The sequence below is a fragment of the Cupressus sempervirens genome, chromosome 2 (genome assembly GCF_028749045.1).
Source record: "Cupressus sempervirens isolate cs-2001-9-10 chromosome 2, ASM2874904v1, whole genome shotgun sequence".
Taxonomy (NCBI): Eukaryota; Viridiplantae; Streptophyta; class Pinopsida; order Cupressales; family Cupressaceae; genus Cupressus; species Cupressus sempervirens.
Genome location: NC_143119.1, coordinates 653,755,246 through 653,819,841, shown reverse-complemented (window position 1 = coordinate 653,819,841; position 64,596 = coordinate 653,755,246). Strand labels below are relative to the sequence as shown.

The following is a 64,596-nucleotide window of genomic DNA, read 5'->3' as shown; positions in this document are numbered from 1 at the left end:
TATTCTTCTTTTCTTTAAGTCATTAAAACTCTTGCAAGAACAATAACATTTTTCATCGCCTTCTCTTTGAAAGTTAGACAACAATCTAGCAATTGTCTCGCTATTTTGATGAAATTCCCTTGTAATATCTAACATGATCCTTCTTCATAGGAATAGCTTATTCTTGTACCCTTATTGAGTTGGTTGTACTTAATGTTTATATATGCACATATGGTTTTGAAAGAAAAACATTGTGTAATAAATGTACATATATTTGTAAAAATATTGGTCATATTTTTCTTGATGTTTATATCTGTACATATGGTTTTGAAAGAAAATTTTGGTATAATTTATGTGTATATCTACAAATTATTGGAGATGTTATACTTAATGTTTATATCTTCACCATTATTCATTTTCAAAATCGCACCTTTTCATTTCATCCCAATTCATCACATTTCTCACCTAATTATCGACCCATCTCACCCCTATAAATATGCTCCATTTATATCTCCATCTACCACATCAAGACAACTCCCATTTCATATTGATTACTTATTTGGACTATCTTTCTCCCATTGATAAGTTTTGATAGTGGCAGATAACTAATTCTCTTAGTTGTTGATGAGAACCAATAGACAATATTGTCTAGCATAGGGACATAATGAGAAGATATGGGTGCAATAAAGGAAATAACATAATTTGTGTTTCATTTAGGCCTCTTCATTTTGATTTTGTTCAAGGGAAGCTCATCAATGCTAATAGAAAACAACAATGTATTTTCAAAGAGTTTATAATTATTCAAAAAAATTAATGTTTAACAAGAAAATACACCTGAAGAACTCTTAGCTTTGAAGCAAGAATAGGGTGTTAAAATAGTATAAAAAGTGCTTGACATGAGAGGTTCATGAGTGAGGGTATTGACAAATCTTGAAAATGTGAATACTGAAATGAAAGCTATCAAGGATCAAACACCTATGCCAGAGTTACAATACAATGTTATGTTGATTTTAGATATGGTAGAGGAAGATATTCAGAAGTTTGATAAAAATAAATTAAGGCACAAGATAGAGCTTATGGAAATATACTAGAAGGAGAAGGAGCGACTTTAGAATGAGATGGCATGGCTAAAACAATAGCTAGATAACATAGAGGATATTATGGGAGCACTGGATAGAATCCAAGAAAGTGTTGTGGTAGGTACTATGATGTTGGAATCACTTGCTAGTCTCTTTGAGAATTTACAGTCCAAAATTGGGAGGATTACAAGTTGTGCAAGTTGTCATGTATTGCATCTGCATTTGCTTTGCCATTGCTTATAAGAGTGTTTCAAGGTTGGAAACCACTTCAACATCCTTTTCATGGTATAGAGGTAATGTCATTGTGGTAGAGGCTTCTACAAGGGAATGAACCTCATGATTATGGCATTTACACATAAGAAGAACTTGCTTCTTCAACTCCTTACACTCAACTCTTCACTGAAGTTATTCTTCAAGTAGTGAGATTAGTTGATACAAATTACTAGGAGTGAAGGGACCCTTAACCTATTCTACATTTACTAGAGACATGAAAGAAGTTACTACCAGCTTCAGTGCTTCATAACATTATGGATCATATAGAAATGCTCAAATTAACAACATCAGTAGATACTTGGGATCCTCGTAAGGAGACAATGCCAATACATGCATGGCTACATCCTTGGCTTCCATTGTTGGGCCAACATATGGAGCCTTTATATCCAACCATTCTTTATAAGTTGGGGCACGAAGATCACAAGGGAAGGAGAACAAAATGTAGAGATCACAAGGATATGACAAGAAATGTACTGATCACAAGGGCATGACAACAAAATCTTAGATCCCCATTGATCTCCACCAATGTTTAGAGTTCTCCACCCTTGTTTGGAACTCTCAACTCTCTTTCACACACAACTCTCCACAATTGATCAAAATAAATGGAGAATGATTAATGTCATTTTTTTAATTTTTTTTTTATAATCATGCCAATGTTGCAATTATGACACAAACATTAGTATTGTGACAACATTGGGGACAATTGCAAAAAGAATGAAAATCACCCACAAATTGGACTGTAGTCACAAATTATTCTCGCAATTTGAACCCAAATGTTGTAGTGATGGGAGGAACTATCAAGAAACTATCTCATACCACACTCACATAAGAGAACCTATTCTATCATAAGAGAAGCTTGGTTACAAGCCAAATTACCCTTTAGTTGTGGAGAAATCACAAATAGACTCTCTAATCTAAGATGGCCTAATAGCTCCCTCATTGTGGAAACCGAAGAAAAATGCATATACAACCTCCTTTTTATTTAGATTCTATTATTGACCATCTTACTTTTAAATGGAGTACTGACCTTGACTAACCTAGTTGGGCTAATACACACTCTTTGGCACAGACCTTTTGAACCCAACATCATCTACTTTAATTGGCAAGCCTTGTTGCATAAAATCCCAGTCATCATGCCTAATGATAATCCATTATGGTAATTTAGATTCTATAATTGACCATCTTACTTGTAAATGGAGTACTGACCTTGACTAACCTAGTTGGGCTAATACACACTCTTTGGCACAAACCTTTTGAACCCAAGATCATCTACTTTATTTGGCAAGCCTTGCTGCATAAAATCCCAGTCATCGTGCCTAATGGTAATCCATACACATGTTTTGTCTGTCACCTTCCTGAATCAATCAAACATATCTTTTCTTACTATCCCTTTTCCAAGGGGGTTTGGATGCTTTTTGGCATTAAAATTGGACATCATATCTCCCTAATTCATGTTATTACTAGCTACATACCTCATGTATCCAAAGGTTGTAATACTATCTGGGCTATTTTTTCTTCTTTACTTGTGTGGCAACTGTGGATTCTTAGAAATGAGGATATCTTTAAGAGTTAACATAGAATTTTTACTAGGTCTCTATGGAGACTCATTATTCATCATATATTTTTGTATGTCTTCATTAACTTCAAAATTAGGGAGAAAAATTCAACCAAGTCATTAAGGAATGCACATAAATCCTTAAGAGAGAGGGCATTGCCTTTGACATCCATACTAAATAGAATAGAGATGATGAGTATGACTGTACACTGAAAGATATGTTGAACCAAATTATCAAGAACAAGAGAGTGGGTATAGCACATCACCTTCAAGGGATGGTCTTAGTACATAAAGGGACAAAGAACATACTACCCTTGCAGAACAAGTAACAACCACAAAAACCATGCCATTACAACTAATACCAAGACAGGAAATTAGAGATGAAGGCAATAGGGATCAAAACTATTCCACAGTTGGTGAAATCATTGATAGAATGATTCCTAATAACAAGATGAAAAATATTTTGTTGATTGTTCATCATGCAACAGATATTAGAAATGATAGAACTCCAATCATAATGGTTAGTCCTATCCCTAGGCCTCCAATTATCCCCCGTATTGCCATCCTAAAAAGCCCATTCAATATCATCAGAGAGGGTGGATATTTCTTTAGGTGGACTGAGGGATATAATGCCTGGACTACCAGGATGGTAGAATGATAACCTAATTGCCTGATTCATTTTTGTTATATCTCTTGGTGGTGGCCAAATGTTTAAAATGTTATGATCTCAAGTGGCCCATATCTTTGATACTATTTTCCTAGTCACTCTGAAACTCTACCGTGTGCTTGTTACTCATACATTTTAGTTTGACTTATACTTAATAGAAGAAGAAAAAAAAGAATCAACAACTAACATGTGAATAAACTCAAATCTATAATTAATATGAATAGAACCCTCCTACTATTTTTCAATATCTATAAATCAAATATATATTAATATTTTTGTTATATAAATTTTTAAAATTAAACTATGTTTTATCAAAATTCATATTAAACTATTTTTATCATAATTATTATATTCATGAGGTATACAAAATTATGAAGTACTCAATAATTGTTCATATTCACTTTTGCAAATGTAAACAATAGTGTATTAAAATTAAAATTGAACAAATTTAAATTATGTTCACTTTTTGATATTGTACTAATATTAGCTATTGCCTAATTAGGAATTAATACTTTAGTATACTTATGTTTAAAAAATTTAATAAAGAAAGTGTGGATAGATATTATTATAAGACAATAAAAAAATAAACCAAATCTAATTGCAGCAGCCACCCAGGCAACCAAAAAGCCCAGAAAAGGAATCTTTTGGAAAATATAAAAATGTTTTTGAAAAATGCTTTTAAAATATATTTTAGTAACCCTGCAAGAGACATAAAGAGCCCAGTTAACTGTTACGCCCATTCTCATAATAAAATGTTTTTCACCGCATTTCTCTCTCCATGAGTGAAGTAATGCAAGGAACACATTTTCAAAAGTATTATAATTTACACAACAATTTGCATTATTTAAACTGTGCTTGTCTCCTCAGAGAAACACAATTTGCTCTCTGAATATTTTATTTGAGCACAAGAAAAGAAAAGAGAAAAGAAAGGAGCTCAGTGGCAGCCATGGAAGCCGAGCTGAAGCTTTACAACATCATATTTTCATTCGCACATCCGATGGCTCTGAAAGCCGCCGTCTTGCTGAATATTCCGGCCATTCTTTCTGATTCCGACGAGCCTCTCTCCGTTCCCCAAATAGCCTCCCTCATTTCTTCCTCCACCGAAAAATCTCCCGTTAACTCCAACTACCTCGCCAGAATTCTCAGATTCCTCTCCTCTCATGGAGTCTTTTCCCAAACTCCAATCCTCTCCAAGAGCGGAGAAGATGTGAAAAATGCATACAAATACGGATCGACGGGAATCTCAAAATTATTGGTGGAAGAGAAAGGGGGAAATTACGGAGAATCAAAATTGAAATCTTCTGCGGCGCTTCTGATGATGGAGACGAACCGCGATTTCCTGGAAGCGTGGCATCATTTGTACGACTGCACTGTCCATGGCGGATCTCCGTTCAAGAGGGCTCACGGATCTCATATTTGGGATTTTGCGAATTCAAACCCTAAGTTCAGTGCCATCATCAACGACGCCATGGCCAGCAACTCCCCACTGATAATGAACGCCTTCTTTGCAAATTATGACAGATTTGAGGGCGTCAAATCTCTGGTGGATGTCGGGGGAGGCCTTGGATCGGCGGCTTCCATGATTGTTCACAAATTTCCTCACATTCGTGCCATTAATTTCGATTTGCCGCATGTCATTGCTTCCGCTCCGAAAGACATTCCTGGTATGAAAAATTCAAACTTTTTAAATTTTCAACAATCTACAGACATTTTAGTTTCCATATAAGTGATCAATCATGAAATTGTTGCAGGGGTTGAACATGTTGCTGGTGACATGTTTGAGAGTGTGCCTTCTGCTGATGTGATTCTTCTCAAGGTAAAATAATGTGTGTGAAAAGATTATCTATAGCTAATATAATGAATTTAATTGATTAATTATGGTTTCTTTGGTTTATGGTGAAATGCAGTGGGTTTTACATGATTGGAGTGATGAGGAGTTTGTGAGATTGTTGAAGAATTGTTACCAGGCGATTCCGGAGAAGGGGAAGGTGATAATTGTGGATGTAGTTGTGGAAGAGAATGGATGTTTGGGGTTGGCTTTTGATCTGTTCATGATGGCTCACACTCATGGTGGGAAGGAAAGATCTGAACATGAGTATAAGATTTTATCTCAAGCTGCTGGATTTAAACGTTATAATATTATTAAATTGCCCTTTGTTCAGGCTGTTGTAGAACTCTTTAAGTTCTGACTGACTTGGGAAACTTTCTCAACAAGATGGTATTGTAAAATATTATATATGAATAAAGAATTAGTAAGATGCACAATCTAAATAAGTTTATTGAGAAAGTCAGATTTTATTGATTCTTAAATTTCTTAGTTTAGATTCATAAAAAAGAATCAACATTAAAAACATTTTTAAGTTGAGAGGCTTTTACAGTGTCAACAATTGTCTTCAATTTAAACATTTGTCACTTATGTAAAAAAATGACAGTTGTTTCAACAATTTAAACATTTGTCACTTATGTATAAAATGGATTGTTGTTTCAAAATTTTAAAATGAGTGTAATTTGAGAAATGTTTGTAACGTTTTTGAAAAAAAAATCGATACACTTAGAAATGTTTTATACATTTTATTACAGCATAATAAAATGGAGCACCATAGTTACCAAGCGTTACTCCATTTATTCACCTCTGTCCCCACATATTCAAGAGGAAACTTCTTCACACTCATCATCTCCTGCAACAAATGAAGTGAAAATTAATAACAAGTGCCACGTAGTGGCTTCTATTTGCCGTAGATTATAATAGTTTTAGTTAATTAGAATAATAATTAAAAATATTAAAAATATTAAATATAATTTTATTACTAATTGATTAATATTTGATATATATTTTAGATAAAACTTTAATATAAAAAATGTAAGTTTCACATAAATGCAACGATACTATTATAACTACTTAATTGTATTTTAGTATATCTATATATTAATACATTAATATTATTTTTTACTATAGATAACTAAACATTTATAAAATGAATAGTATTAAGATGTAGAGATTTTGGCCCTAGATAATCATCAAATAATTGTAGTAGATTTTAGTCTAATAACAAAGTATTTTAAGAAAGATATAATTATTTATATTATATTTTTACCTTTTCATTTATTATTATACTCTTTTTGACAAATACTATATTTTAATATATACATTAGTTAATTAATAGACTGACTGGTGATAAAATTAATATTTACAAACCCAAAACTATTTATTTCCATACAATGTTTTTTTAAAGTGAATGAGAAAAAATTTTGAGTAGTGCTTCATGAAAATTACCTCCTATAAGACCCCAAATATAAGAGCCAATGAAGTTCAAGTAAAATATTTTAAGGAAATTTACATGCTAAAAACTCATATATAAACAATCCAAAAAATCAAAATATAAGATTAATTATTTTGATGAAAAATAAGAAATATCATATTTTTTTTTTGTCTTTAATCAATCATTAGTTCTTTGAACCAATAATAAATTAGTAATTATTTGCTTGGGTACATGATTATCTAGTTGTGTATGAATGCAATCCATTAGCTTTATTATAGCTATTTGTATAGAAAATTATGGAGGATTTTTTATGAATGTCCATGATCTAGCCAACCAAACGAGAAAAGTTACATATCCACAAAAAACGGGTTGGGGGATACAAGTTTTTTATTTTCACAATTTTAATGAATGTAATATTTTGATAAATTATAATAATATGAAATTAAATTTTTTGAAATTATATTACTTAACTTTTGTAAAATAAAATAACACGCACACACACACACACACACATTCTTTGAAATTTGAAGAGTGTATTATATTATAATTTTAAAAATATAGCAAAAATCTAACTCTACACTTATAAGGAAACCAACAAACACACAATCCATATATTTTAAAATTGAATCCATTTGAATTTGCAGAGTAAACTAGGACATTTGATTTCATTTTTGGAAAAACAAGTGTTTGACTCTTCTCTTTTGCAAAAGGTAGGGACTCTAGCTCAAACAGAGCTCTTATTAATAGAAGATTTGCAAGAAAACTTTGCTCAGCTTTATACCTTGTGGCATTACTAGACTTCTTCTACAGGTTTTGATTTTTCCATTGCCTTCATTTTTTTAAGCTTCAAACAAATTACAATTTTTTCCCTATCAATAGAATTTTCATTCACTACAAATTTTATATAAGATAGAAAGGAAAGAAGGTCACATATTTTCTACTGCCATCATCAAATTAGAAGGTATGCTTCTTTTAGATAATTTAGATTTGATTTTTGTTTGCATTTAAGGCTTTTGAATATGAAATGGACATGATTATTCCATTCCACTAGTGGACAAAACTAACTCTGCAGTATAGAGTTCATATTCGCATAACATTTGTTAGATGCTAGGTTCGTCATGTACAAATCACAACTATATTCTTAGTGCCTAGCTCAAATCATATTTTTTACTATCTATAAATGTAGTTTTAATTCATAACAGTTACAAATAATTTGAGAAAACAAAGTTGGCCTTCCTCATTTTTTTGTTGATTGGGACATTATCCAAGAAAGGTATAAAAATAATCAAATAAACAACTTATATTTAGTGTTGTTAGATTAACAAATATATTATAACAATACAATTTGTAATAAGAGCTCAAAATGTTTGAAATTTTTTATTGCAATGAATAAAGAGATATATTATTTCTATAGGCTATCTCCATGCTTTGTATAAATATGTCATGTATACGCTTAAAGTGTGTGTCTGAGTCAAAAACTCTTCATCATTCATATCTTCACACACTGTGTCTTCATTTCTATTGTCAACTCTTAATACATTCTGGTTAATAGTATTTTTCTTTTGACTAAGTGTTTGATATTTTCTCAATGTTCTTGCTAGCTGGTTGAAATCTACTAGCAACCATTGAAGTGCTTGTCATGGGAAGCGCCATAGAGAACACTAAAGAGCATCTCCATCAGAAAACTCCAGCAATTTTGTTTGTTGCTTATTTCAAGTTTATAGCTTATTCATAGTTTAATATTTTAAATTTTTAACAAAATACTTTTAAAAAAAGATCAAAGAATTAGTGTATCACTTTCTTTGTTGCTATGTCAAGAGTCATATATTTGGATAGCTAGGAGAATATTTTATTATTTTAAATTGTGTTAAAATAGAATAAGATTTTCTATTAACAAATAAAATAATAAAATAATGAACTATTTTCTATTTTATCTTCGATAAAAATAAATAAATGAAAAATATTTTAAAGATGTTTTACAGCAAAATTTCTCACAGATTTTAGTTACAAAGAATATTAAAACCATATTTGAAAGTTGTGGTAACTGTATTTTTTATCTTATTGTATTTGTTATAGGCAATATACTATTGCAACTAGGTTTGCATATCTAATGATTAATTTTTTCAATTCTAACTAATTAAATGTAATAATTTTTATTTTTATTTTTATGTTTTGATCTTTCTAATGTTTACATGTGAGATTTATAATTTCTTAAATCATTTAAATCATTTTACTCTAACTTGATTGGCTCATACAGTTTTGGTGTTATAGGAGTGGATTACGAGGAAGCATTACCCGATTTTTGAAGATGACTATATATAAAATACGAAGCATATAAAAATATCTCATAATTTTTCAAAATGTATGTTCTATCAATCTCAACAATGATATGTAAGATGATCAAATTATGTTAAGTTTAAATTTTTAAGAAATCAATATTTTCTAATAATTTCTTTTCTTTTCTTTTACCAAAAATATATTTTCTAACTAGATTAGGGCAAAAACATATGGACATAATGACATAAGATAATAAAATTTATAGTGAGTTACAAAATTTAACTAAGAACATTTTTAAAAAAAAAACAATAATCAATAAATCCTAATATTACTAATATGTTGCATTAATTAAATCAAAGTGCTAAGAAAATTTCATAGCATTAACATAAAAATATTAATAAAATAAAGCTAATCAAACTAAAAATTGTAAACTAAATAAATATAAACTTCATGACTATAAAATAATATATAAAACAAACTATAATTATAGAACATGCAATCTCCTCAATTGAATATTATAAACTACATAGGTTGTCCACAACAATGTCTAATATAATTTCTATATTATACAAAACTAACATTTTTAAATACTTGCTCCATGTTAATACTATTGTATCAAGGAGCACTACTCGATATCGATATACTAGCTTAGATATCTTTATATGTCTATCTAAAACACACTGAGAGATTTCAAGCTCGAGGCACCTATCTATTTTCAATAATATTTTTATTGAAATAGGTGCCTCGAGCTTGATATCTCTTGGTGTGTTTCAAATAGATGTATAAAGATATCTAAGCTAGTAGCATTTGCAATGCAACATGTAAAACTAAAATCTATTGAATTATTAATTATAATTATTCTTTTTAAAGCATGATGCTTATCATATCAATTATGTTTTATTGATATTGAAATATAGTATATACAATGCATACAATTAATCTCTTTCTAGAGATTTTAGTCGTTCCTCTTGTGCTTTCCTTTTCACAACTTGCTTCCCTGTCTTCATCTTTTCATAACAATCATAAGAAAATGGTGGTGAAATTTGAAGTCCATCCAAAGACTTAACTCATGATATAGAAAAAAATATTAGTCCTATCCTTTCTCTTGGTCTAATGTCAACTGTTGCCTTAGAAAGTGTTAATCCCTATTATTTATGGATAGTTAATTCCCAAGCCAAATGTAAAGGCAATTGACATGTGTGGCCTCTTTGGATTGGAGAAATGGTAATTAATTTTGGAGCTAAATCTTCAAATGGCATTCCAGAGTAATTTTCAAATTCAACCATAACATATGTTAGTGGATCTGGTGGGGCATTTCTAGGTTTGTATATGATATTTCGAATGTGTCCCAAAGCTCCATTGATAAGTCCTTCTTCAATCCATAAATTAGATGTTAACATGACCCTTCCATCCTTAACAAGTAATAATTCAATATCTAGTTCATCATTTTCACCTCCCCCTAGATTAGTACTTCCTTCATTTCATGCAATGTTGTGGGCAACTGGTTTTTTCACTGAATGCAATTTCTTTCTATTATGGTTATGAACATTATCATTTGTTGAAAATAGATGAATATTATTATCAAATTCCTCCTTAACATTTTGGGGCAATGAAACATCTGTCCTTGTCATTAGTAATTTCCAATCATCTATAGTTGGAGTTGCATCTCATATATTAGTGAGTAATTGGAGAAACCTTTGTTGGTCTTCACTTTCACCTTTTTGTTTGAACACTTTAACCAAAGTAACAATAATCTTGAACTCTTCCCATGATAAATTTGTATGAACATTACTATCATAAGGTGGTTTGTCACTAATAGGAGGTAGTTGTCCCAAATCTCCTCCGAAAATAATCAATCTTCCACCAAAATTCATGTTTGAATTTTTTGGAAAAGCTTGACATAATTTCAAGTCTATATTTTGTAACAAATTTTGACCAATAGAACTCATTTCATCAATTAATATGTACCTAATATGTTGAATTTATTCTTGTAATGTTGTGAGCCTTGTGCCCTATAAGTCAAAAAAATCTGTAAGAGGAATTCTTAGAGTTGAATGAATTGTTGGTGCACCAATGTTAAAAGCTGCAATTCTAGTTGGTGCTAATAATAATAGGGGAGAATATTGTGGTGTTGATGCATCATAAAGAGCTTGACAGATTGCTTGAATTAGGTCTGATTTCCCTCTTTGAGTTGTTCCTTGAATTATCATACATAATGGCATGACATGTTCACCTTGATTATACTATGTCATAATAATATCAAGTTCTTTCTTTTGCTTAGCACCTAAAGTTTCATATGATATACTCATCATCATATCTTTAGGTATAAGTAAATAATTTTGTTTCATAGCATTGATAAAATGTATTGCATTATTTATGTATTCTTCTCATTGATATTTTGAACTTCATAGATTTTGTTTGTTGATATCTCTTCTTCCCAACATATCTATTTCTATTAGATCCATCATTTGTCCATGATGTAGTCTTGATATTATCTCTCACTCATGTTCAATTATATTTTGATTATTTGGTAATTCATTTTCATCTTTAGAATCATCATGAGTTTCAACATTATTTTTAGATTCATTTTCAATAGTCTACCTATCCACATGCCATGGATTATAATTAAGGGACTCCCAATTGGATACAATTGTAGTATCATTTATTCCAATATCTCTTTGTATATTACAAAATGGTTTGTACAATAATAACTTTGACTAACAAAATCCAACCCATTTTTGTGAGTTTTGTGAAGGAATATTTGTAAATCTTGGAAACACTTTCACAATAGCTACCATTGTCCTTCCTTGCCATTTATTATCTCATTTTCTTCTAGAGTTATAAGTCCAAGATCTAGCTGCGTCTATTAGTGTGACACTTTCCATTGCATATGGTCTATCCATATATCCTTAATTGAAATGTTTTAGGTGAGCTTCATCATCATTCTCTTCATTCTTTATCACTGGTTTGAACACCTCTCTTGAAACATTTAATATAACAAATACTCTGCTAGTTTCTACTAATGGAAACTTTAATAACATATGACACATTTCTTGTGCACCAATGTCTCTTTCAATTAGGGTTTCATCTAGTAGTCTCTTATATGCCTTTGATGCTGCCTCATTTGGATTTTCAATATTTGCAAGTCTTACCAACATTTGATGATATGTCTCAAAACTCTTTTTTTCTTTTGCTACATACTTCGCAATATAATTCATTACAACATGTCTTGAGAGAACATGTTGCCAATCTATATTTTCTCTCCATAATTTAAGTATGGTATGATTATGTGTGTTTACTGGATCATCATTTCTTGCTGGTTCATATATTTCATCTCTTGTTGTTGGATTTTCAAATAATCTTTATCCATCCAGATGTAATGGCCATGGTGCACTGTACCTAAAAAATAAAGAAAACTATTAGCTTGTACACTATTTTTTCATTTCTTAGTAAAAAAAACATATGAATCTATATAATTATCTCACCTACAAACCATTTTCCCTCTTTTTTTAATGAAGGCAAGCACCCTCTTTGCATATTGTATGGCATTCAACACAATTGAGCAACTCTTCATAATCACGTTCGAAGTCTACTTGGTTTAGTTGTTGTCTATTTCGAAGACATGGATGTTGTGTAAACTTTTGTAGGACCTATTATTTAAGATATAACATATTTTATTAAGTAAAATTAAAAAATAAGTATAATTTTTGTTGAATAGCTATAGAAGAATTGGTACCATACCTATATGTTTTGTTTATGTGGATCTCCCCTTGGATTCCATGCATATATAACAGAATTAAAATATTTTTGAACTATCTTGATTTCATCATAATTTCTCCAATTAAGGCTGTCTATGTTAGGTGATCCCTCTAACCATATGAATACATGCACATGTGGTGATATCCTATGTTGTTATTCATATCTTGACCAAAAATCTTTTAGTACTTCCTTTTGAAACATTGTATATCTTAGATGCCTATAATATGCAACAATATGTGGCTAGTCAATAATATTTTGTTCTTGTCATTTTTATGCTTCTTATGGATTAGATGATTTTGTTCCAAGCATTAATGCATGTAAGTTGGGCCGATACATATCCGCCGCACTCAAAGTAAAGAAAATTGTTGGTGTTCTAATTTGATGCAAGAGATCACTTAATTCAGCTTGACATTTTGCCCAATAAGACCTTGTACCACTTAGAGTTGTACCAAAATGCATGAAGCGATCCACTAGATGTGAGTGAGGGACATTTTGTATATGCTCTTGTAACTCATTGATTGTGATTGGCATATCTTGCAAGCTCTTTTTGGAAAATACTATAGATGAATTTTGTGCATGATGTCACATGATCATATCCATCATATAATACCTAAATTGTGGGCATCATGCAAAGAGATGATCTGTATATAGAAGTAAATGCTTAACAAATTCATGAAGATAAACTCTTCTCAATCTTGGTTTGATCCAATCACATCGTTCATCCGAAAATAGTGTTGGAAAAGCCATATCAAGTAATCCTTCTATGACATACTCATTCACTAGAGATGTTCCAATTCCTAGCCAATCAATTAGTGATCTAGGACCTACATTTGGGTTATTTATCCATGCATGAATTAGTTCCATTTCTCTTCATGCATTTGGTAGTTTAGAGGCCATGGATGTAGTATGATTAATAATATTTCCTTGATCCATCTCCATTATTGGACCCACTAATACATATTCATTTGCATCCAAATCAAATTCCATATAAACTGAGTTTATCTTATCAAAGATGTTATCATCTAAATTGGATGTAAGCTCACTAAGTGCCTTTTCATCAATTTGAACATCTCTATAGAACTTATCATGATTTATTTTAAATTGAAGTGCTCTGTAAACCGTCTCTATATTGACTGTAAAATTATAACTTGTTCCACATTGATCCTTCTTATGAACAATGATAATAGGTAAATATTTTATGTGACGTGGTAAGATTTTTGATATTTCTCTTATTTCTTGTGGAAAAATTATGCTATGCCCTTTATATTTAAATTGACCTCTAGTTGTGTGTGTAACTTGAAGAATGGGGTTGATACGTGCTATCAACATTTCTTCTATTTATGTTAGATTAGAAAGTTGTAATGGTTGTAGATCGGGATGTATGATGTTTGATGCTGAAAATCAATGTTCATAAATTTCTTCTTGACATCGATGACAAATAGGGCCTTTAGTGACCCGTGCAACGTTAATCGAAAGATAACTTTCTTGACAAATGTAGCACATACCGGGCATAACAAGTTTATCTAGTCCATTTCAAAATATTATTTGTAATTTCCTCAAGTCAATCCCATTATTTTGAATAGTATTGATTGTCCCCCTATCCATTCTTTTTTGTGTTCTTTTCAATTGTCTTTGTCTTCTTATTTGTGATGTGAACTCCTGTTGTAAATTATAATTAGCCAAATCAACATTCATAAGATCCTCTACTCAATCAGTCTATGTTTGTAGAACACAATGTATTGTCATAGAACTCATCCCATCAGAACTGAACCTATCATTTTCATGAGATTGAGCTTGTCCTTGATTTGAGTCACATTTACATAGTTGTATTTGTTGTATTTATCTTTCATTCAACTCGTCTAGGCTCATAGACCTTTTTGTTCATCTTCTCGCTATATTTTTTTTATCTTGAGATGTTTGTATATGATGTGCTCTCAACTTATCTACATGTTGTCTCATTTCTTCTTCAATCTCTTCTAGTGTCATAGTTTCCCTACACTTGATATGTCTTTCTCTATAAAGTTGGTTTTGATGATTCCTTTCTTCTCCTCTTTTTGCATTAGGCATTTGTTCACATCATTGTCTCATATAATTTCATGCATATTCTTTGTGTTGTATTTGTTTCTTATCATTTCTAAGACTTTTAGCTTCCTCTCTTTGAGCATTATTCATTTGTTTACATTGTCGTCTCATATAATTCCGAGCATATTCTCTTTGATACTATCTTCGTTGGTCTTCATTCTTAAAAATTTTTCTTGGATGAGGCATTCTAGAAAATCTAAATGTGATAACATTAAAAGTAATAGGGCTTAAATTAGTAATCTTTCACAAACAAATAAAGCATAAAATATATTGAGCTATATATTATTAAAAATTATGGAAGTAAAGATTAATATATTTCATAAATAAATATAATTTTCTCATATTAAATTATGGACAAAACCTATCTTTGTATTATAATTATAGACAATTGAAATGGAGATTAATATAAATCTTAATCTAAATCTATCATTGTTTGAAAGATATAAATAATTTTAATATACACAAAACCCTAAAATATACTCTAATTTTATTCTAAAATACTAACGTTAACACTAATTCAACTAAAAACTAAAGCCCAACTTAAATAAGCTATAATTATACTTGGGGAACTAAGTTAACCTTTCTCACCCATAATCCTAAACTAATTAAACCCTAACCATTCCTTAAAGAGTACTTAAAACGTACTCTTTAGCCTTTAATTATACACATCTTAGCAAGAGAAACTACTCTATCTTAGCACATTTTAGTTCATCATAGTCTACTCTTAGCTATCCATCAAGGCACCTATGCCATGATAGGAACATCTGAGAAGATTTCTGAAACTACAAAGGTCCAATTGTGATCCCAAAATTTAAAAAAGGCAAAGAGAAAACTTGACTATTGTAGTTATCATTTCTCTACTCATGGATTTGAAGCATATACTTTGTAATAATAATAATGTTTCAATTTTGTAGAGATTGCATGCATTCTCTGGTGCACACAAAAGAAAAGATAGAAGTGGATCTGGGGTTCAATAACTATGGTAGTCACCATTGGCACAATAGTTTCACTCTAGTCGTACCTACCACAAAGTGAAAACAGGGATTATAGATCTCAATGGGCCACCAATACTGACAATCATGGAACTACATTTGATAATTTAGAGATCTGAACCACATTATGCTTCATATTATTTATTTAAAATTGTCCCCAAACTATTTTGTTTTGTTCAACAAAACTTGATGCTAATAGGCAGTTATTAGTGATTCAGTAATCTTTTAGATTTGAGCGGAGAGAGTATATAGAGTTGTATCATTGAGTGCTAAATAAGAATTTCATTAAATAACATTTTTGTTTAATTCTTGACCTATATTAATGATTTAGGTATTTATTAGAGTATTTAATAAAAGATGTATAAAGAGTTGGTATCTCAAAGTTGAGTTGACATTTTGTTGAAAAGTTAAGATTACAAGGTTATATTGTCAATTATGGTGTCAAAAGATTGGGTAGAAATCTAAAATAGATGTATATCAAAGAGAAAAGTAAAATTATTTGGAAAATTGAAAAATAATGTTTAGCAATGACATATAGAAACCTTCTATAAGGAATAAAGTTTTCCAGATTATGAGTCAACATGTCTTGTTTCCACCTACTCAAAGTGGGAAAGGATCCACCCTAGATAAAGAGAGACTAAAAACTACTATACATGACTGAAAAAGTTGAGTGAAGTTTCTTCATTAATCAACCTTCATATTCACAAAAGATAACTTTGGCAAAAGCAACAATGTAAAACCGATCTTGGTGGCATGAAAAATACTACAAATACAAAATTAGCTCTGAAATACAACTAAATGCTACAGTGGAGATACACATGACCATCAAGATTTTGGGTTGTTCCCTTTACAAAGAAATATTTATTCTTCAATGAACTCATGATGAAGCTATGGAATCTAAATGGCCTAAGTGAAATCGATAATTTTTCTTACAATAGTGATGAAGTGAATATAATCACAAGAAGCAACTTTTTGAGCCAAGCCTTTGAGGGAAGAAGAATTCAACTCACAAATTAAAGTAAAATTGAATGAAAGTTGGTAATTGTACAAGATATAGAAGGTATATTTATGTATTAATTTTACTTAGTTAGCTTTCAATTTTTAATATTTAAAATATAACATTAACACAGTCACACCACTTTAGATCCCCCATTATGCCACTGTAGGTTATGCCTCTCAGTACAATAAGAATATGAAATATGAAAGATATGATTAATGAAATAAGAAGATATCCAATGAATAAAAATTAAAATAGCTACACATGAATTTTTAGTAATTTACTTTTTAAAGAAAATATAATATTTAACATTATATTTATATATCAAAAACATTACATTTACATATTAAATTAGAAACTATTTTTTATCATAAATATCTTTCTACTAATCATATATTAATTAAATTATGTTAAATATTATCATGACAAGTAATTAATACGTATTAAATATTTAATCTTTGTCATTATATCTCTATAATCTAGTATAACTTAAGGCAAATACAAGCCACTATTGTTGATATTGTGAAGGCCAACAGTCAAGTCTTCTTTTCCCTCCAATAATCGAGTCTCTTGGTTTCCAAAGACTCTTCATTTGTAATATTATTGGAGCCCTTTTATATGTTGCTCCTGAACAAAATGATTCACCATTCTGTTATCAAAATCCTCACCTCTGAGATGCGTATCACCGGCCGTGGCTTTAACCTCGAATATCCACTCCTCAATTGTCAGGAGTGACACATCGAAGGTCCCTCCGCCGAGATCAAAGATCAAAATATTCTTCTCTCCAACAGAAGAAGCTTTCTTGTCCAGACCATAAGCAATAGCCGTAGCTATTGGCTCATTAATAATTCTCATCACATTCATCCCCGAAATGACACCAGCATCCTTCGTCGCCTGTTGCTGCGAGTCATTAAAGTAGGTCAGAACAGTGATAACAACGTCTTTAACAGTTTGCCCCAAATAAGCCTCGGCAATCTCCTTTATCTTGATGAGCACCATGGAAGAAATCTCTTCTCATGACAAGAATTTGTCTCTCCATCACGATCAAGCTTGTGAAATTTTTTCAAACCAAAGTACAAGGGATCCTCTTACTACAATGGGCTATCAGTCAAAGGACTATAATGCTCATCCACCAATGCAGGGTGGGAAAATAGAACTGCAGGACATCAATCTGGAGGATGAGAGTAATTCGCAGGCTGTGCCAATTGATATCCATGGAAATCCTGTCTATATACAGAGTACTCACAGTAAATGTATGTCACTATATCCATTTGAGCACGGTGGAAACTCAAGCCACAATCTTGGCAATAAACGTGGGCAATTTCAAAGTGTAGGTCCAACTAATCCGTAGCCTACACATAATCTGCAAGGGGCAAATGAAAACCAGGTTCAAACGCACATAACAGAGGTGAATGTACAGGGTGCAAAACTCCATCCGCAATGTGTTAGAGTTGTTTCACAGGGTCTACAAATTGATTTGAAGGACGTTAATGTGCTGGGTAATCATGGTGGGAGCACAAACTAGCATCTTGGTAATATCAGTTTTGAGGCATCCAATACAAATATATCACAGGGAGAAGGCACACTTCATAATAATCTGTTCTCAAGCAGCAGAGAGGGCATTCAACATTTAAACCAGCGAACTAGTGTAACTGGTTCTCCATTTGAATTGGTTCAACTAGAGAACAGAGAACCCCAAATGAGAAGATCCACTAGAGAACGAAGAATGCCGGCTAAATTCTCTGATTATGAATTATTGTACGCTGAAGAAGTAGAGCCTTCAATTCTAGTTTCAAAATTTTCAGAACCATCTACATTCAAAGAAGCTCTCAAAGATGTCAATAGTGATAAATGGAAAATAGCGATGCGTGAAGAAATGGATTCTTTACTCAAGAATCGAACCTGGGATTTGGTATCTCTTCCGCCTAATCGAAGACCACTTAGGAACAAGTGGATATATCGTGTGAAAGATGAAGTGGAAGGCAATAAATGCTTCAAAGCCAGATTGGTGGTAAAGGGATTTGATAAAAAACAAGGGATAGATTTCAATGAAATCTTCTCACCAGTTGTCAAAATGACAACTATCCGAACTGTTCTAGGATTAGCAGCTACATGGGATCTTGAATTAGAACAACTTGATGTGAAAACAGCTTTCCTACATGGTGATGTAGAAGAAGAACTGTACATGGAGCAGCCACAAGGGTTCGTAAAGAAGGGACATGAACACCTTTATTGCAAATTAAATTGGAGCTTGTATGGCCTGAAACAAGCCCCAAGACAGTGGTATGTAAAATTTGATCGCTTCATGGCTGAGCATAATTTCACAAGATGTAAATCAGACCCATGTGTCTACTTCAAGAAACTTCCAAGTGGAGAGTTTGTCATCCTTCTTCTTTATGTCGATGATATGTTAGTAGTTGGCTCAAAACAAAAGAATAGTTAATGATTTGAAACAAAAATTGGCAAGCAAGTTTGCAATGAAAGACTTAGGGGCAGCTAAAAAGATTCTTGGCATGACAATCACAAGGGATAGGAAAAAGAGGGAAATCACTTTGTCTCAAAAAGAATACATTGACAAAGTTGTTGAAAGATTTGGCATGGCTGAATCAAAAATAACTCCTATTCCTCTTGCTGGTCATTTTCGATTAAGTTCTGAATTATGTCCTCAAACACAGGAAGAAAAAGAATTTATGGAGAAAATTCCATACAAATCAGCCATTGGTAGTATTATGTATGCTATGGTTTCTACTCGCCCCGACATTGCTCATGCGGTGGGAGTTGTGAGTAGGTTCATGAGCAATCCTGGCAAAGCTCATTGGGAAGCCGTCAAATGGATACTAAGGTATCTAAAAGGTACTTTAGATTATGTTTTATGTTTTGGTGGAAACAAAGTTCAACTACAAGGTTACACTGATTCTGATCTTGCCGGAGACTTGGACAAACGAAGGTCTACCACTGGTTACACCTTCACATTTGCTGGAGCTGCGATTAGTTGGGCTTCACGGTTGCAACATTGCATTGCTCTTTCTTCAACTGAAGCTGAATACTTAGCTCTTTCCAAAGGTGCAAGGGAAATGATTTGGCTTCAGCAGTTACTTGGTGAATTGAAAGTTCATCAAAATGAAAATAATCTATTTTGTGACAGCCGTAGTGCGATCTTCATGGCACATAATCAGTCATCATAGAGTCGCTCCAAGCATGTTAATGCACATGCTCACTTTGTTTGTCATGCAGTCGAAGAGGGCAAGCTGAATGTTGTCAAGATTGGCACCAAGATAAATTCGGCTGATATATTAACAAAGGTTGTTGTCAAAGAGAAGTTCGAATGTGCTAGAACTTCTCTTGGGCTTGTGAAGAAAAGATAGATCATTCTTTGAGCAGGGTATTGGGTGATCAGTTGCAGCATTGGTTGTCCTTCAGGTGGGAGTTTGTTGATATTGTGAAGGCCAATAGTCAAGTCTTCTTTTCCCTCCAATAATCTAGTCTCTTGGTTTCCAAAGACTCTTCATTTGTAATATTATTGGAGCCCTTTTATATGCTGCTCCTGCTCATTTGTAACTTAACTTTTTCTTATTAATTCAATACTCTGCAGTCTGGATGTAGCCACTATTGTGGTGAACTAGGATAAATCCGGTGTTGTGTATTTCTTCTTATTGCAACATTTTCATTCTCTGTTTAATCCTTTCAATTGGTATCAGAGCCTGGTTTTGGCCTGGTCATGGGTTCAAATCTCCCCGGTGCCTTCCCGACCCACGTAAGCACCTGGTATGCACGTCGAGGGGGAGATTGTTGGGTGATGCGATGTGCTCCCCTGCCTATAGGTGGTTAATTATGTGGTGTTCCATGTTCACTAACAGTCATGGCTTTTGGTGCAACGGCAAATGGGCCCCACAATTGGTATCAGAGCCTGGTTTTGGCCTGGTCATGGGTTCAAATCTCCCCGGTGCCTTCCCGACCCGTGTAAGCACCTGGTATACATGTCGAGGGGGAGATTGTTGGGTGATGCGACGTGCTCCCTTGCCCATAGGTAGTTAATTATGTGGTGTTCCATGTTCACTAATAGTCATGGCTTTTGGTGCAACGATAAATGGCCCTACAATTGGTATCAGAGCCTAGTTTTGGCTTGGTCATGGGTTCAAATCTCTCCGGTGCCTTCCCAACCCGCGTAAGCACTTGGTATGCGTGTCGAGGGGGAGATTGTTAGGTGATGAGATGCACTCCCCTGCCCACAGGTGGTTAATTATGTGGTGTTCCATGTTCATTAATAGTCATGGCTTTTGGTGCAACGACAAATGGGCCCTACAATTGGTATCAGAGCCTAGTTTTGGCCTGCTCATGGGTTCAAATCTCCCCGGTGCCTTCCCGACCCGCATAAGCACCATGGAAGAAATCTCTTCTGCAGTAAACTCTTTCTTCTCGCCTTTAAATGTAACTTCAATCATCGGCTTCTCACCAGGGCCTGTAATGACCTTGAAAGGCCAGAGCTTCATGTCGCTCTGCACCGACGGATCAAAAAATCGTCGTTCGATGAGCCGCTTTGCATTGAAGACAGTATTGGTGGGATTCATGGCAACCTGATTCTTTGCAGCATCACCGATGAGCTGCTCTATATCGGTGAAGGCGACATAGGACGCTCTGTATTCGTTCTCTAGTAGATCTTCTCATTTGGGGTTCTCTGTTCTCTAGTTGAACCAATTCAAATGGAGACCAGTTACAAAGCCAATGTTGAAGGTGATGACTTAGGAAAGTGGATTTGGGAGCTATCAAGTACAGTTTGGCATAGGATTGTGGCTTGAAGAGATTTGGGTTATGATTTGAGGAAGGTTGTGCAAGTACTAGGCATTAGCACAAAGGGTCTGGAAGTGGATTGGTAGGCAAGTGTTGGTGGCCGAGTTGATTTGCAATGTGTGTGGGGACGAGTTGGGTGCAGGGCACACCAAAAGGTTCTTCAGCAGGCAATCAGAGGAGCACAGTAGGAGTCAAGAGGCCGAAGGTTGACCATGTGAAGCTTGGGAAAGCTGGGTGACTTGCGCATCGGAGGGATGGCAACTGTGTCTTTCAGTGGATGTCAAGAATGGAGTCTTGGGCAGTTGAAGGTGGAAGACACGACTGAGTGGAGATGAAGCAGTAGTGCTAAGTTTCAGAGGTGTCATCAGGGATGACCAGCTTAGTGGAGTGAGACATGGAAGTGGTTTCATGCAAGTGGGTCAGTATCAGAGCACAAGGTGTGTAGGTTGGAAAATCAGTGTTGAATTTTTCGGAAAGATGGAGGATTTGAAAATAGAGAAATTTACAGGCAAGAATTACAGCCTGTGGAAAGTGCAGATGCGTTCCTTGCTGGTTAAGCAAGACTTGGCTCTCGCAATCAAAGGAAAGTCTAAGAAACCGTCTACAATAATTGATGAAGATTGGCAAAAGATGGATGACAAGGCGATGGCAACGAACCGCGATTTCCTGGAAGCGTGGCATCATTTGTATGACTGCACTGTCCATGGCGGATCTCCGTTCGAGAGGGCTCACGGATCTCATATTTGGGATTTTGCTAATTCAAACCCTAAGTTCAGTGCCATCATCAACGACGCCATGGCCAGCAACTCCCCACTGATAATGAACGCCTTCTTTGCAAATTATGACAGATTTGAGGGCGTCAAATCCCTGGTGGACGTCGGGGGAGGCGTTGGATCGGCGGCTTCAATGATTGTTCACAAATATCCTCACATTCGTGCCATTAATTTCAATTTGCCGCATGTCATTGCTTCCGCTCCAAAAGACTTTCCTGGTATGAAAAATCCAAACTTTTTAAATTATCAACAATCTACAAAATTTTTACTTTCCAAATAAGTGATCAATCATGAAATTGTTGCAGGGGTTGAACATGTTGCTGGTGACATGTTTGAGAGTGTGCCTTCTGCTGATGTGATTCTTCTCAAGGTAAAATAAAATGTGTCCAAAGATTATGTAGAGCTAATATAATGAATTTAATTGATTGATTATTTTTTCTTTAGTTTATGGTGAAATGCAGTGGGTTTTACATGATTGGAGTGATGAGGAGTTTGTGAGATTGTTGAAGAATTGTTATGAGGCAATTCCGGAGAAGGGGAAGGTGATAATTGTGGACGCAGTTGTGGAAGAGAATGGATGTTTGGGGTTGGCTTTTGATATGTTCATGATGGCTCACACTCATGGTGGAAAGGAAAGATCTGAACATGAGTATAAGATTTTATCTCAAGCTGCTAGTTTTAAACGTTATAATATTATTAAATTTCCCTTTGTTCAGGCTGTTGTAGAACTCTTTAAGTTCTAACTGACTTGAGAAACTTTCTCAACAAGAGAATGGATGATATTGTAAAATATTATATATGAATAAAGAATTAGTAAGATGCACAATCTAAATAAGTTCTTTGAGAAAGTCAGATTTTATTGATTCGTAAATTTCTTAGTCTAGATTCATAAAAGAATTAAATTTTTTTTAAAAATATAATTATATATTAATATTTTATTTTTTATTTATTACAAAAAAAAGTTTCATTCATTCACTTTTATTTATGACCTATTCAACTATCTTAAAAAATTTAAAATTTAAATAAATTATCATCCTTTACTGTAAAATTTCTTCTTATTCTAAATAAATATCGAACTGATTATATTCATTGTTAACAAACATTATACATATATATTTTGTACTACCATTAACCTACTAATTGTATATTTTAATCTTGTTAATTGTATGGTGAAAGCTACTTGATAAATTATAATATTAATGTCAAATTATTCATGTTAGTATTATTTTATTTTAAGTAGATGAGCATTTACCATAGAGTCTAGAACTCTCTTGAAATATCTATATAATGCAAAAAAAATCTGTATTATTTCTTATATTATTGTCACCGTACCTTATTTTACACCTTTCATTAATTAATCTGAAAAAGATATAGATGATAGAGATTTTGTGCAAATTATATGGATAAATGGTCGCAAGATAATCAATTCAAAGAAGAATTTGAAAGTATAAAAATAAAATTATTTTTTATATTATAATAAAAATAAATATAGATATAATATTTATGGAAAAATAGGTCATAAGAGAAATGAATGCTTCAAGAAGAAAAGAAAACATTATAGTTGATTCTAAAATGAATGTTTTTTGAGTATATGAATAAATGTTTCATATTCTTTTGTTAAAAACATGGCATAAAGAAACAATCAACTATTTCTTATTCACATAGCAAAATGAGGTTGCTGAAAAAAGAAAAAAAGAAATAGCTAGGTGTATGCTTCACTCTAGAAATATAGATGCTAAATTTTGGGTTGAAGTAGGGTTGTATATACTTTGAATAGATCACCTATTAAAGAAATTTTGAACATAACACTAGAAGACACATGGAGTGGAGGATAACATTTAGTATTTCATTTTAAATTATTTAGATGTAGTGCATATGTTGACATTCCCAATGAAAGAACCAACACATTAAAAAGATAAAAGTGAGAAGTGCCTAACAACCAATTATAGTGAGGATTCAACAACATATAGGATATACAATTCTAGAATAAATGAAGGTCGTATTAAAATGAATATGTATGATTTGATGAAGATATTGATAATATTCATTTTCTTATAGTGTCTTACTTTCCAATCTTGATTGAACACAATAAGTTTACTTCTACTAATGATCCAAATCAAGGTGTGCAATCTTGTACTAGAGGAGAAGAAACTCAATTGAAAGAATCAAGTAAAAATGATGATGAAAATACACAAAAATGCACAAGCACTTAAGAAATTTATCAAGGAGGTCCTAGAACATGTTTTCTAAATATGGTGTCATGGCTAAAGTTATGTTAATTGGCATTCTTTAATGAAGAATAGAACATAGGAATTAACAACATTTTAAGAATAAAAATGTGGTTGGTTGTAAATGAACATATAGAAAAAAATTCACATCAAATAACATCATTGAAAAATACAAGACAAGATTAATAGCTAAAGTTTTTTCACAAACATTTTCCAATTACTAAAACATGTTTCTCCTCTCCATTAGAGAAGGAATGCAAGAAACACATTTTCAAACTAAATGCTAATAAAGTATTACTAGCACTTAAACCTTTGAAAGGTGCAAGGATTGTGTCAATAGTGTTAATAATATTTTTTGTGTGTAGTGTAACATTCATAAGATAATTTTTTGCTAACCCTAAAAAGTAACAATGTTCATGTTAATCATTCTTCATTAGCTCTTATTATTCCAATCTATTCTCCATGTATAAAATTGAAATTCATCATGAAGTGTGATAATTTGAAAAAAAATAATCTAAAATCTAAACTTTCTATCTTCATTGGTTCTATTTATGTGTGGAGATCTAAGTTACTTTAGATATAGAGTAATATATTGTTTCTTTGAAGGACTATTTTATTGGATAGATCATAAGGAGAAACTTGTAATATATGGAATTAGATCCAACCAAATCCATTTAGAAATCCTAAGACAATATCAACTAAAGTAAATACAAAACTACATTCTTTTAAAAAAAATTATAGAATATGTTTGACATGCCTAGGAAGCAAACATAAACCATTTCCTCTTTTCTAGAATTTCAATTGAAATTTGGGGGATATGTACAAATAAGCTAGTACAAAGAGTACAAAGAAAATAAACTTCAAAACATGCCCTAAGGGCTTACAATAGCATAAATTTGGAGATAATTTCTCCTTTCAGTACCTCCTCTCAAACTCCACTCCGAATTGCCTTTTACAATGCCTGAAATCTCCTTAAATAGACCCCAGAGGGTTAAGGACTAGGAGTACATTCTAGAAAGTGCTAGTAGGCATCCACCGACCAAATAGAAGGTTCCAAAAGTTGCATTAGAAGTCGATGCAAATCTAGAAGAATCCAAAAATGGTAACCAAACTTTTGGGAGGCATAACTTTGGAAGCATAGCTCCGATTGACGAACCGTTTACATTTTCAAAAAGCTCTTGAAGCGCTCTATAGCCCTATGGACAAGCTTTGCTCTTCCCCCATTTTTTGGCCCTTTTCAAGGTCATTTAATGCCCCTAACCTGACTTTGAAGCATTCTAAGGAGGTCTCCAAAACTCGAAAAGCTGTGATAACTTTCGAATCGTGGGGCCTTTTGACCTGATTCTTTTTTTGGAATGCTCTAAATCACAATTACATTCATCTGGCCAATTCACACCTTCTAGGTCACAAAAATGATGGCCAAATTGCATGCTCCTATTTTTTGAGATTTTATAGCTCACTGATAGTGGAACTGTGAGAGTTAGAACCTTTATTTGGTCCAAATGGGTATCCAAAAATGAAAACACATGAAACAAAAACTAAGTGTAAGTACATTTTTTTGGGTGACACAGGATTGCCCTTATACCTCTTGATGCTCCTGCATCGCATACACATGCAAGTATAGGGTAAGTATCCGTAGAAAGTGCATATAAATCATCCATCTAACTATCATCATTAAATAACTACTCAATCACTATATACAAGCATCATCATTGAAGGAATAACCATGAACACATGAAATAACAGAGTATCAAGTAGCTTATCAAATATGTTAACTGAGTATGAAATAACATCTAGCCAAATCAAGTAACCACGTACCACCATCATAAAACATAACCATAAAGACAACCCAAAATAATTTCACAATATAACATGATAAGTAAACTAGGGGTAGGCACTACATTAAATAGTTTATTTTCTAATGTAGTACCTAAGTACCTATTTAAAATATTGCATTCTATAGAAGGAAAACATATAGAAAAAAAGAAAAGCAATAATCATATTTCAAAACTTGAATCTCTTCCATTAACTAACCTCCCTCTACATTTCTTTGTTGCTTCTTAAATAACTAAAAGCTCTCTAAATTTGAAAAAAAGAAGAAGTAAAGATTACCTTTTTTGGTAGATTTTAACAAATCTTTAATTTTTCCATTTTAGGTAACCTTTGAAATTAACTCCTAAAAAGATAAAAATAAAATTAGGCTTTCCTTAAGCTATGAAAACTTGACCTACCAAATAATCTTTGAATATGGAAATGTTCATTCAAAGTTATTAGAAAAAACAAACTCTAAAAAATAGACAAAAATTATGACAACTAAGTTTTTGGGGCCTAAACAAATTTTCTAGGAGCTGAAAAATAAATTCTTCTAGACACAATGGATTTGAGCTAATTGTTGGGCCATCAAACTCCCCCTTTCCAAACCAGTATAAAAATTTGAGAGAAAACCTAGGTCTGAGTCAAAAGTTATGACTCCCAGAAGTTAATACATCAAGATGGTTTATTATCTGATATAAATTTAAAGTTGAAAGCAAAAATTTCTTATATTTTATAATATTTAGCTATTTGAATGGTAAATATGAAAACAAAATAGAAACTTCTTTAAAGTTATATACTTTCTTGATTGGTAAACAACCGAAACTTAGATTAATTATTGTTATTTTTTTAATTATTTATTTATTTATTTTAATGTGTTAAGGGGATTTGAACCCAAGACCTCCCACATGAGAGGCTCACATGTTACCATTGTGTTGTAGGCTATTTCTTAAGTTAGAGTTTTATTTTATTTTATTTTACATTAACATTAAAGAAAATAGAATTTCATGTTTCATTTATATTTTAGTAAATTATTCAAATATTTTAGAAAATTAACTATAATTAGATCATATAAAAAGATATCAAATGATTTAATCCAACAAAAATTTTATAAAGAAAAATCAAGTTTTAAATATATTTAATTATTTGAAAAATTAATTAAATAGAAGAATTAAATTTACTCATATAATATTCGAAAGTATGCATGGATTATTTTAATTCAATTTTGTTATATTTCTATTGGATAGAATCAATTTACTTATAAGAAATTTCTCTAGTATTTTAATATTTATTTCGAAGAAATTTATTAAAAAATAAATTTAGTTTTAGATGTCAATTTGGAAAATAAAAAAGGAATTAATTTAGATATATAGATAAACACCTTTCTAATAAGTTTTCTAAATTCTTTTAGATAATATTTAAGTAAATTTATCTATATTTTCTCAATAAATTTTTTTTTTTTAAAAACTTAATCATTTTTATTGACAAATAGAATGGTGTAATCAGTTTTAGTTGGATCATTATTTATGTTATATATTATGTTGTAAGATATGCAATGGTGAAATCATTTTTTCCTCTAGTAATGTAAGAATAAGAAAACCTAATATAAAGAAGTCAGAATTCATTAACATAGAAATAATAAAATGAAAATAAATCAATTTTATACTAATACCTATTAATTTATTGGTCAAGAGGTTTTCTATAGTGAAATATTCATGAATGTAAAAAAATTATTATTTAAAAAAATAAAATTGTGGTTTGTCTCACTATTTTATGAAGTGATAAGCTGATAGAATAAAATATTAAATTAATGTGCTTTCAACTACAATTAATGTACAACTTGTGACACAAATAAAAACCACCTTATATATCACAAGAGAATAAAACCAATCATCCTATTATTATTATTTTTTTTTAAATTCTAAATTTCCCTTAGGAAAATGTTGTCTATTGCACATAGTATGGGCAGTAATTGAATATGAATTGAATTTAGTTAATATTTTAAAGAATTTCATAAGGGTTTGTGGAGGTACAAATTAGAGTAGGTGGGAGAATCATAATAGAATCAAATTTAATTTAGAAACTTAATTATAAGAATCATAAATTTTGATTTTCATTAAGTTAAATACAATGTATTATTTTTATTTTTTAGTTGATTTTTGAATAACCAAATAAAAACATATTTCAAAAAACCAATAAATCATTCAATTTAGAAAGAAAATTTAAGGAATATTTTATTATAATAAAAAAATTTATTTGAAAATTAGAAAGTATACAAATAAACTAAATAAAAGAAAAAATTATAATAATTTTACAACTTAATTTTTAAGAAAAATACCAAAAGAAAAAAATCCAATGGAAAATAAATTGGATAACAACTCTTTTATATGTTTTGAAAATACATATATACACAATTTTTATTTTTTTCCATTGTTCATTAAAAAAAAAGATATTTTTATCTATAACAATAACCACATTTTTAGTCATCAATAAATATTAAAATATTAAAATATTTAAAGTAGAGTTAAAAAATTCACCTTCATTGTAATCTTTTTTAATGTTTAGTAGTTGATAACCTATGAACTAACACATGCTTTTACTACTATACTATATATATTATAAAATTACTTTTTATGGACCATGTATATCTTAAACTATAAGTCAACCCTAATACTAATATTAACATCATCTAATTAGTATAAAAAAATTAAATTGGGTATCTTGATTATAAATTTTAGATTTGTTGAAATTTGATCTCTTGGCTTATTTTACACAAAATTTTAATTAAAATTTTAGATATGCTAGTGTATGATTATTGGAATCAGCCATCCAAAAGAAATTGAAATTATAATTGACAGTCATGTAAAGAACAAATAAGCACTAAGTAAAGTTTCAAATTATTGTTGTCCCTTAAAACATGTAAAATATAAATTAAAATAACATGTATCCCATAGTGTTCATATTATTGCTGCAATAAACATGTATCCTAGACTGTCCATGCTCTTTCTCTTCATTGAATGGGAACACAAACTCCTCTTGATCATCTTCATCATTTTGTCCTCCTAGAGAATTATCATATGAATCCAAAATCATTGCACTAAACTACAAAGGTTCTTCCTCCAGGAATTGGGGAGGCTGATCTGAAACATCATTGTATACATATCCATTTTCACTTGGACTCATACTTGTAATGCCATTACTCTCATTGTTGATGTTATCATAGGGGACGTAGTTTCCACATTGAATTTGAGAATAATTGTTTTGGACAAAAGCTATCTTGGATGATTGCCTTTATTTCTTGAAGAATTCAACTTTATTCTGATGAGTTCAACCAATAAAAGGGACGTTGTTCTCTTCATGGCCTCACACTCACTAGCCATCTTGTTCTTGGGTTTAGCAGGTGGAGAAGTCTTTTTCTCAAATAATTCAATCTTTTAGGGTTTCATACCCTAAATATGTAATTGTTGGCATTGGAGCAGTAGCTATGTGTTCCAATAAAGGTACTAGATTCAATAGGGGAATTTGATTGGACATAGTAGCCACTCCTACTACAAATAGTGGTATGGTTACTATATTGTTCAAACTGAAGGAAGACACAAAGTTCCCTCCACCATGTGGATCTACCTACTTAATGAATGTAACAACCTCTTTGAAGACATTTTCAAACCAATCAATGTCTCTTGGTAGGAGTCTCCTTAGAAAAATAGAATTTAATGAACCCATTGTTCCCAAATAGATCTGGATGAGCCTTTTGTGGTATATTGTAAGCAAATTCCATTATTTGATACATCCTATAGAAGCGATGATAAAACTATGAAATAGTCTCATGGTGATCCCTCTTAATTGAGATGAACTAATGATGTAGTCCATGATAGTTGGATCAATATAGACCTTGAATTATGCCAAAAAAATTCTCTCAAAAGATTATTGATGATGATGGAAGATTGAAGTACCAATTGACTATTGTTTCCCCCAAAGTGTAAATGAAAAGGTGATAGACCACATCCATATGTTGAATCTAGTTTTCATTACATGTATTTCCTTGTAAATTTTAATATGATCTTCTATTTTTTTTATTCTCCATGGATTAACTATGGGCAAAACTTTTACATATTTTTGGGCATGTTGTGTAACTGACTAGTTATGTTCAAAGGTAGACTTTGGGCATTGAAGAAAGACATGGTGCATAATGATGGGAATGTGTGAGGTAGAATATAGAGTGGATGACGATGATGGAATTTTTAGTGTGAGTGAGTGGAGCCTAGGTATCCCTTTATTACTTTGAGGCTTGAGTCTCAAGAACACTTTCTTCACAAGTGAAAATCTCAATTCTCATTGAAAGGGAGATGACTAGTCAATATCTTTCAGTTTGCACAACTTTGGGGAAGAACACTATGGATCTTAATGCACCTATGATAAAAGAGCATAGGTTATTTATTAATCCAAAAAAAAGTTTTCTTACCTTTAGCATCACATTCAAACTAAGGATTATCAAAATAGGAGGGATAATGGAAAGATATCACCTGATCTAGTGAGTCCCCCACTATAACGGTACACTCACATTGTAATTTCTCCTTCTGGTCATCTTATCGTATGGTACAAAACTCCGTGTACATATGGAAATATTAGAGTTGATGATGTAATATAGCTATCAGAACAAGACCCAAAAGATAGAACATTGTGTTTATAGTCCTTATTGGATAAAAGCATAAACCTATGTCACCCTTTAGTAAAGGAAAAGGCTAAAAAATGTATTACTATTAACATTCAATGACATAAAACTAATATTATTATTTAGAATTTTAAAATGAAGTAAACTAATGAAATGTGTAGAAATGGATGAAGTTTAGGTTTATATTTTTTAACAATTATTTGGAATAAGAATTGATATATTTTCCTAAATTTTAAAGAAATATGTTTAGTTGTTGAAAAACATTGAAAATTAGTGGCTTTGTTCCAACCACAAAACTGTAATGAAATAAACTTATTTTCATATGAACTTAGACAATGTTATAGATAACATATATAGCTAGAAAAAACAAAAAATAAAAATTGACTTTAGAACTATATTTTCTCTTTTATAATGATTGAATTTTCAACTCACCTAAAATTGATACTTTTCATCTCCCACCACATTTTTCAAAACAAATCTAGTTGTACTAGAAGAAAAATTATACATTCTTGAAGAGGACTATCTCCTCTAGAACATCATAAAATTTTTAATTTTTTTATATGATATAATATATTTTTTTTTTCTCAAAATTGACATCTTTTTTAGTGTTAAAATATATGCTTGTTGAATTTTTTAATTAGAATATATTATATCTAATCAAAAAACTATGAACTCTATATGAGAGTATTCTTGACTTTGAGCTCTATAAAATGTTGTTTATATATTACTACAAAAATATCATAAAAAATAGTAAGAGTTATTGAAACATTTATTTTCTAAAATAATTTTATTTCTTTAGTAAATTGATAAAAAAAAGTATAAAGCATGCATTTAATAGACATTTCCAATTGGAAAATTGTGAGACCACATATAACTTAGCTATAATGAATTCATCTAAAAGATATGTTTGAAAAAAATCTACTTTTGGATAGAAATAGTCAAATTCAATCATTATAATAAGTCAACCTAAAAGGTGATGTAGCTTTGTACTTTTACCCTAGTATCACCATCATTAGCCTTAATCCATGAATTTTTACCTTTAGGCTCCTTGGGACTAGAAAACTCAATAATAAGCCTTCTTTTTAGAAACTCAATCATATCTCAAAGAAGTGTGTTCAAAATCATACTTACCTTCCATTGCAACCTCTCAAGCTAACAAAAAATCAAGACAACCTACTTCTGAATGGAACCCAAATGGATGGATTCTACATGACTTGGTTATTGTATGGTGTAGTATATGTGTAGAATATCCGCAAGATGACATTTCCCTAGTCAAAATTGAGACCAAATTAGACACTCTATTGATCTTGTTCGATGACATATCTTGTTTTGAGGGAGGAGCCTCATCATTATGTACCGGGGGATCAATATCATAGTAGGAAGCATTTTTATATTCTTCTTGATGACTTCTTAATTCAAAAAATTTATAAGCCTTCAGATATTCTAAATTTCTATCACGTTTTACAACTTTCATAATTTGTACAACTCCGTGGAGTTTTGGAGTGTCAAAATTTTCTACATCCTCAAATTCCTTGGGAAATTCACACTTATTCCAACATCAAAAATTGAAACAATTTCATTAGTTCCAAAAATTTTAACAACCTGATTTGTCTATGCTGACAGATTAGATACTACATCTTGGAAACTAGCACATTCCAACTCTGAATGAATCCTTCAATGAAGGCGACAATAGTTAGGAAGAAAAAGGATATTTGGATTTGGATCATCTCCAAGATACTTCAAATTTCTTGTTATATTAACCATTAAACCTTTCAGAACCTCATTGTTTACATGTAATTCCTTCTAAACTATCAGAGCAATGTTGGTTGGAACCTCATCATGCATTGAGTGTTATAGACCTGCATGTCTGAAGGAGTAGGATGTAACCATATAGAGGAATCATTATAGCTCCTTCTGTACATTTCAAACATTGTGTGTTTATATTATTGCTGCAATAAACATGTATCGTAGAGTGTCCATGTTCTTTCTCTTCATTGAATGGGAACACAAACTCCTCTTGATCATCTTCATCATTTTGTCCTCCTTTACATTTATCATATGATTCAAACACCATTGCATTAAACTACAAAGGTTGTTCCTCTATGATTTGGGGAGGCTAATCTGAAACATCATTGTACCCAAATCCATTTTCACTTAGACTCATGCCTGTAATACCATTATTCTCATTGTTGATGGTATCATAGGGGCCATAGTTGTTGCTTTGATTTTGAGAATAGTTGTTTTGGACAAAGAGTCATCTTGGATGATTGTTTTTATTTCTTGAAGAATTCAATTTTATCCTAATGATTACATTAGATAAAAGATACATTTTCATCTTCATGGCATCACACTCATTAGCCATATTCTTCTCAATTTTGATAGGTGCAGAAGTATTCTTCTTAAAGAATATGATCTTATAGGGGTTTATAACTTGAATATGTAATTGTTGGCATTGGAGTAGTAGTAACATGTTCTAATAAAGGTACTAGATTCAATAGGGGCATTTGATTGGGTAGAGTAGCTGCTCATAGAAATGGTAGTATGGTTACAACATTATTCAAAGTGAAGGAAGACACAAAGTTCCCTCCACCATGGGGATCTACCTAATCCTTGAATGTAACAACCTCTTTGAAGACCTTTTCAATGCTATCAATGTCTCTAGGTGGGAGCCTTCTTAGAAAAATAGAAGTTGATGAATCCTTTGTTCCTAAAAGGATCTCAATGTTAGCATTTTGTCATATAGTGTAAGGAAATTCCATTATTTGATACATCCTATAGAAGCGATGATTAAATTGTAAAATAGTCTCATGGTGATCCCTCTCAATTGAGATCAATTGATGATATATGATAGCTAGATCAATATAGACCTTGAATTGTGCCCAAAAAAATATCTCAAAAGAGTTACAATCTCTTATTGATACTGATGGCATATTGAAGTACTAATTGAATTTTGTTTCTAGCAAAGTGTAAGCAAAAAGGTGACAGACCATGTCCATATATTGAATCTAGTTCTAATTACATATTTCCTTGAAAATCTTAATATGATCTTCTTTTGTTTGTGATTTTCCATTGATGAACCATGGACAAATCTTTTCCATATTTTTGGGCAAGTCATGTGATGGACTAGATAGGTTGAAAGGTAAATTTTGAGCATTGAAGAAAGACATAGTGCATAATTATGGGAATGTGTGAAGTAGAATTTAGAGTGGATGATGATGATGTAATTTTAAATGTGAGTGGGTGGAGCTTAGGTATCCCTTTATTATTTTGAGGCTTGCAAAAATGATTGAGTCCCAATAGTCAGTGCTTGTTGAAAAGGAAATGGTTGGTCAAGATCTTTTAGTTTGCACACCTCTAGGGAAGAAAACTATGGATCTTAGCATGTCTATGCAAAAAGAGAACATTCTAAAAAGTGCACATTGCTTAAAAGTGCTCCTTCTGAAAAGAGCACCTTTTGACTATGAATAAACTTACAAAAAATAGAAGTTATAAATAATTTAAAATAAAAGTTATAAGCTTGCCTAGGAGTTAACGCACCTTTTTATTTCTCATATGTCAACAACATAGGGGTTAGTGCACAAATTAACCACATGGTGTCTACAACCTTATGACTCATCTAGAAGGTTGGAAAAAGCTTGTGCTTAGTTGTCTACACCTTCTAGTTGTTTCTAGAGACATTCTAGTTGCTTCCTGAGAGTTCTTTATATTCGGCTACTCTTAGAGGCTTAGAGAGAGCATTTGGGGAGCATTTTAGAGCATTGAAGGACTCGGGAACGTGAGAGAAGGAAGGAGGTTGCTTTGCAATTTCTGAGGAGAAGCGAATTAGCATCAGAATCTGGGTAGACTCTTGTGATTTTGCTTATGTTATTTTCGCATCTTGCACTTCCTATCTTCTTCGTGTCTTCCATATGCTTTCTAAGGGTTTTCCTATTTTAGTTGTATGCATTCTCAATATGGGTAGTTAAAATTTATTTGAGAAAACCTTATATGCAAAGATCTGAAGAGATTACAGGGCTAGGGTTTAAATTATAACCAAATCCATTAGAAAATTTTACTGAGTAAATTTGGAGAACAAATATTTTATGGATTTTCTTAAAATTGAAAGCCTTTAAAATTGTATAGATATAGACATGTTTATTCAGATATATATATATATATCTATATATATATATCTATATATATATATATATATATAGATATATATATATATATATATATATATATATATATATATATATATATACACATACATATGTATATATATATATATTTTTAATTAAAAATCAAATATAGAATTGCAGTTGAGAATTTTTATTAAAAATTTGAATTTCATTTTGTGTCTGTGAAATGTGATTTTGAATATGTTATAAAGAAAGTTTATATAAATTTGGGTGGGGCAGATTACATTTCCCCCCCGTACCCTGTGCCTTTAATGCTTGCTGGGTACCTGCTTATGTAGCGTACCCATGACAGTGTACTTAAAACATCAGTCGCAGGGTACCCGCGATGGTAGTCACGTTGTGACAGTCATTCGATACAACAACGATCTTTTTAAAATTTGATTTTTTTTTTCTAAAGGAAGAATGTATGTAATTTGATTTTATATTTCATTTTTTATAAAATGTTAATATTAATAATTATGTGTGTGTGTGTGTGTGTGTAAGTATGTATGTAAGTTATTAGTTATTAATAATTATCATAATTTGATAAATGATTTAAGGATGATCTTTTATAATAATGAATTAATATATAGATTTAATTAATTAATTTAGATTACGAAGAAAAGATGTTTATGAAATTAATTGGTAAATTCTCATGTCAAAACTTACTATTTAAATTTTAAAGGGGGACGTTTGCAAACAAAATATCACTTTAATAATTGGAAGATCGATTTTTAGAGTTATAAAGGGAAACCTTTTTTCACCAAACATATACATGGATTAGGAAAAACATGCAAAACATTCTTCCATTCAATGTCTAAAATTGGAAACAAAAACTAATACCTCCACACTTAATTTAATTATAGCAAAACCAAAACATGTGCTTGCATTGTGTATTCTCTATGCTTCTGTTTTGGGTTTTGGGTTAACTAGTGTTGACTAGTTATAGGACATCTACCGAAGGCTCTGGGGTTATGATTGTGATTTCATGATGATGTCTTATTTTTTATCTTTATAAAGCCAACCATGGTTATGTGATGGAATGCTCTATGAAATGTTTGTAATTACTGATTATTATTATTTTCTAGTCTTCTTGTGAGAAGCTAAGATTCTTATGTATGAGACATTTGACCTAATCATTTTTGAGTCATCGATTAGTTATCCTTGGATTATTTTTCAGTCGCCATGATGGGACTAAAATGTTGATTTATGATGTCATGATGTGGCATGTTTTGACTCAACCATTTTGGAGTCCTTGATCAGTATGATTTTGAGATATATTTTGGTTATTAAGAACCAATGGATACTTTTGATTATTAGTGATACCTACAGCTACCAATAGAGAACTGTTGTGGTCATGATTTTCTATGGATTCTTTTCAGTTGCTCATGGAGTTTTGATACTTTTATTGTGGATTATCTTTTGATATTTCTTTCTAGTTGCTTGTATAGGACTAAGGTGATTTATGATTCCATGAGCTTACAGTAGGTTATCTTCTTGTAGTGTTGGGAAGTGGCTTGCAATGGGGGCCGAGGCCCTAAGAGACTGCCAGGGTAACTCATTGTAAGTTGTTTTAATAAGTGAAAACATTCTCACCTAATACTAACTTAATGAACCTAAAAAGATAATTTTTTTGTTCTCGCCCATGCCTCGAGTGCTTGTACAGACTAGGATGGGAGTAGAGAAAATGCTTGGTTGTGACCTTACATTCCATAATATGTCCTGTCAGTATGAGAGGATACTAGTGGCCGCATGAGGATTAGTAGGGACTCGTGGAGTATTAGCTAACAGCCAAGGTAACTTCTACATGATATATGCAATGACACTTTCCCACTTGCATGGTAGGTTTCCTACATGTCTTTCTTGTGCCTCTAGGAATTAGATGTCAATTTTGTGATTGGAACCTTTGAGTTAGTAAAATTTTAGGATTCCTAGACTTAGAGAGTATTATGCTATGTGATTTTGATAGCTTATTTGGGACTTGAGATTATCTCCTTAGCACGGTGGGAGTGGACCACTTAGGTTCCACGCAGTTGGGTGGTAGTGTTTTTCCACTCTTATCAATTGAGAACCATTTGAGACGTCATGGCTGATGCATCCTTTATCATGGTGGATATGTATCCTTTCATTGATGATTAGCATATGTTAGATAATGTTATCTTATTCTTATATTTGCATGTTAGATTATTTTTTGCATATGATGTAGTATGTATAGGTGTGACATTCCTACCATGTTAATACCGATGATCTCTTTGGTGATTTGGAATGTTATGCACGAAGGGATGGCTAGGACCCATGATAGTCTAATGATGCTATTTATGGTTGGGAGGAACCATGCACTTAATTATGTTTGATCTTTTATGATGGATGTCTATATCTTCTATGATGATGTATCATGTATGACATGTGATTACCTTTACTTTGTTCCATCATGGATTAGAATAGGATGATGTACCTTATTTCACATATGTATATTCTTTTAAGCCTTTCATACCCTGTGACATGTACAGTGGATGATTGAGCATTTAGGAATGTAATGTATAAGCATTGGACTTATCATTATCATTTCATGTGGTTGTTGTATTAGATGGATTGAATAATGTTAGTTGATTTAGATGTAATTCAACATTAAGAGATCCTTAAAGAATGTAACCTATTATGTATGTTATGTTTACTTTTAGATGGACATTGCTATTGCTTCCATTATTGTGTATAAGTTATATGTGGTATTTACTTTCATGTATTTTAAAAAAAAAATGCTACCAAACTTAGTAAAACTTTAGGTTTATTCTTTGGATCCCTTGGCGGGGCATTACAATTCCTTTCTCAGCTAGGCAGATGGACTCTAAAATGAATTTTTAAAGTAAGACATAATTTTTTGAATTAAATGTAAGCTAGGAAACTTGTGCCCAAATATTTTAACATTTTAAAATTTAATGTACACAAATTTTACTACAAAGTAATGTTAAACATTAAAAATAATAAAAGTAATATTAAAAATTACTCAACTTTTATAACAAAGCATGTTGATATTCTTGTGGATACCAAAACTTCATCATTTGATCACAACATTTTAGGATTTCTTAAAAAGGACTAAAGCACGTCTTATTGTATTTGTTGTAGGCAATATATACTATTCAATCACTTCCATCTAATTATTTTTTTCTACTTCAACTAATGAAATGTAAGTATTTATATTTTTAATTACAAGTTTTAAGTTTTCTTTCATATGTTAAATTTGAAATTTCTATATTTTGGGTCTTATGGAAAGGGATTTTAAGAATCACTATCCTATATTTTATATTTGAGGATGAAATATATATATTAAAATATGAAACTCATAAAACATATTAAATAAGTTATAATAGTAACATATGATAAATTTTAAAAATTATTAATTATAAATATTTTCATATTAGAAAATAGTATTTTTTAATATTTAAATATATCTAAGTAATTTGAATGACAAATTTGTAAATTTGTAAATTTTAAAAATTTATTTTTATTTTATGTAAACTTTCCTAAGAATCAATTACCAATGTTAGAAATCAAGTTTACAAACATAGTTAGAAAATGACAATAATAATTAATTCCCCTAATTTTTAATGAAATATTAAAATATATTAAAATCTATAAATCTAAAATTATTAAACGTCAAGTAACTAATTATTATCATGTGTAAAAACATATAATTATTTTGATAAAATAATATTTAAAAGAAGAATTATATTTGCCTCTCAAGTTATAATAATCAATTACCAATGTTAGTAATCAAGTTTACAAACATAGTTATAAAATGACAATAATAACTAATTCTCCTAATTTTTAATGAAATATTAAAATATATTAAAATCTATGAATCTAAAATTATTAAACATCAAGTAACTTGTTATTTTCATTTGTAAAAACATATAATTCTTTTGATAAAATAATATTTAAAAGAAGAATTATATTTGCCAATCAAGTTATAATAAATCTTGTATTGACATAATTCTTACCACTTGTATGCATGATATTTTGAAAAACAATTCTATATAGTTTCACTGCACCAAAAACAAGGAAGAGTTCATCCACAATTTCTCTTTTAACTGCAGTTTTCTCTTTTTTAGAGTTAGACAACTATGGGGAAATATCATTAGCTATTGATTTTCTCATTATACATAATCAATATCAATTATAGTCAAATCATTATTTATGTTATATCTTATTCTATTGTATACTAGCTTATATATATTCTATATATATATAATAAGTTGAGAAATATCCTTTTCAAGTGCCTATTACGTTGAGATAATTTATAAAAATAGGCACCTCGAGAAGGATATCTCTAGGCTTATTATATATATATATATATATATATATATATATATATATATATATATATATATATATATATATATATATATATATATATATATATATATATATATAAGCTAGTATCATTCTCGATGTGAAATGAAAGACATTGTTATTTTATTATTATAGTTAATCTATAATGAAAAATTTAATTATTAAATACCTAATAATTTTATGATATGTTACACACTTTATATGTTTACTTTGAAAATGTGTTTAACACAATAGATTCATTTGAAATTTAAGCAATTTGTATATTGTCATCAATTTCTTTTTGTTTAATTAATTAGGATTAAATTAGGGTGAATTGGAGAGTTTAGATTTGTAGTAATGTGTATATAAGCTTGATTGCTAAGGTTACATAAAGCATAGGTCAAAGATCATAGAGAGGAATATGCAAATTGTAATATTTAATATATCTTTACCACATATACGATATATTATATACTTTATGTGTTCTCTTTAAAAAAAATTATAGTGCAACAAATTATTCTCTATTATATATTATTATTTTTGACAAAGCAATGTTTTAAATAACTTACTCTAGGACTCTCTCTCTCTCTCTCTCTCTCTCTCTCTCTCTCTCTCTCTCTCTCTCTCTCTCTCTCTCTCTATATATATATATATATATATATATATATATATATATATATATATATATATATATATTCTCTTATCTCTCTCTTACACATTTTCCCTCCCTTGTGTCTCTTTCTCTATCAATTTCTCTATATATGTCTAACTCATGTCTCTCACCCTCTCCCCCTTGTTTTACTGTCTCTCTATATCATGTCCCCTCATTTTATTGTAATACACACTGCCTGTCTCATGTATTTTTAGCCCTATACCCCCTTCTCTCTCTCTCTCTCTCTCTCTCTCTCTCTCTCACACACACACACACACACACACACACACACACACACACATGCACACAAAAGCTCCATCTATTCAATGCCCTAATTATTCTTTCACCCCTCAATTGTCTCTCCTTGTCTACATTATTTGTTTCTACCCCATGTGTACTTCATATCCTCCCCCACTCTTATATTCCAACCCCTCTTACCATCTCATTCTCATAGTGACCATTTATCTCTACATCATGTATATTCTTGTCTCATTCTCTCTCACATATCTTAACTTTGAAAGTTTACCTTTACTACTAAACATTCTTTTAATTTTAGCTTTAAAGGTTTAACTTAGCTTGTAAAGTTATACTTCATTTTTAAAAGGTTGTTTAGATATATATAAAAGTACAATCTTATTTAAACTAACTACTTTTTTCTCTTTTAAAAAAAATTTCTTGCCTTAATAGTTTACTATAGTATTATCAAATTTTAATTCTATTAATCAACTATAGCTTTGATTTAACTATTAATTTAGTTCAATTATGTAAAAATAATAAAATATCTATATAAATACTCAAATCATGAAATTCAATTTTTGATTGATTGTAGTACAATTTAAGCCTATAATTCACTTAAAATAAAACTCTATAATTTTGAAAAAATAAATTTTGTCTACTCAAATAAAATTGTTTGTTTTGTAGCTATTTATAATTTTGAAATTTAAATAGAATGATTTACTAATTAAAAATATTACCTATCTAATTTTTTTCTGAAATAAAATTTTCAAGAGAAGACTTACAAACTCTTTATTTAACATTACTATGCAATTTTTCTATGTTATGAACCAAATATATAAATCTATTAAAAATTTGATCTGATTGAACCACAAAGTCTCACAAATTCAGGGAAACTATAACTTTGATTTAACTATTAATTTAGTTCAATTATTTAAAAATTATTAAATATCTATTTAAATACTCAAATCATGAAATTTAAATTTTGATGGATTATAGTATAATTTAAGCCTATAATTAACTTAAAATAAAACTATATAATTTTGAAAAAATAAATTTTGTCTACTCAAATAAAATTGATTTTTTTTTTTTGCAATTTATAATTTAAAAATTTAAATAGCATGATTTACTAACTAAAAAAATTACCTATCTAAAGTTTTTCTAAAATAAAATTTTCAGGAGAAGACTTAAAAACTCTTTAAAACATTACTATGCAATTTTTTTATGTTATGAATCAAATAAATAAATCTATTAAAAATTTGATTTGGTTGAACCACAAAGTCTCACAAATTTAGGGCTCCTACAAATACAAATCCAAATCCTAGTGTAGGAAATGAAAATCAATAACCAATCTATAAAAATAAGATTAGACAATGTTCAAAACATAGGAAGTAGGCTAATGAGGGAGTAGTTTTTCAAATAAATATTTTACAAACAATAGATGTGCAATGCTCCCACCAGTGCAATCCCCAATATTTCACCTTGCTGTCTATGCTAGAATTCCTACTCTTGCTTCTTCTGCAAGAATTATGATATTGGCATAAATGCTTTAGATGATTTAAATGCCTTGCCACTTTCCTATTCAATGATTTACATGCATCACATCCAACCGAGATCATTGTGGCTATCTTGGGGTCTATAATAGCATGAAATAACTATCATTGGAAATAAAATATGATCATTTCCTTATATTGTGTTGATTCATCTTATAATCTTAGTGAATTATTGGAAATATGGATATCATCACCCAAATGAATGACTACTCACTTGCCTCCAATCCCTCTATAATTGATTCATTCTACCTCTAGAAAATGTTTCACATTTCCTATGCTAACATATACAACACATACCTCTCTTTTTGTTCATCTAGCTAGTCCAACCACTCATCTTCCGCTACATTATCAAGGCTTCCCCTCACACCAACAAGAAGAAAAGGGACCTACCAATTAAATAGGGTGCCTTGAAATAGTTTAGAGATGGTCAACATAGAGAGGTTCTAGCGAACATATAATGTTGATGAGGGCACCTTAGCTCTTTGAGTTCAAATTAATGTTTAGTCACTGGTACAAAAATGAATGCAACTTAGTATCAGGGTACTAATACACACGTAGACGTTTGCAGCTATGCCATAGAATCTCTATTACAATATCATGCAATTAATACTTATAGACCTTCCAAAATCCATATACAAAATCAAACATAACAAAAAGTTGGGGGTAATAGCTTTGATAGCCCACTAAAACAACAATATAAATGAAAAATATGAATTAGTGGCTATAGCCTCCTAATTATGCACCTTTTTACCAATTGATACTCATCCTCATCACCCTTCCCACCTAGGTGTGACATGTATTGAGAGAGAGGCAATGATAGAGACATCAAATGCACCTAATGGATGGAAAATTGTCATGGGTATGCCCATTTTGGTCATCATCTCCTCGTTTCATCCTAGGAATAAATCATTGATGTTGCACATGATGCTCCTAAAGCTACTTGAGAGAGAAATCATATGCTTCTATGGAAGGATTAGGAATGCCAGTATGAGGCCCCTTTTATCCCCATTTGTATGATTTAAATTTTTGAATTTAAGTGTAACTCTTATTAGTTATATGCACTAATTCAATGTGACTATTTATTTGAATTGTAACTGCCAATAAATGCAATAGTTCCTTTTAACATATAATCACTTCATGTTGCAAGAAAGAAAGAAGATTGTATAATTTATTCAAAATGGAAGAAAGTTTACATTAATGAATGCTTCCACTATAGAAAGCCTCCCAGCTTAATTATGTTGTATGATATGCGATGGTAAAATGACTTTTTTTTTTTGGTAATTTAAGAATAAGAAAACATAATGTAAAGAAGTCATGAATTCATAAACAGATAAATAATAAAAATCAAGTAAATCAATTTCTTACCATAAAATTTGAAATATATAGGAAATAAATGATATATAAAATTATTGCAATCGGCCATTAATTGATAGACTTTTATGAGTCATGTAAAAAACAATTAAACACTAAGTAAAGTTTCTAATTATTGTTGTCCCTTGAAACATGCAAAATATAAATTAAAATAACATTGGTTTGTCCTAAGAGTTCCTTATAGTAAACAACAACAATCTCATTTATATTGCATATACTATTTTACTTCCTCTTACTTGTTTCATTAAAATAATGTTGTATCGACCATAAACATAATGCATTTCAAATGGTATGACTCACCTAATGACGATTTGATTATTTCTTTTTAATATCCCAATTAAGATAATGTAATATGATTGTTTTGCATTCACCTTACCTTTTTCTTCGTTAAATCCTTGAGGATAGGCCTTGCTCATAAAATATTGATTACTAATCATATGAATGTTATTTGTATACTTTAATGTTAAATGATTCTTGAATCATTCCAACCATATTGAATGGGGATTCGATAAGTGTTAAACTATTTTTGTAAAAAATATCCAAAGCTACTATTTGGTGAAAAAGGAAATATTGGCATCAAAGAATCATACTTGAATGCTATGATGTTGCAATGGCTTCATTATGACATTTCATGTCAATATATATATATATAATTGCAAGTATGTATGTACATTATAACAAGATTCATATTTTAATTTTTATACTTCATCACCATGATCCTATTTTATAGTTGAAGAAGACTGAATCTAGTTACAAACATATAGATCTAGCAATTTCATAAAAAAAGAAATTAGACAAAGGAAAACAGTCATGCTATCTCCCTCAATATTCATGAGACATTTTATTAATGAGGAGAACAATAAAATTATCTATTAAATACATGTTAGGTGTTGTGGCCTCCAACTAGGCCTTTAGTAATTTCTAGTAGAAAACGCTTTTCGATTTGCTTTAGTTTTTTGAGAACTTTTGAAGAAGAGGAAATACTCAGTTGTAGTAGAATGAGGTTATTATCACTTTGTTTGGAGAGAAGAGAGGATATGCAAACTCACTTTAAAAGGTGTTTTGATGTCAATTTATGTTACAAATTTAATATATCTTTATTTATTCTTAGCTTCAATTTTCTTTTAAGTTTATTCTTTCTTTTGTCAAGCATTAAACTTGCATTTATTTATCTCTACCTAAACTAGTATTAGAACCTAGTTGATTAGGGCATCTCATGAGAAGATTATTATAGGTGAGAAGCAAATCAAAGATGGATTGAAAAAGTTTCTCTAGATTTATGTTATCATTTGCAACATATTTAATAGAAGATCTAAGAAGGATAATGTAACAAGAAGAGGCAGTTAAATTAATGAAGTCAATGGACATTGTCTAGATATTTTTGAATAGTTGGGTTTGTAACTATAAATAGTAAATTTTTGTTGTTGTGTAAGGAAAGAGAGAAAGTGTTTGTAGTTATTAAAATGGAGAAATATTTACTTTGAAACTCATATTAGGAATCCGTGGAAGTATTTCACAGCCTCAAATTCTAACTTTTAATAAAAATAATTATGATTATTGGCTTATAAAAATCAAAACCCTTTTTTCTTTCTCTAGATATTTGGAATTGAGTTGAAAATGGGTTCCCTTAAATCAGAAAATTAGCACACATATCAATCTTTTTCACAAGCTGAAAAGCTTTTGTTGAAGGAAAATAAGAAAAATGTTGCTAAGGGGTTATTTTTCATTCAACCAAAAAGGAGGATCAATATTTCCAAATGTACCAACTGACACAAGATCAAAGTAGGCTTGTGACAATTTTCAATCAACATACCAAGGTGCAAGCAAGGTAAAATCTATAAATTACAAAATCTTAGAAGAGATTATGATATTTTACAAATGAAAGATTTAAATTAAATATATTAATTCTTCACTCTTGCATTAGGAATAGTAAATCTGATTAGATCTTATGGAGAAACCCTTGGGGATCAAAACTTTCTAGAGAAAATACTTAGAAGTTTAACTAAAAAGTATTATTCAAGAGTAGAAACCATTAAGGAGTTCAAGGATTTCTCCTAGGTATCAATAGATTAATTAATGGGATCTCTCTTATCACATTAGCAAGGAATGAATCATTCAAGGACATCATTAGTGGAAGAGTATGGGGAGAGAGTAAATCCACAATTTTAGAGTAGTAGACCAAGAAAAATTTCACCAACTCATCCCACATCAACAAGGGGAAGGGGGGACTCCACTCTTAAAAACATCATGAAGGATAAATGTATGATAAATATAATATCCAATGTCATTATTTTAGTAAATTTGGCCACTTTCCATCTTAATGTAGAGAAATACAATCTAACATGAATAAGAAAAAGGTGCATCTTACAAACAAAAACCAACCCAATATTAGTGAGAAAAACATCATATTGATAACATGTAATGTCACACAAGAGAGTTCCAAATAAGTTTTGTTCTTAGATTGTGGTTGCGGTAATCATGTTATTTTGGATAAGGAGATATTTTCAACAATAGATGAATTTGTAAAATTAGAGGTTAAGAGGGGGAATGATCACCAAATATCAGTCATGGAAAAAGGGTCAATTAGCATAAGAACTCATAAAGGTGAAGAAAATCATATTCTTGGTGTATCTTATGTTATTGGATTGCAAAATAAATCTTGTAAGCATTGGGTCGCTATTACAAAAAGGATATAGAATATATTTTGAAAATGGTGAATATGTGATTTTAGAAAAGAAACCAAGCATTAAGTTGATTGCAAAAGTTGAAGTGACCCAAAATAAGATGTTTCCACTTAAAATTCAAAGTGAACTATTCTTAGAGCTAGAAATATTGCAAATGGTTATTGAATCGACTTTCAGAGCTTCATGCAAAAATGAATCTTGGTTGTGACACTCAAGGTTTGGGCATTTAAATTTTAAAGAATTACAACTCTTATATAAAAAAAGAATGGTACAAGGATTTTCATCAATAGAGCCATTTAAGAAAATATGTGAGAGATGTATTTTGGCAGAGAAACATAAACATAAATTTAGAAAATTCCACTTGAGATAGTGCATTCGGGTTTTTGTGGACCAAAGAAAACACCATCCATAAGTGGAGAACTTTATTTCTTTTCATATTTACTGATTTCAGCATTAAAATTTGGGTTTATTTTATAAAATAGATTTCTAAAGTACTTTTTTATTTTTAAATATTTTTAGGAAAAATTTGAGAAAAAGGTCGATGTTGTGTCAAAACATTAAGAATTGACCTAATTTTCTAGATTTTCTCAAAGAAAATGAATTTGTAGTAATTTACACTCCACAATAAAATGGAGCATTGGAGACGAAAAACAAAATAATTATCAAAATACTATAAGTATGTTAAAAGGCAAGCACCCACCAAATGAATATTGAGCTAAAGTGGTTGCATGCTTAGCATACATATTAAATAGATGCCCAACAAAAGTTTTGATAAAGAAAATATCCAAAAAGGAATGAAGTAAGAAGAACCACAACATAGCACATTTGAGAGTCTTTGGTTGTATAGCATACTCATTTTTACCTTAATATTGGAGCATAAAATTTGGATGATAGAGGAGAAAATTATATATTTGTGGAATATAGTGAAAAATCCAAGACATATATGTCATACAATCCCATCACAAAGTTGTTGATAATAAGTCACGGTGTTTAGTTTGTTTATGAAAAAGCATGGGATGGTAGCTTGGATAAAACAACTAAATTATAGCTAGTGTTCCAAAAGAGAATTAAGATAATAAAACTCAAGATGTGCAATGCATACTACAACACAAGAAAATATTCCTAAAACACCTACAAGAGCACCTACCACTCAAAAAAATACAACTCCAACAAGCAATAATAGTAGCGAGCCCTCTAATCCAACACTTACATTACTAAGTTCAAGGTCTATAAATTCTTCAAGGAAGACATGAAGCCTTAGGGACATATATGATTAACTACAAGAGGCTGAAATGATGATTTATGTACAAATTTTGCACTTTTAGCACAAGGTGATCCAATTTATTCTGAAGATGCTATTAAATATTATAAATGGATTGTAACTATGAATGAGAATTCTAATCAATAGAAAAGAATTAAAATTCAGATCTAGAAGAACTTCCTAAAGGAAATGGTGTGATTGGAGTTAAGTGGGTTTATATGACAAAGTATAATGTTTATGGAAAAGTATAAAAGAACAAGGCAAGATTAGTAGTGAAAGGCTTTACACAAAAGCTTGGTATAGAGTACAATGGGACATTCATAGCCATGGAAAGATTAGATATCAGTAATATGGTTTTATCTATAGAAGCTCAAAATAATTGGGAGGTTTATCAGAAGGGTATTAAATTAGAATGTTTGAATGACATTTTAGAAGAAGTGTATTTAAAAATTCCACCAAGATATGAAGTTTTGCAAGAAGAACATTAGGCATACAAGATGAAATAGTGATATATGGTTTCAAGAAAGCTCCAAAAACTTGGTAAAATAGAATAATTTCTTATTTATGAATAATGGTTATAACACAACAACATTTGAGGTCAAATTGCGATGGAAATTTACTACAATGGTGTAATTTATGGTGATTTTCAAAGTTTTTTTTGTAATTGTCCTTGATGCCATCACAATAAAAATATTGTCATCATAATTGGATGCCTCTGTGAGTATAACAAGTCAAAAAAAAAACATAAATCATTCCCCATTTGTTTTCATTGTGGAGAGTTGTATGCGAAAGAGGGTGGAGAGCTTTGAAAGTTTCCACGCCCTTGTGATCAATACTTTTCATTGTTGTGATTTCTTCATTCCATTGTTGTAGTGCCTGCCCCTAGGTCACATTTTTGTTATCATTTTCGAACTCTTTTAGGGTTAGTTTTATGTTGATGATTAGTTAGATGGTTTATTATCACATGTGTTTTATTATGGATACTTACCCCATACTTGCATGTGTATGTTGTGCGTGTTTGTTCTTGGATGGCATTTCTGATGTGGTTAAGGAAGGGAGTTGTAGTCACCTGCTAGCCAAGATCTACATGATGCACCACTTCCTGCCATTTCCTGTTTAGCTTAGTATATATTGTGCTTGTACATGCGTGGATTTTATGTAGGTTGCAGGTACTAGGTATCGACTTTCTTGAATTGCCAAGATGAGTGTACCCTATCGCATTGTAATGCCCCGCCAAGGGATCCAAAGAATTTTACTAGGTTTGCCAAATAATTTTTTTTTTTAAAACATGAAAGATAAAACCATTCATAACATTTGCAGAAGCAATAGAAACAATTCAAATTAAAATAAACATAACATCTATACATAAAATGTTACATTCTTTAAAGATCCCTTAACGTTGTATCACATCTAAATTAACTATTCATCTAACATCTCATCCTTGTGAAATAACAATGATACATCTAATGTACTTAAACAATATACAAGTGTCCTTTTGTAATTATATTTTAGTTTAGCTCAATCATCCACTGTACATATCACAGGGTATGAAAAGCTTAAAAGAATAAACATCCAAGTAAATAAAGTACATCATCATCATCTAATATTAATCCATGATGCAATAACATAAATGAAATCACATATCATACATGATACATCATCACAAAACATATAAACATCCATCACAAAAGATAACCTTATATCACAAACATAAATAACTAAGTGCATGGTTCCTCTCAACCGTATATAGCATCATTAGACCATCGTGGATCCTAGTCATCCCTCCATGCGTAACATTCTAAAGCACCGAAGAGATCATCGATATTAACATAGTAGGAATGTCACTCCTAAAACATCCTACTAACATGCAAAGTAAAGCATAATAAATCATCAACTAACATATGCAAGGTAAAGTGAAATATAAGAAACATACCAGTAAATACATCCATCATAAGGTATATTATCTATCATAATGCTCCAAGAACATAATGAAGAATAAATACCAACCAAGGATACTCTAGCCACAGTGTCTCGGATGGATCTCAAATGATAAGAGTGAAAATACACTACCACCCCACCGCGTGAAACCTAAGTGGTCCACCCCCACTGTGCTGAGGAGATAATCTCAAGTCCCAAACAAGATATCAATACACATAGCATAAAAAGTTCAGGAATCCTAAAAGTATACTAACTCAAAGGTTGCAACACACACAAAATTGACATCTAATTCCTAGAGGCACACAATGACATGTAGGAAACTTACTATGCAAGTGGAAAAATGTCATCACAATTATCATGTACAAGTTACTTTAGTAGTTAGCTAAACTCCACGGGTCCATATTGATCTCATGCGGCCACTAGTATCCTCTCATACTGACAAGGCATACTACGGAATGCACGGTCGCAACCATGCCTTCTCACTACTCCCATCCTAGCCTGTACAAGCACTCAAGGCATGGATGAGAATATCAAAATAATTATCTTTTTAAGTTCATTTAATCCCCATTTAGTGTGTAAATGTTGTCACTTATTAACCAAACTTACAATGAGTTACCCTGGCAGCCCTTTAGGGCTCTGGCCCCCATTGCAAGCCACTTTTCGAAACTACAAGTATATTACCTACCCTACACTCATGGAATCATAAATCTCAAAATCATAAAAGATAATCCATAATAAAATCATAAAATATGCATAAAAGCATCAAATATCCATAATAAGAATCATCAAATCTCCAAGATAAGAATCATCAAATCTCCATGAGCATCTGAAAAAGCATCCATAGAAAATCATGACCACAACAGTTCTCTATTGGCAACTAAAGGCATCACTGATAATCATAAGTATCAACTGGTTCTCAATAACCAAAATATATCTCAAAACAAATGGTTCTCAACAAGCAACCAAGAATATCTCAAAATTATATTGATCGAAGACTCCAAAATGGTTGAGTCAAACATGTCACAACATGACATAATCAAGAAATAAATCCACATTTTAGTCCCATCATGGCGAGTAGAAAGTAATCCAAGGATAACTGATCGATGACTCAAAAATGATTAGCTCAAGCATCTCAAATATATATACATCTCAGCTTCACACATGAAGGCTGAAGAACAAATACAAACATTTCATAGAGCATACGATCACATAACCATGGTTGGGCTTATAAAGATCAAGACCAAATAAGATCAACATTCCATCATATCTCATAACCCCCGAGCCTCTGGTAACAACCTAGGACTGGTCAACACTAGTCAACCCAAAACCCAAAACAAGAAGCATATAGAATACACGATGCAAACACATGTTTTGGTTTTGCTATCTTACATAGTTGGATCAAGTGTAGAGGTTTCCAGTTTTCTGTTTGCAAGTATATTTTCAAGTGTCTTAAGTTTCATCATTTGACCTACAAGTCAACCCAATTGTTCCTCGATAGCATTACCCTTCCATTATTAAGAATTACATTCTAAGAATAACTTAAGGATAAATATTTACTAAACTGATCATCATTGACCTTAATTAAATTGTCCTTTATATTTAACCATGATCCATATTCTAATTGATTAACCTTTCAACTTCTTTAGAATCATTATTCGTCATCTTTCAAAGAATACCAACATTCCTTTAACAAATTCGTATTATCATTAATCTTTTCAAATAAGACTCTATCGCACAACTTAATTATTAATATCATAGGTATAATATCAACTCAATGAATATCAATTGATTAAAAATCAATTATAATCCAACTCCAAAAATTATTATCTTTTACCAAACTTCAATCAATAAATAATCTCCACTAGATTAACTCTAATCAAATTTGTTGATATCTATTTAAACCATTATTTATTAATAGTTTGCTAGTCCTTACAAACATTAATAAATAATAAACTCCTCAAACTATACATACTCGATCTATAGAATCCTTCCATAAAGTCATTAGTTAATATTTGGCTAACTCTTAACTCCATTAAGGTATTCAAACGTATTAACCAATAACATAATAATTCAGTCTTAATCCAATATCATTGAGAGTTTTTAAATTTAAATCAACATAATATAAATTATCATCTTAAAATTATTTAATCAATATTAAAATTAACCATTAGACTCCATTTTCTAATTGTTCTAATAATATTTTGTCTATATAAACGTTGTTCGAAAGTGATCCCTATCACAAACCAATAAGACTCATTGTAGATTTTAACATGAATAATCTCCAAATTCTTAACATTATCATCTTCATTAAACAACTCTAAAATTGTTTAATATATATTAAATAGTATTCAATATACATTATAAAAAGTCCACTATATAAACTATATTAAAATCTTTTTTTTTTAATTTTCTCTCATCCATTTACTTAGATTGACTAATAATTAATTACACTTCTACTGTTAACTAATCTTAATTAAATTTGATTTAATTAGATTAGATAATAAACCATATAAAACTAATGCATATTAATAAGATTCTAATAAGGGAAGATTGCAATAATATCTTAATTCATTCCATGCTTTGATATATTATTTTTGTGAAGTTAAGCATAAAGAACTCTTGGTTATGAGAAATGGAGAAATATCTGTCCTTGAAAAAAATACTCTCAATATGATGGCCATATCTCCCTAATGAACTGTTGGATTGGGCTGAAATTTAAATATGTTGGAGAGGGCCAAGTTGGGCCAATTCTGACCAAAGTGATTGAATAAATTCGGTCACGCTAAAAAGTTATGAATGACTGAGTTCGGGTCTATCCAAGGGGCAGCGACAGGACAATCTGTGATGAATTCAAAATTTTCTCTTAAAATGTAATTGTTCTCTAAATTTACCCATTCATCCATCTAATAGGTTTGTCCATACATATCTGAAAATATAATTTGATAGAAAGATCATAAATTAGGAATAATAATATAAATATCAATGATCATATTTTAAAGACCATAGACCTCCAAGATAAAATATGAAAACCCATCATAGAACAAATCATACAAAATAAATCTAAAGGATTAAAAATCACGAAATATGTCATCTGACACATTCGGTGGGTATTCAACTCAGATACTTGTCCTAATTTTTCAATTAGGACAAATGGCTCAAAGGGTTGAGATTTGGACTTGAGAATTTATCTCCCCTCTCTTATCATTGAGATAATGTGATAGGGTACGCTCATCCTGGCAATTCAGGGAAGTCGATACTCGGTACTTGCAACTTGCATAAAAAATCATGCATGTACAAACACAATATATACTAAACTAAACAGACAATGGTAGAAAGTGGTGCATCGTGTAGATCCTGACTAGCAGGTGACTACGACTCCCTTCCTTAACCATGGGAAGTCGATACTCGGTACTTGCAACTTGCATAAAAAATCATGCATGTACAAACACAATATATACTAAACTAAATAGACAATGGTAGAAAGTGGTGCATCGTGTAGATCCTGACTAGCAGGTGACTATGACTCCCTTCCTTAACCACATCAGACACGCCATACAAAAGCAAACACGCAAGGCAAACACACACACCATACACATGCAAGTATGGGGTAAGTATCCATAAGAAAACACATATGATAATAAATCATCTTACTAAACATCATTAATAATTGAAAGCAATGTAATAATCATCATCAATAATTGTGAACACTAAAAATAATCATCATACATACATGAAATGTAGTCTAAGTAATCTCATCACATAATAAACTGAATCCATAGCACAATATCTTATAATCTCAAAAGAATGCTGCTAACCAACAACATAAAATTAGTTCTAAAAGAGTTCAGCAACGATAACAAAATGTGAACTAGGGGCAGGCACTACACGCATTATCTCAATGGTAAGAGAGGGGAGATATATTCTCAAGTCCAAATCCCAACCCTTTAAGCCATTTGTCCTAATTGAAAATTAGGACAAGTATCTGAGTTGAGTACCCTTCAAATACGATAGATGATGTAATTCATTATATTAACCCTTTTTGGTTTGATTTTGTATGTGTTTTGCTATAGTGGGTTTTTCGTATTTTATTTTATGAGTCTTTGGTGTATTTTCTATTAATTAAGCCTAATTAAAATATTTAATTAATAGTTTAATTAAATGAATAATTAATATGATATTTTAATATTTATTTTATTTAATTAATTGAAAAATTAATTAAATAAAATAATTAAATTTGAAGATAAAAGTAATAATTTTAAAGTTGGAATTTGATAATATGTATTTAAGTTAATAAATATTTTAGCAATTAAGTTTTGAAAATGAATTTAAAAGTGGAAAAGATATTAAAATTATTAAAAGATTATAGGTTGCATGATGTGTGCATGTGATTAAAATATAAATATATTAAGATAAAAATAAGTGGAGTTATTAAAGTTAGTGAATGAGATTTAAAATTTAATAAATAAATGAATAAAGTAAATATTACATTAATTATTGTGCATTATTTTAATATTTTCTCACATAGGAGTTTGTAAATTCTTGGGAGTTGTCATGTAGACAACACAAGAGTTTGCACTCTAAGTATGCATGTGTTGTCAACAACATAGGAGTTAGTACACAAATTAAGCACATAGTGTCTACAACCTTATGACTCATCTAGAAGGTTGGAGAAGGCTCATGCTTAGTTGTCAATACCTTCTAGTTGTTTCTAGAGACATTCTAGATGCATTTTAGAGGCCTTTAAATAGATGCTTTCCTAGTGTGTTTGGACAAGATTTAAAGCTTATATGCATTTGAGAAGCTCATATGCTTCTACATGCTCATATGTTTCTACATGCTCCTATGCTTCTTCAAGCACTTCTAGTCATGTGGGAATTTCGGTTGGCTTGGATCTTGGAGGAATTGCGAATGTTGGAGAAGGAAAAGATTTTTCTATGGACTTCTAAGACATGGCAAATTAGCATTAGTGTCCAGGTGCACTCAGAATTTTCGCTTATTCTATTTGCACTCTTTCTCTTCTTCATCATGTCTATTATATGTGTTTGAATACTCTCTGTGATTGAATCTGCAATTTGAAATTGGAATCTAGATATGTATGTTATTTGGTTGCAAAGGAAATAATAAAAACCCTAGATCCAATTAAGGAGAAAATTAGATCTAAATCGGGTTTGGGTTCGAATTAGAATCGAATTGAAAAATAGATTTAAAAAGAGTTTTAAAATTTATAGCCAAACCCATTAGAAGAATTATTGGATAATTTAGAGACAAATATTCTTAAAATTGATAGTCTTTAAAGTTGTGTATTTCTCTGTGGAAATATACATGTTTTATTCAAATCTGCATACATACATACATATATATATATATATATATATATATATACATGTTATGCTTAATAAATCTCTGCATATACACACATATATATATATATACACACATTTAATATAAATATATAAATATATATATATATATACATGCATATATACATATATAATTATTGATTAAGCTAAATGATAATCACAGTCGAAGTACATTATCAAAATTCAAATCGCACATTTAAAAAAAACACGATATGAAACAACATTTTCGAAAGTGCTATTATAAAAAAAAAAATTAAATTAAAACCTTTTGAGAGGGGTCACCATGTACCCCCCCTCCAATCTACCTCACCTGGCGGCGGCTTTATACTCCGACAGGTTTGCTTCGCATAGTACCTGCAATCGGGAAGAAGGATTAAGAGGTCGCACGGCCTACTCGTACAGCTACATGACCTTTCCTTTGAAAGTCATGGCTTATTTATATTTTTTTTGGTGAATGTAGTTTTATAATATCATTTTTTAAAATTGTTATGTTATAAATTATTTTTATTAATACGTTTTTATATTAATTTATTGATATATTTTAAAATGTGTTTAATATTAATTTATTACTAAGTTTATGAATAGTTTTCTAGATTGATTATTAATAATTTTAATTGTTATTAAAATTATTAATGAGATTATTCTTTATTGTTAAAGTTTAACAAACTATTAATGAAAGATGGTATAATTAATTTTAGATCATTGTTAATTAATTCAATTAAATTAGGATTTATTAATAAATGAAGGATGGTAATGAATATATGGAATCTAATCGATGTTTTGAATTATGCAATCATTGTTTTGATAATATTGGGTTCATTAGAATTGCTAATTGATTATTAGAAGTTGATAGGGGTCTTTTTCAAATAGTGTTTACATAAACAAAATATTATTAGAACACTTAAAAAATTGAGTTTAATGGTTGACTTTTAATATTAATGTATATTAAATAATTTAGAGAGGGTAATTTATATTATGTTGATGATAGCTGATTTTAAATTAAGAGACTTTAATGATATTAGATTAAGATTTAATTAAGTATTATTAAATTGACAAGGAATCATTGTTACATAATAACATTGTTATAACATAGCTACGACTTGAATTATTATTATATTGATTAATACTTTATAAATTATTGATATACCTTAATGGTTAGTTAAATATTAACTAATGAGGTTTATGGAAGGTTCTCTAGATCAATTATTTATAGTTTTGATGAGTTTATTATTTATTAATGTTTGTTGGGTCTAACAAATTATTAATAAATAATAGTATAATGGTCTAAATGCTTATCATTAATACGAATTTTGATTCATTGAAAAGAGTGACCAATGTGGTCATTATAGATTTATTAATAAGATTCCCAATATAGCTTATTATTAAATGTTAACAGGTTATTATTATTGAACTATTAATATGAATATTTGTGTATTGGATTGTAGTTGACTTTTTACGTACAAACTATTATTAGTTATTAGTCAACTGATTTTCATTGGGTTGTTGGTATAGTTATGTAATTATTAATTAAGTTAATTAATTAGAGTTAATTAAATTTAATTGATAATTAAGTTATATAATAGAGTTCAATTGATATGCTAAGATCGATTCTTCTAGCGAAGTTGTTAAGTATTTACATCAAAGTTGACAAGTCGTACTCTCATGACTTGAATAATGACCTTAGATATTTTAATGGTGAGACTTAGTAATATTTAATTGAGAACTATTATAATGTTAAAAGGTCATGGATTGTGTACCTATGTTAATTGATTGATTTAATTGATCATTTTAATAAAGTTATAATCTTCTTATTCAAAGATTGATAACTGGCTCTCTTATAATTTAACGAATAATGATCCTTTGATTATGCTGAGAAGTTGAAGTAATATTAAGGAAGAGTTATTCAATTAGTAATATGGATCTTAGTTAAATAAAGCGAATGATTTAATTAAGGGTCAAAGAAGATTAGTTTAATGAGTAAATATTTCAGTTATTCTTAGAATATTATTTTAAATAATGAAAGGATAATGCTATCGAGGGAACAAATGGGTTGACTTGTAGGTCAAATGATAAATCTTATATACTTGAAGTATACTTGAAACAAAAACTGAAGCTCTACACTTAATTCAACTATGTAATATAGCAAAACCATAACATGTGTTTGCATTCTATATTCTCTATGCTTTTTGTTTTGGGTTTTGGGTTGACTAGTGTTGACCAGTTATAGGATGTCTACCAGAGGCTCGGAGGTTATGATTGTGATGGAATGTTGATGTTATTTGATCTCAATCCTTCTAAACCCAACCATGGTTATGTGATGGTATGCTCTATGAGATGTTTGTATTTATTGGTTGTTATTGCTAATCAATCTTGTTGAGTGAAACTAAGTCATATGTATCTGAGACACTTGACTTAACCATTTTTGAGTCATTGATTAGTTATCCTTGGATTAATTTCCAGTTGTCATGATGGGACTGAAATGTTGACTTATTTCTTGATGATGTCATGTTGTGACATGTTTTGATTCAACCATTTTGGAGTCTTCGATCAATATGATTTTGAGATATATTTTGGTTATTGAGAACCAATGGATACTTTTGATTATCAGTGATACCTTCAGTTTCTAATAGAGAACTGTTGTCGTCATGATTATCTATCGATGCTTTTTAGATGCTCATGGAGATTTGATGCTTTTATTGTGGATATTTAATGCTTTTGTTATGGATTATTCTTTGGTATTTCTTTCCAGTCGCTTGTATAGGACTGGGCTGATTTTATGATTCCATGAGCTTAGGGTAGGTTATCTACTTGTAGTGTCGAGAAGTGGCTTGCAATAGGGGTTGGGGCCCTAAGTGGCTACCAGGGTAACTCATTGTAAATTTTTTTAATAAGTGATAACATTTATACTAAATGGGAATTAAATGAACCTAAAAAGATAATTGTTTTGTTCTCGCCCATGCCTTGAGTGCTTGTACAGACTAGGATGAGAGTAGAGAGAATGCTTGGTTGCGACCTTGCATTCCATAGTATGCCTTGTCAGTATGAGAGGATACTAATGGCTGCATAAGGATAAGTAGGGACCCGTGGAGTTGTAAGCTAACTGCCAGGGTAACTTCTACATGATATATGCGATGACACTTGCCCACTTACAGAGTAGGTTTCCTACATGTCTTTGTGTGCCTCTGGGAAGTAGATGTCGATTTTGTGATTGAAAATTTTGAGTTAGTATACTTATAGGATTCTTGGTCTTAGAGATTATTTGTGTTATATAATTTGATATCCTATTTGGGACTTGAGACTATCTCCTCAGCACAGTGGGAGTGGACCATTTAGGTTCCATGTGGTCGTGTGGTAGTGTTTTTTCTCTCTTACCATATGAGACCCATCTCAGACACTGTGGAAGATGCATTCTTGTTGTTATCTATCTTCATTTTGTTCATGGATTATGATGGTGGACATGTATCCTTACTTTGATGATTTGTATATGTTAGATGATGTTATCTTATGCTTTATTTTGTGTGTTAGATATCTTCCTACATATGAGGTAGTATGTTTAGGAGTGACATTCCTACTATAATAATATCGATGATCTCTTTGGTGACTTAGGATGTTATACATGGAGGGATGGCTAGGATCCATGATGGTCTAATGATGCTATTTACAGTTTGGAGGAACTGTGCACTTAGTTAGTTATGTTTGTAATTTATGGTTATCTCCTATGATGATGTATCATGTATGATTTGTGGTTTCATTTATGTTATTCAATCATGCATTAGAGTTAGTATGATGATATACTTTATTTATATGGATGTATATTCTTTTAAGCCTTTCATACCTTGTGGCATGTACAGTGGACGATTGAGCAATTGGAAATGTAATTTAAGAATGTTGGACTTTTCATTATTATTTCATGTGGATGTAGTATTAGATGGAAACATAATTAGTTATGTTGGATGTGATTCAACGTTAAGGGATCCTTAAGAATGTAACTTGTTATGTCTGTTTATGATTACTTTCAGTTGAATAATGTTATTATTGCTTCCGTTACTATGTATAGGTTGTAAATTGTTTTACTTTCATGTTTTAAAAAAAAAAATGCTACCAAACTTAGTAAAACTTTAGGTTAATTCTTTAGATCCCTTGGCAAGGCATTACAATTGTGAACTTTTCATTTCGTGGTTGTGCCCTTTCTCTATAATTTTGTTGTCATGCCTTTGTGACCTCTGCATTTTTTTGTCATGCCCTTTCTCTAAAATTTCATTCTCATGCCCTTTCTTTGCAATTTTATTGCCAATTTTGCACCCTTGTGATTTTCGTGCCCTTGCTCTATGATTCTTTTGTTTTGTCATTCCTTTTCTCTAAGATTTTGCTCCAATGCCCTTGCTCTATGATTTTCTCCATGGGCTATGCAAATGTTCATTTATTTTCCTTCTAAATAGGTATTTCTTTATATTTCGTTCAAAACATGTATATCTTAGAGATATCTTTTAAGGTGCTTATTACATCTTAACACAATATAAAGATTGATCCATCTGGATACATATTCCAAAATCCAAATAATAAAACAATAAAACTCACTCAACCCATGCTATGTGACTTACCTCAAGTTCATACACAAAAATAATGCAGACTAGAAAAAATGGGCAAAGTTCAAATTTTTTTTTGCAAAAACATATCATAGCAGATATTTTTAGAAAGAAACTAGTCATAATATAGTTAAATGGGTCTAGTTGTTGATAAGTTAGGTTGATTAAAAATTCCTATAGAACTATGATTAGATTAGGTACAATGACATGTACAATTAGTTGTTCTGAGCCCGTAGTATCAAATATAGTTTTCCAAGCTGATCAAATTGCATATGCAAGGAATTGAAGAATAACTCTTGTGAAGAGTTGAGTGTGAGGAGTTGAAGAAGCTAGTTCTAATTCTATGTAAATTCCATAATCACAAGGCTCATTCCCTTGTACAAGACCTTGCCACAATGACATTACCTCTAAACCATACGAAGGATGTTGAAGTGGTTCCCAACCTTGAAACACTATTATAAGCATTTGATACTTGGGATCATTGCAGGGAGATTGTGCCAATACTTGAAACACTCATATAAACAAATGCAGATGTAATACATGACAAATTGTACAACTTGTAGTCCTATCAATATTTGCACTAAAAATTCTCAAAGACACTTGCAAGTGATTCCAATGTCATAGTACCTACTGCAAATACACGTTCTTGGATTCTATCCTATGGCTTCCATAATATCCTCTATGTTTTCTAGCTATTCTTTATGTCATGCAATCTCTTTCTAAAGTTGCTTCTTCTCCTTCTCTTTTTAAAGCCACTCCTTCTCCTTCACTCTTGTGCCTTAAACTTTGATTATCAAACTTCTAAATATCTACCTCTACTATACCAAAAATATACTTCACATTGTGTTGTAACTCTGGCATAGGTGTTTGATCATCAATAGCTTTTATTTTAGCATTCAACTTGTCAAAATTGGTCAACACCCTTACTTGCAGACCTCTCATCTCTAGCACTTTATATATCATTTCAACACCGTGTTTTTGCTTCTAAGCTAATAGTTCTTTAGGTGCATTTTTTTGTAAAACATAAATTTTGTTGAACAATTGTAAACTCTTAGAAAGAGCATGTATGTATGTATGTATGAGAGTATATGCATATGCATACATATGTATATATATGTATATATACATATATATACAATAATACACACATATCTATGCATCTATGTATGTATGTATGTATATATATAGAGAGAGATCTTGTGGATTAAAGATTATGGATTATAAAAAAATAATAATAAAAAATGAGACATTAATCATTCCCCATTTGTTTTGATTAATAATGGAGATTTGTGCATCAAAGAGGTTAGAGAGCTCTAAACATTAGTTGAGATCAATGGAGATCTAGGATTTTATTTGTGTTCCCTTGTGATCTCCATGGCCTTGTTCTATGGTTTTCTTCAAGGAAATAAGACTTACTTATGTAAATATTTATTTATTTTTTCCTTATAAACATGTATCTCTTATTCATGTATATAATAGCTTTGGTCAGATGCAAGGATAATTGATTATGATGATTGTATACATATGTGCATGTATGTATGTGAACTTATTGACATGCATACATACACACTTGTATAGTACTTTTTCTAAATTAAATTAATCATTCATGTATTGAATTCACACAACCAATTATTCTTGCATTCAATTGAAACTATTCATACCAAACTAAGTATGCAAAAATTTGTACTTACAAGTTATATTATCTCTTGGTGATTTAGTAAAGATCTCATGCATAATATCGTCTAGGTAATGATCAGATGCATTCAAATTAAGTCATAATAGGGTCAAGAAAATGATCCATTTATGTTACTTCATACTTGTTTTATTGAAAATTCTATTTAACATAATTAGTAATACTATAATTATATAGCTATAATTATATAGCTACAACTAGTAATCTTGTTTATTTTATTTCTTCATATACATTTAAGACTTTTAGTTTTCTTAAAATTAGACTATATATTATTCTATATAATTATGGTATGATATTTGTATATGAGTGTAATTTATTATTTGGATAAATCTTTGGAATTCCTATGCAATTTGATAAAATTATAATGATGGATATAGTGAGGTAATTGAATGATTAGATTTAGATTACTCAATTGCTCAATTTCTTCAATTCATTTCTAACATAATTCTAATTATTTTATAGGAGGATTATGTTTTTCTTCATTGTTTCCAATATATATGTTCATTCTAAATATGTACTCTTGCTTTTTTTTAGCACATTGTTTGACAATAATTTACCTTTCAACTATTGTTAGTGCCTAAGCTTCAGAATCAATGTAAGTTAATTTTTATGGTGGTAGAATTTCTTGAATTATCTACACAGTGCTAAGTGGAATCCAAAAAAAATTACATTTAAATTATCCATTGGGGACATAATTGTATTTTATTCCTTAATTTTGGATGCAATAATGAGGGTTTTAGCTCAAGCCATGGGAGAGCATTTGAGTTGTGAACATAGAATTGGGAACATTTGAGCTAGAAACAACATCTAATCTTTTTTTAAGTCTCTCTCCTCTAATGAACCAATAAATAGATCCATTATCATCATGATTAGACTCACTCTGCTCAGATGAATTCAATCAAAATTATTCATACCAAAAAAAAAAGCAAAAATCTGTACTTACAGATTATATTATCTCTTGGTGATTGAGTAAAATTCAAATACAATTTTCTAAGGTGGTAAAATTGCATATATAGATATATGTATGTATGTATGTGTATATTTATGTATGCATATATTTATGTATGCATCTTTGCATTTCATATTCATGCCCTTGTGATCTTTGTATATGTATGTATGTTTGTATATACATATATACATATTGTTGGTGTAATTAAATATTCACTAATTAAACTTACTTAAGCTTACTTAGGATAATGTATTTCATAGTAGTTTGTGATTGATACACTTAGGAGTTTGCACCTCAATTAAACACATGGTGTAGGAGAATTCCACTCTGGGTGGTTATAGTTGTTATCTCATTCCACCTTTAGTGCACATATCACATTATCATCCTCATCATCAAACATACTTCATTGCATAATGGAGGATGATCTACCTTTCATGGACATGTGATTCCACCTTGTGTGGGTGATAGCTTATCTTCTTCTTATCATTGTCTCTTATCACCTCTCTTATATAATGAGGCCTATTATATACATTTAAAATCAATCCATTGGATGTCAATCAAGTCCATTATCAATAATATCATTCTTGCATCTTCATGCAGTTGTTTCTCTTGTGGAAATTATCTTGATCTTTCATTTGATCTTGGGGGTGTTGTAGAGTCACCTAAAACTCTAACATGCTATTAGAGCTCTCATGGTGTGAAGACCTCTTCTCAAGGAGTGCAATCTTGGCTTGACTTATTGTTGGTGCAACATTGGTAATTTGGACATCACAATTTGGAGGATATTTTAGGAGTCATAGTTTGTGGCCTTCTATCGCAGGTAAAAATTAGAGCTTGTTAGTGTAGATCAAAGGTTGGCATCATATAGAGGAGGACAAAAAACCCCTAAATCAAGTTTTGTTTCATCAAAATTGGACATCTAAGACCAAATCTAGTGTAGTGCTTGGCCTCGTTCACATTTTTCTAGACACATTCTTGCTATTATTATCAAACTATGTTAGACTAGTTTTATGTTGATGGATTAGTAGTATTGTTTTGAAACTATCAGATATTATGTTATGGATTCAATTGATATATGATGAGATCATTTAGACTTTACATTTCATGTATACATGATTATCATTATATTGCTTTCAGTTATTGATAATAATTAGTTAGATGGTTTATTATCTCATGTGTTTTATTATGGATATTTACCCCATACTTGCATGTGTATGGTGTGCATGTTTGTTCTTATTGTATGACATTTTTGATGTGGTTAAGGAAGGGAGTCATAGTCACCTGCTAGTTGGGATCCACATGATGCACCACTTCCTGCCATTGCCTATTTAGATTAGCATTATATATATTGTATGTACATGCATGGTTTTTATGTAGGTTGCAGGTACTGGGTATCGACTTCCTTGAATTGCCAGGATGAGCGCACCCTATTACACTATCTCAATGATAAGAGAAGGGAGATAAATTCTCAAGTCCAAATCCCAAACCTTTAAACCATTTGTCCTAGTGAGGTAGGACAAGTATCTGGATATTTTACCCACTGAATGTGTTGGATGACATATTTCATGATTTTTAACCCTGTAGACTAATTTTGTATGACTTGTTCTATGATGGGTTTTCATATTTTATCTTGCAGGTCTATGGTGAATTTTCTATTAATTAAGTCTTAATAAATAGATTTAATTAATAAATTAATTATTTGGAGAAAATTAATATAATATCATGATCTTTGATATTTTGACTATAATTAATTAAATGAGAATTAATTGAGAAAAAAGAATTAAATAAAAAAAAATTAGAAATTAAAAATTAATAATAATTATAAAATAATAATAAAGTAATAAATAAATAATAATAATAAAAGTTATAAAAATTAAAATGAAAGTTAAAAAAATTTAAATAGAAGTTATAAAAATTAAAATAAGAGTTATAAGCTTGCCTAGGAGTTAATGCACCTTTTTGAACTCTCATATGTCAACAACACGGGGGTTAGTGCACCAATTAAGCACATGGTGTCTACAACCTTATGACTCATCTAGAAGGTTGGAAAAGATGCATGCTTAGTTGGTGACACCTTCTAGTTGTCTCTAGAGAAATTTTAGGTTCTTCCTGAGAGTCCTTTATATTCAGGCATTCCTAGAAGCTTAGACACAATGTGGGAGAGCGTTTTGGAGCATTGGAGGACTCGGGAACTTTGGAGAAGGGGGGAGCTTGCTCTGCAGGTTTTCTGAAGAAAAGTGAATTGGCATCAGAGTCTGGGTAAACTCTTGTGATTTTATCCATGTTATTTCCGCATCTTGCACTTCCTATCTTCTTCGTGTCTTCCATATGTTTTTTGAAGGTTTTTCCTATTTTGGTTGTATGTATTTTTCAATATGGGTAGTTAAAATTTATTTGAGAAAACCTTATATGCATAGATCTGAAGAGAACATGGAGCTAGGGTTTAAATTATAGCCAAATCCATTAGAAAATTAATTGGGTTAATTTAGAGAACAAATAGTTTATAGGAAATTCTTAGATTTGGAAAACCCTTGTTATTTAAAAAAATAGAAAAAAGTATAAGTATTTGTTCTCTTTTAAAATTATGCAAATCTACATATATATATATATATATATATATATATATATATATA

General features: G+C 30.7%; 2 protein-coding genes and 1 pseudogene across 2 annotated transcripts; 2 read left to right on the top strand and 1 right to left on the bottom strand.

Annotated features, from left to right (window-relative positions):
- Positions 1–4,466: 4,466 nt before the first annotated feature.
- Positions 4,467–5,827, top strand: LOC149575069 ((R,S)-reticuline 7-O-methyltransferase-like). The gene is made up of 3 exons (XM_089812159.1): positions 4,467–5,217; positions 5,305–5,369; positions 5,461–5,827. Exons 1-3 carry the CDS (start codon positions 4,500–4,502, stop codon positions 5,740–5,742), a joined length of 1,065 nt encoding a protein of 354 aa, XP_089668285.1. The 5' UTR covers positions 4,467–4,499; the 3' UTR covers positions 5,743–5,827.
- Positions 5,828–17,520: 11,693 nt separating this feature from the next.
- On the bottom strand, positions 17,521–18,087 carry LOC149575068 (heat shock 70 kDa protein pseudogene; annotated as a pseudogene).
- Positions 18,088–22,338: 4,251 nt separating this feature from the next.
- LOC149575067 ((R,S)-reticuline 7-O-methyltransferase-like) lies at positions 22,339–23,295 on the top strand. Its single transcript, XM_089815991.1, has 3 exons — positions 22,339–22,699; positions 22,787–22,851; positions 22,943–23,295. Exons 1-3 carry the CDS (start codon positions 22,339–22,341, stop codon positions 23,222–23,224), a joined length of 708 nt encoding a protein of 235 aa, XP_089672117.1. The 3' UTR covers positions 23,225–23,295.
- Positions 23,296–64,596: the final 41,301 nt, after the last annotated feature.

What these genes read in the sequence shown, in the direction of transcription:
- LOC149575069 (XM_089812159.1), top strand. Translation starts at nt 4,500, where the DNA reads ATGGAAGCCGAGCTGAAGCTTTACAACATCATATTTTCATTCGCACAT. An exon ending in CGCTCCGAAAGACATTCCTG is followed by an intron (nt 5,218 to 5,304) that starts GTATGAAAAATT and finishes AAATTGTTGCAG; the next exon opens with GGGTTGAACATGTTGCTGGT. An exon ending in CTGATGTGATTCTTCTCAAG is followed by an intron (nt 5,370 to 5,460) that starts GTAAAATAATGT and finishes GGTGAAATGCAG; the next exon opens with TGGGTTTTACATGATTGGAG.
- LOC149575067 (XM_089815991.1), top strand. Translation starts at nt 22,339, where the DNA reads ATGGATGACAAGGCGATGGCAACGAACCGCGATTTCCTGGAAGCGTGG. An exon ending in CGCTCCAAAAGACTTTCCTG is followed by an intron (nt 22,700 to 22,786) that starts GTATGAAAAATC and finishes AAATTGTTGCAG; the next exon opens with GGGTTGAACATGTTGCTGGT. An exon ending in CTGATGTGATTCTTCTCAAG is followed by an intron (nt 22,852 to 22,942) that starts GTAAAATAAAAT and finishes GGTGAAATGCAG; the next exon opens with TGGGTTTTACATGATTGGAG.